General features: G+C 42.5%; 4 protein-coding genes across 13 annotated transcripts; 3 read left to right on the forward strand and 1 right to left on the reverse strand.

Moving 5' to 3' along the window:
• Positions 1-526: 526 nt before the first annotated feature.
• gpsm3 (G protein signaling modulator 3) lies at positions 527-7613 on the forward strand. Of its 3 annotated transcripts, XM_023801330.2 has the most exons (6): positions 527-680; positions 1571-2654; positions 3238-3873; positions 4774-4924; positions 5869-6107; positions 7009-7613. In XM_023801330.2, the coding sequence occupies exons 3-6, from the start codon at positions 3262-3264 to the stop codon at positions 7147-7149; spliced, it is 1143 nt and encodes a 380-aa protein (XP_023657098.2). In that variant the 5' UTR covers positions 527-680; positions 1571-2654; positions 3238-3261; the 3' UTR covers positions 7150-7613. The 3 variants fall into 3 exon arrangements, with proteins under 3 accessions (XP_023657098.2, XP_072572168.1, XP_023657099.2); XM_072716067.1 differs by lacking the exon at positions 527-680 and having other exon boundaries at positions 983-2654; XM_023801331.2 differs by lacking the exons at positions 527-680; positions 1571-2654 and adding an exon at positions 2723-2914.
• A 3142-nt stretch (positions 7614-10755) lies between these two features.
• On the forward strand, positions 10756-16144 carry dnase2 (deoxyribonuclease II, lysosomal). 2 transcript variants are annotated; one of them, XM_023801499.2, is made up of 7 exons: positions 10756-10902; positions 11228-11328; positions 11702-11870; positions 12576-12660; positions 13018-13182; positions 13835-14059; positions 14621-16144. In XM_023801499.2, the coding sequence occupies exons 1-7, from the start codon at positions 10825-10827 to the stop codon at positions 14962-14964; spliced, it is 1167 nt and encodes a 388-aa protein (XP_023657267.2). In that variant the 5' UTR covers positions 10756-10824; the 3' UTR covers positions 14965-16144. The 2 variants fall into 2 exon arrangements, with proteins under 2 accessions (XP_023657267.2, XP_023657268.2); XM_023801500.2 differs by having other exon boundaries at positions 10841-10976.
• Positions 16145-19571: 3427 nt separating this feature from the next.
• On the reverse strand, positions 19572-41516 carry rgl2 (ral guanine nucleotide dissociation stimulator-like 2). 7 transcript variants are annotated; one of them, XM_072716069.1, is made up of 20 exons: positions 41402-41516; positions 38266-38435; positions 31556-31603; positions 31047-31130; positions 29977-30146; positions 29677-29733; positions 29255-29448; positions 28250-28365; positions 27860-28075; positions 27213-27316; positions 26794-26878; positions 26073-26132; positions 25534-25620; positions 25389-25421; positions 25123-25244; positions 24870-24959; positions 24123-24216; positions 23582-23806; positions 23193-23307; positions 19572-22989 (listed from the first exon to the last, which is right to left on the reverse strand). In XM_072716069.1, exons 1-20 carry the CDS (start codon positions 41424-41426, stop codon positions 22808-22810), a joined length of 2277 nt encoding a protein of 758 aa, XP_072572170.1. In that variant the 5' UTR covers positions 41427-41516; the 3' UTR covers positions 19572-22807. The 7 variants fall into 7 exon arrangements, with proteins under 7 accessions (XP_072572170.1, XP_072572171.1, XP_023657087.2 ...); XM_072716070.1 differs by lacking the exon at positions 41402-41516 and adding an exon at positions 40826-41131; XM_023801319.2 differs by lacking the exon at positions 41402-41516 and adding an exon at positions 40468-40755.
• Positions 41517-43228: 1712 nt separating this feature from the next.
• Positions 43229-55420, forward strand: phf1 (PHD finger protein 1). Its single transcript, XM_023801525.2, has 15 exons — positions 43229-43828; positions 44233-44311; positions 44450-44531; positions 45188-45274; positions 45678-45772; positions 46376-46524; positions 47271-47366; positions 47706-47774; positions 48123-48246; positions 48450-48517; positions 49051-49182; positions 49534-49612; positions 52295-52410; positions 52621-52704; positions 53461-55420. The coding sequence occupies exons 2-15, from the start codon at positions 44234-44236 to the stop codon at positions 53723-53725; spliced, it is 1524 nt and encodes a 507-aa protein (XP_023657293.1). The 5' UTR covers positions 43229-43828; position 44233; the 3' UTR covers positions 53726-55420.
• Positions 55421-56358: the final 938 nt, after the last annotated feature.

Below are 56358 nucleotides of genomic sequence, written 5' to 3' on the forward strand. Positions count from 1 at the left end.
TAATAGCTTGAATCTTTTATGCTTGGCCAACTTAACAACCAACAGTCAGAAATGCCACACTTCCTTCCCTGCCTTCCTGATAAATCGGAGATTGTTAGTAAAGGAAGGATCTGTGCTGGAGTGCTGTACTTATTGTCTTTGTGGACCACTCTGTGACAAAAGAACACATTTTGCTACAAAATCGTACCATATACTGTGCAGTTGTGGTAGAATATTTGTATGAATGCAGTCATGCTGCGATTGTATAGGACAGGAGCTGATTGTTGTTCGTTGGTTTGATAATTGGCCCTTGGAGGTTAGCATGTGTTCTCCCTGTGCTTTAGTAAATTCACTGAATAATTTACGCGTTAATTAGAAGCTTTTTTTTCCCCCCAGCTGGCTGGTGAATTAATGGTATGACCAAATATTATTATTTATTATTATTATTTTTTTAATTAAATATGATCTGTTCAGTAACTGGGAATCGGTCCCCACCTTCAACTGCTGCCCGATCCACATTACACTGGATGCTTATGGTTCCTCTTGCAAGGAGTGGGCCTACAGGAGAATGGATACATCTAGGTCATTCTGGCTGTGCCTGGCTGGGGCTCGTGGATGAATGCCTGACCACCAAGCACTCACCGACAAGCCCCCTCCATCAGTCCTGTCTTCAGGGCGCGGCTCTGGTGTCCCTGTTCTAGGTGAGGTCATAAGGGTCATTGGGATCGGAAAGAGCTAGCTGAGGTGATTGGGGCATGTGTCCCTGGGGGGTTACTTTGGGCATTTCCAACGGGGAGCAGACTCCAGGGCAGACCCAGGACATGCTAGGGAGATTATATCTCTCTGCTGACCTGGGAACGCCTTGGTATCTCCCCGGAGGAGCTGGAGGAGGTGGCTGGGGAGGAGGATGCCTGAGCATTTCTGCTCAGACGGCTGCCCCCCCCCCCCCCCCCCCCCAACCCAGACCTGCATAAGCGATAGAGAATGGATGTTATGTTTATGCTAATGATTCAGGTAGTAGTCTAATATTTAGTTAGCTATTAGTATCTTTTCAAATGGTTTGAAATTTTTTAGAAAAAATGTTCACCGACAATTTTTTGAAACCTCCCAAAATCACACGATCTTGGCACTTTTTCGCCATCACCAATGTTATCTTTGATTACACCCTCCGAATTGGCATGAAGCCACTTTTCAGCATCTTTTCACGACTCAGCAGTGTGGTAATATGCCCATATAAAGCAAACCGTATAAAAAGTGTTTCTCGTTTATGACCAGGGTGTCAGGCAAGCAGTTGCCTATCTTGGTCTTGTGGTTGGGATTATTGTACTTAGAAGTAATGCGTTTAGGAGGCCAAATCCCGGATTTGACTGTTTTGTGTGCTCTTGTATATTATAATATCCCTTCAGTCTACCTACTGTTTTTATTGCATAGCACATTTGGTGGTGCAAGGTCACATGGCATCCATTAATCCCATGGTTGTCCTTAAAATGTGTGATGTTCATGGTTCATTGGGTAAGTGATTAACTGTATAAACAATTATGTAAAAGGAATGGCTGCCTCATTGCCTCACAAAGCATAAACACTTTTCCAGGTTTTCCAGGACATGTACATTCCTCCACCAGTATAAAATTAACTGGACAACCTTGGGTCTTGCTTGGCATTACAGTGAAGGCATATTAGTTAATATCTGACCTTTCAATAAACAAGAACAAAAGTGTTTCAAAAACAAGGGAAATTACACAGTTGACTGGTCACATCCTCAGATTGCAGGTATGTTTGTCTCTGCAAAATCACCAAAAACCAAAAAGCGAATCTTCAGTTTACTTGATATGCAAAGTACTTTCATCTTTTGAAAAATGTTTGCATTCCTAATTTTATGGAAACCATCTTAAAATACTTGGCAAAACATCTCTCCTCGGAGAGCTTCTGCTTCTCTCATTCTGCCTGTCTACTTCTCCTTCAGCAGGAAGTCAACAGGAAGTGAACAAACCACAGAATCAGTCACACAAACAGACTGCAAGTGTTGCAGATACTTTGCATACTGGCTGCTTATGGTCTAATTCACTTTTCACCAAGATTCTTTTGGGCATATTTGATTGGGTCTTGGGTTAAAGTTGCACGATTTCTGCTATCTTTAACTCCCTAAAAACCTAATGGAATTTTAACACATGGTGTAGCATTTATTTCATATTCCAAACATCTCTTCTTGAATTTGGGTATAAAATGGAATAAGGCAAATCAAGAACTAGTATTTGCAACTAATTTTAAAGCCATGAACAGTGATATTTACTCGTCAGCACAGCTGCAACTCTGTTATTTCTGTGCTATGGTGTAACTTTCAGTGCTTCTTTTACTTTCACACTCCAGAAACCTGATGAAATTTTAGTGCCGGTGTATCCTGTTTTAGCTCAGAAGTGCACTTGTACAGTCTTGTGTGGGACAAGCACACGTCTCAGAGATGGTGAGGGGGGGAAGGGGGGTAAGAGGAACAGGAAGAGAAAGATGCAGTCAGAGTAAGTCCGCATTCCGTCTGAGTCAGTCTTCATTACATTTAACCAAAACTTTTTTCTTTGTTTTCGCGCCAATGATGCACCGGCGAGTCCGTTATGTTGCCGTCGGCTGTTGACGATTTGAGGAGGTGATGCCCGACAAAGCAGAAAAGGGAAAGGATCCAGGTAAGAGAATGATGACAACAAGAAGGAAGTGAAGGAGGCATGGGGAGGGCTGGACTGACAGGCTCCATTACACATTGCAGTTTTGTGAGGACATCAAGCTTATGTTCTTACATAAACAAAAAACTGCAGATGTTCGTAATTCTATCTGGTTCCATGAGAGGCTTCGGATGATTGGCAACACCGAATGCACACCGCCCAGGCCTGCATTATTCTGCATGGTGTATCTGTGGAGTCGTTTCTATGATTGTGGACTCAATCACGTAAATCAAGTTTTATGTATATGTCAGTTTAATTTCGTAATGAATTGAAAACCTAATCTGATGAGAAGCGATGAGATCAATTTCTTTTTGCCAGTTTGGATCATCAGTAGAATAATGGATTGTTTTAGTGAAATGGTTAACATTTCACCTGTCGTGTGAAGATGTATATTTAAATTTATTAACATTGTTCAGTTTGTAAAAGTAGTTGCAGAGGAGCATCTTACGGTAAATTGATTTGCATATTTAACCGAAGCTTAAGACCTCGTTGTTACTCATATATTTTAGCATGAGAACTCGTATGACCTTATTTTGTTTTTCATCAGATTCACATGTTAGTGGTCTGACTGATGTTGAAGTCAATGGAAGTCAGCGCTGAAGGTCTTAGTGCCAAAGATGAAGCTACAGAAGTGGAGCTGCTTGAGCCTCTGTTCATCTATGAGGAAGGGGATGAGATAAAGACTGGGGCCGACAGCAGAGATAACGGCAGCAATGGTGGCGAAGCTTCCAGCGTAGGCAGGGAAGCGGGAGAAAATGTCGATATGGAGGAAGAAGGTGGAGCGGGAAACGGAGAGGCAGAGATGGAGGATTCCAGAAGTGAGGCATGGAGGGAAAAAGAGAAGCAGAAAGAAAGAGAGACCGGCGTCGAGAGAGAGACTGGGCAGCCTGGAGAGATGAATTTGGAGGAGGGGAGAAGAGACAGAGTGACGGATGAGAGACAGACAGATACGTTGGAAGAGCAGAGAAACATAGACATGGAGACAGATGCACACCATGGAGAAGAAAAACACAATGAGGCATGTTCTGAAAAAGAGGACACGGCCAAAGACACTGATGTGGAAAAAGGTGGAGAGAGAAAGGGTGATGAGTTGGAGACCATTACAGGTTTACAGATTCCTGTCAAAGCAGCTGCTGTGGTGAAATCCCGAGACAGACTGAGTCCACCGGATGCACAGAAGCAGGTAAAACTTCAGTGTTTGAACTCTTCTCACTTGTTTGAACTTTAGCACTCACCCATGCGGGGATTCAGAAACAATGGATAAAGTCTGAATTTCAAATTTATGCGATTAAACCAATATATCTGTGACAGAAAAGAAGTAAAACCTGTTTTAACAAAGGATTTGGATTTAACAAAGGGAGATGGCAGTCTGACATGGAAGCAGACCAGTGGAGGCAGTGGGCACACATTACTGTAGCAGATTTAATGCTACTGCAATACAATTGGGTTGAATGACTAGGGGGACAATAGCTGAAACAACAGGGGACAGAACAGTATGTCAGAGATGGGCTTTTGGGGATATGTTGAGCACATGCCTTGTGTTCATCTGCTTATTGCAGTAATCTTGTGCAATCTCTGGGTAGCATAAGGAGTTAGGTAGGTTGCAATGAGGACAGGGCACCTGCACTAAAGCGTGCACCTATTTGCTATAATGTATGTTCCCTTTTCATTATTCAAACGTAGATTACAGCTCAGGGTTCGATTGTAAACAGAATCTTGGCAGTTACAGGTCATTCAAGAAGATGACTTTTACAGAATAGCTGACTCAGATCACCGCACTGAATGTCCTGCTAAAACCCTGGTTTTGCTTACACTATATATTTTTTCCTTTATTGTTATAGCTATTGTATTTAGCGATCAAGCTGAAAAAAATTCTTCAGATGACAGGTCTAGGATCCATGTGGTTGGAATTAAACAGAATCAATGTTCCAAAATTTTATGGTAAACTTATTTCAGGAGCAAAAATGTCTGCTTCAAGGTATCTGCAGCTCAGCCTCCTATAAATATGGAAATCACTCAGTAATACCTAGTGATCCTTCCCGGTGCCACTGCGCTTCTCATGCCTGTAAAAATGTCCTCTCAGATTCGCAGGTTAACCCCGGATTTTCCGGACTCCCTGTATGAGCTGCTGTGCTCCCTTCAGGAAGGACGAAGGATGAATGACCAGCGCTGCTCTTTCGGCTTGGAGAGAAGGTGTCACTCAGAACCAAGCACCCCTGTCCTCCGACACAAAGGTGAGACAGAGTGGGGACATAAACACAGAGGACCAGGTGTAATTTGGTCTTAAAATCGATGTCTGGAATTGGATACATTGTCACTAAACGCAAAATAAAAATTAGGAATATATTATTATGGGTTCATTCATCATTACTGTTGGGTTGGAATGAAGTTGGGTTCATTCAGTTAAGTGTAAAAAGATTATTAATAAGATTATTATTTCAGTACAAGGGTCTTCAGTGGTGGGGGTCTGGGGGTCATGGGAACATTTTGCAAGAATTGACAAACTGCATTGTTGATTCTCTCATTCTTTCTAATTAAAAGGCAGTAAACAATCAGCACATTATTCTCCTCCACTCTTTCATTTTCCTCTCAACAAAAAATTTAATATCTTTCTCAATATAGCTAATTAATTCAATGAGCCATATCAGCACCAGAGCAAAAATATTCAAGGGGGTTCGTGGTTGATAGTTATCATGCATTAGCACAGCCAGGGGTCCCTAGCTCTGATCTGTTTGGTGGTCCCTTGATTTAGCATAATAAGAATGCCAATACTAATTGATACTATCTAGCCCAACACTCAGTAGCTAATACAAGCGTTCCTTGACTTGCAGATGTGGTCGTAATCTGATTTAGACTTTGCTAGTAAACCCGGCTGGAATGTGCTCTGCTCACGAAACAAGCTCTGTAGTTTAGTTTTTCATAATATGTTACACGATAAAGGAACTAGACACTTGCAGTCAATTTCCTAATAATTATTGTGACACAAACTGCCTTTGGAAAAACAACTTAGAAAAACATACAGTCTAGACACCACCATACTATTGCCTTTGTCACCTGCATGGAGACTGAAAGAGGCTCAGTGTACAGAAGCACAGAGGACTGTGTCCCAAAAACAGCTGAACACTTTGATCAAGTCCAACTAATTCCAGCTTTTCTGTCTCACCTTCTTGAAAAACAGTGGTTTTCTCCTCAATGACATCAATCCAGAAGGAGGAGTTCTTTGAGCTACTGGCTACCTCCCAAGGCCGTCGGCTTGATGACCAGAGGGCAGAGTTACGCGACCCCACACGACTACGAGTACTTCGCTGGAGGAATATCAGTCTACGGAAGAACAGCCTGAAGGATCCAGTGTTAAAGGAAGCACCAGCCAAATCCGTTCCAAAGGAAGACCTTTACAATATGATTCTAACCTCTCAAGTAATTTTCAGATACCTTTCTTAAATGGAATTCATGTCATGTGCAAATATGTTATTAATTTCCAATACCAAAATACAAACGTTGATACACATTTAGGCCTTAATACAATGTTGCAATAACCAACATAATGCTTATCTGCATACCATTTCCCTGCCTTTTATTTATTCATAATGTATGAAATTTAAAGCGACCTGTCTTCTATCTATCTCTGTCTTCCAGTCAAAAGTTTTTGCATGCATTGATATTTTCTACTTTTGCGTGTTACTCACTTAACAATAACTAAAAATACACTCAATATAACTTAAGAAATAAATGTACAGTATGTTCACCATTTGAGTACCTTTATTAGCAAGAAAATAATCTTTAATTCATCAAAATAGTCTGCTCTAGCAGTTATAACAGCAGAGGAAATTCGAGGCATTTCTTTTTACAAGGGACATAAAATACTGCTCTGTTCCATGGGATGAAACAGTTAACCAGCGCATTTTAAGTTAAAGGAGAGCCTAGAGTTTGACTGCCACCACCACACAACCAGTTAATAGGATGTCAGACATTCACTGTTACATCCTCTATCCATATTATAAAGACTTGTTTGACTTATTTCGTTTATAGTTGTTCATTCAACTTTCAAATGCTTTACAAGAATAAAAAAATCTACAGTGTATGAAATAAATGGAAAAGTGATAAAAACCTGTGATGTGCAAAAACTTTTGACTGGTATTTTATGTTAATTTAAGACCTTCTAACAAGTGTTAAGAGGTAATGCACTTGTGTCATAAACATAGTATTAAAGACCAGCAACATCATCCATAGACTTTTTGATTCCAGTACTTTTCATTAGTTTACAGTGAGGCATCTGTCACTTTGTTTGATTATAATCCCCTTTATGTTCCATATTCAGGCCCAAGGAAGGATGGAAGACCAGCGCTGTGCTGCCCCTGGGCCAATGGACGACGAGGACTTCTTCTCCCTGTTGCTGAAAGTCCAAGGAGGACGGATGGATGAACAGAGGACTGAGATGCCCGTTCCGCTCCGAGACTGAGGAGTCGAATGAGCAGTCAGGAGGGAGGGGGGGTTCCCTGTTACCCAGCTCACGCTTCTCAGACTTTCCCATGGACTCATAGCACCTGCCTGTCCATGACTGCTTGAGTCACCCATTCATGTTTTTGATATATGTGTTCAGTTGAGATATAAATTAGTAACAAGAGGCCTGGGGTGTCAAACTGCATTTGAAATGTTCTCTGAAGTACAATCTGTCTCATTTCAGTGCATGTAAGCCATTGTTTAGGATGGTGTGCCAATGTGAGTGTGTGCTTGTTCAGTCCAGTTATTGATGAATGTCACCAAAATATTTATACTAAAATACAGCAGAAAAGTACTTCGGCTTCAACCCATTTTTCAAATGTAAGTTATTAAACGGCACATCACTGTAAGTGTCATATAATTTAAAGGCTATGAGTGTTACTGGTCTGGGTAGACATTAAATAAAATAAGATCCAAAGATGACCTATGGTGTGAATGCTGTAAATAGCACTATCATGCAATTTCGATTTTGTATGAAATATCAATAAAATGATCACTCGTGGTATCTATAGAGCCAAAGTGCTAACTAGAGCAGTGGTTTGCAACCCAATTTTTACCACGCCAGGTCATTCGCGACCCTATATCAAGTATAGTTCTAAATTAATGCTATGATCAAATGCGGGGTGCACTCTGCAATTTATGCTAATCAATGCCTATTGCACAAATCTGATTAGATGTGCCAGTGAATTTTAAATTAAGCATCTGTGGTTTGGCTTCTGGGATTGGTTGACTGTTCAATAGTTTTGTGCTAAGCGATTGCAGGCCCAAGACCTGTTTATATAGGTTAATTCTAGGACTGGGGCTGGGAAATCTGATTGTGAGTTAGCATAGCAGCTTGCTGGTTTTAAAATGCTTACATTTCCAACTCTGCCTTGCAACCCTTTCACAACTTGCCATGACCCAAATTTGTATCACGACCTACGGTTTGAGAATCGCTGAACTAGAGCATACAGTGTGTCAGCAATGCAGTCTAACTGTAGTCACGCTAGTTAAATGATGATTATGACTGCGATTATAAATCACAAATATGTCCGTACAGATTTACGATTTTTGAAAAGAATTTCAAGAACAATAGCTTTCTTTACAAAAGCAGTATGGATATTTCAAGAATCTGCTACGCAAACACAAATTGCACACTTTGTACTTCTAATGCCTAAATTATATTTCAAGGCCTTATAAAGTGTATTTCAAAAAGACACCTTTCTCAAGGCAAATGGGTAGGCATGACACTGCAGGGACTTTGATGGGGTGTATACTATTATCCTAAAAGTCTAAAGTCCATCCATCCATCTTCTATAGCCTTTTGTCCTATGCAGGGTCTACACTGTTTAAAGTGACGTGAAGGGAGAGTATTGGAAATGCAACACTGTACACTGGAGACTCAAAAGCTAAGTTGTCTCTCAGTTATCTGACCACTGATGGCAAGAAAACTAATAGCATTTTAACATACTAAGCCCCATCTTGCCTACACACTCACAAGTACTTCCTCAAAAAAGCAGGTGCTGAACCCCTAATAAATTTTAGTTGTAATATGTTGACTGTTATGATTTCAGTCCACCAGTTCTCAGCCTTTTGGCTTCATAATACAGAGTGGAATCAACGTGAGGCTACCCGATGTGATGGATGTCTTCCATCACGTTTAGCATGATGTACTCTTTGGGCTGAACTCTAGCAGGAACTGTCAGGTAAAGTGCAATACACTTAGAAAACTACTACTACTACTACACACACAAAAATCAATAAAACACTAACCTAAGGCCAGTGATTCACTGCCAACATAGTTCTGGAAACCCTAAACTCACACATTTTTGTTTTTAATTCATATTAAATCTTAAAATATTAAAATGTAAAAATAGTGCCAAAAATAGCAGATACTTATACAATATTTAAAACAAAACAATATCGTGCCCGTCAGAACTACTACTAATTGACACCCTTGATAAAGATGACTAAAAAGATTATGAAAAAAATGTAGTGAATTATATAACTTAACACTGGAAAAACTGAAAGAAATCCAATCTTGAATTGAAGTACATGTATTCTATAGCTGTAAGGATTACTCGATTATTTGATGGATGGATTAAAATTCAGGTTTGACGGACTCGGCCAATAATGTGAGGTTAGCCATAGATATATCCCATTTAGCCTCTTGAAGGAACCTAGCCTGTCTTTATCATCACTTCAACTTAATTTATTTTGTTTATTGTGATTCCTGTATGTCATAATAATCGTTGCTAAAACGAAGGTTTCTCCGTCGCTTAGCCCAATATTCTACACAATATGGTAGGCCTACATAATAACCACTTTACATATATTTTTGTTAACGTATTGCGTGTTTTGAGTAGGTATGAACGAGACTAGAAAAAGATCAAATTGCGATATTTAGGAGTTGAAAATTATAGTTATATAGCCAAATGTAGAACTTATCTACCTTTAACTTATTATCTGCCAAGAGTCTGTCAAATAACTTGGTGTTGCAGAGTTGCGCCGACAGAAAGCAGTGGCAACAAATCACTTGCTTTTGCTCATTGTCACAATAAAATACAAATGTAAAATATAGCGGTTTTTCGTTATAAGTAATTGTTCGCTTCTCTCTATTTTTTTGCTGATTTTCTCACAAACGCGCAACAGTCTATGAATCATTAGAACAGAAAGCGCGAAAATGATGTTGCTGATATGGAGATCGCATACAGTGCTCATGCAAAACCAGCGGCGGTAAACTTTAGACTGATTTTTAAAACCTATACCAGCTGAAACTAACGCTGAAAGGGAACTATCATTAAAATTGCAAAGCTTGCTAAGTTCGGTTTCCTGTGACTAAGAAAAAATGTTTTAGCCCATTTCATTGATGGTTTGATCCCAGCAGAGCTATGGCAGTCTTTGCAATGTGACAATTTCATGTGCATGAAATGGCATGTTGATATTAACATCGCTAAGCCTGACGGTACAGTGGCGCGTTGTGTAGTGCTTGGATCGTGTGTTTGGAGTTTGCACGTTCACCCCGTGTGTGGATGCCTTTTCGGCAGATCTATATGTGTGAGTGAGTGTGCACCCTGCAATGTGTGGTTGGTTCCTCTCTTGTGTCAATTGCAATGTATGTATATAAATAAACAATTGTCCAATTGTAGATTACTCGATTATTAATATAATCGATAGTGACAGCCGTATACTGTAATCTGACAAAACCACATGCTACAATTATTAGCACCCCCTGGAAATTCGTATTACGAAAATGTTACTGAAGCATGTTCCAATTTATCTATTACTTTATTAAGTTCATCTGAGTGTTTAGGAACTCCCTTAGTCTATGGAACTCCCGTAGTTATTCCCTAAGTCTTGAGGGCATTGTATATGCACGGTACTATTCCACTTTCCTTATTGTAGGCTAAACATAGGCTGTATGTCTCTTCCACATGAGTATACTTGCTTCGTAGCTTTCAGATGTGCACTTTTTCGTTTTAGGAAATGTACATTCCCGCGGCATTCCAGTATATCTCGATCCAGAATAATAATTCATTCCATGGACGTAATGCTTTTATCCGTACACAGCTTGGTCAAAATACCCTGTGCTCCGCCCCGGTCACTTAAATCTCCACCTTTCACTACTGACCCCTTCGAATAATTTAATTTCTGCATGGAGGAGGTCAGTGCTACAACTAAAGCAGCGCGCAGCGGCTGGAGGACGGCGAAGGAGTGCAGTTTACAAAAGCAGGCAAACGCGGCTTCCAGTTTCTCTTTTGCAGTACTTTGTCCAGCATGCTCAGCGGCTGCCATTTACATTCGATGGTAGACAAAATGATTATTTAGAAGTACTGTAACTAGCGAAATGCTTGACAGCCGGAACCTAAAACAACAGTATTGATAACAGTGTTTACTGTAGCTGCGCAGAAGTCACGTTTGATTAACTCACATTTGAATTCGTTACGTCGTTAAAATTGTATTAGTTAAATTACCCGCGTAGTGTACGAGTTTTCTTTGGGTGAACGCCTGGTTGTGTGAAATTACTTTTAACTTCTGACTTTTATCGTCATTTTCAGATCATGCTTTTGCTCGGTTGTCTCCTGCTGTTTCACCTGCCATTGGACGATGCTGCCTCACCGATCTCCTGCTTCAGTGACAATGGAAAACCCACTGACTGGTGAGCATATATACAGAAAACCGCAGGGTGCATCAAAATTTTGTTATGTTATTGTGAATCTGTAGGCTTAGGTGGTGAACCTGGCAAAGAATACTCGGGAATTGCGCAAATATTTCTAATTTGATAGGAAGATACGTTGGCTGGAATTTATTAGCATGATTCTACACTACGTTGACTCCCGATCGATAGTTTCTGTAGAGATTTAGCTAACTTAAACTATCTACCGCTTAATCGCTTTCTCATTGTGCCGGTTCTTTCTGGTCATGTGATGTCTTATTCACCAGTGCAGACTTGTCACAACAGTCTACAGAAATCACAACTGGAATTTTCAGCCGGAGTTCATGCTCATATTTTTGGTGTTGTTCTGTCTCAGGTTCTATCTCTACAAACTCCCACACCTCTCTCATCAACAACATAGCGATGGGCTGACATACCTGCTGATGGACACAGGGAGTGACCAATGGGCAGATGGAGCCGTGTTGGTGAACGACAGTGTGGGAGCTCTGGGGAGGACAGTGGGTCAGCTTTATGAAGAGAGAGGGGTCTGTCTGTGACTCATGCTACCTAATTTTATATAGAGAGATTTTCGTACAACACTGTATGGTAACACTGTCTTAAAAGCTTTCAAGACTTTCAGACAAAGGATCAGAGTGATGCAACCAGCGTACATGTGACCATGCATGGATTTATTCAGGAACCAACTTGTTCTTCTGTTTTCTCTTGTATGGTTGTTTTTTTTTTTTTTTAAAACATAACGTGACCTTCATATGTCCCAGGCGTCCTTAGGGATCCTTTCTAGACAAGGGGTCTTTGAATGTATGTTGCTGTGATTTTAGTTTCAGCAAAAGCATGTTATCTGTTGGTGTGTAGATACAGGTTCTCCATACAGGGCCTATACACAAATATATTCTTAGCGCGGGTAGCTTAAATGAGGAACAGGTTATGTGGTTTCTTACTTACTCTGAGGAACTACAGTTGTCTTCCACTCCTCTGAAACAGAAGTCTCCCCAAAAATGCACAAACACACACATCACATTTATATTTCATTGTATGACATTTGTATTTTCAGTAGTGTTTTGATTTGGATTTTTGGGACTGTTGTGTTGTCCTGGATTCTTCACTAAAATGTTCATATCCCAGGTGAAAAACATTTTCATCCAAGCCAGATATTGTTGTTTTTTTTCTCTTAAAGTGTCTTGCTGGATAAACGGACGATTACTTATATCTGTTTTCTGGGTAACTTTCAGGGTGATGATATTGCATACATCCTCTACAATGACCAGAAACCTGAGGGGAAAGGATTGTTTGAACATGAGAAAGGCCATACAAAAGGTAAGATGGCCTCGTGAAAAATGTTTCTCTGAATAAATAGAATCATTAATTATTTATCGATGCATCAGAATGATTGGTGTGTAGGTATGTTTATGTTTGAACATACAAAATCTGAAAAAGTCAGCGTTTTTAATATCGTTGTATTCTTCTGCACAAAATGCTCAATGGCTACACCTTGTGGTCACAGATTATTAGTTAATATTTGCAAAGGTAAAAAGACGCCTGAATGCCGTTTCCTCAAACAAACTGTAAATCAAAACCTCAGTGGATGGCAATGTGTATTTCTTTATCAAGCTTCAATTTTTTGCCACATAATAATATGTAAAATTAATAATTTTACGTTTCTAACGTGTAAAGGTGTTGTTCTTCTGGATAAGACCCAGGGATTCTGGCTAGTCCATAGTACACCCCATTTTCCAAATGCCAAGGAAGCAGGTCAATTTGAATATCCAGAAACAGGGATGAAGAACGGACAGAACTTCATCTGTGTCACTTACCCTTTGGATATGTTTGAGACTATTGGTAAGTATATGCTATGATATATATATGATATATATTAACATTCACTGTGAGAGTAATACTTTTTCCTTCTTGACTCATACTTTTGCTATTGTTCTGTTAAGGACAAATTATTATAATGACAGCTGGAAGTGAGTAGTGGTGCGGGTTTTATGCGCTACCCCTTTAATGGAGCTGGCAGCCCAAATAACTGGTTCCGTTGCCATAGTGATAGTGAAAGGAACCCTTGTGTGCTGTGTGCTCATGTGATTGAGTTTTTATGTGCAAAATACCTGCAAATAAGTTGGTTCTCGACGTTTGGGTAATTAGGGAAATTATGCAGGATTCGCAGTACAGGAACAGAAGGGGGCATCGTCTCAGTGTGACCCAGGTGGCACATGCTAGCATCCTCTTCAGCTCTGTGAACATCATCAATATGTATACAGACATCTGTTAAATACAGAGATGTTAAAGTGGATGGCATTGTAATCACACAGGCTGATAGATACAATAGTTCATCAGTGAAAGTGATCAGTCTGTTTTCAGAATAGATACCACATGGTAAAGTTACAGTACATAAGGACAAACCAGTGATTATGCACCAGGCAGCATTATGCGTCAGCAGCACAGAATCTGCAGAGCTTATTAATTTCTTATCTCTTCACGTGTCTTATAGGTCAGCAGTTGGCGATCAATGAGCCTCTTATCTATGACTGCAATGTTCCCAGTTCCCTGGCCTCTGTGCTGCCTTCCATGGTGGAGCTCTGTAGCAGGAGCCAGAGCGCCAAGGGAAACGCCACCATCACCCTGTCTCAAATTTCCTCCAATCGTAGCGTGTCTCTCACCTCCTTGGCCGGAACCGAGTTCATAAGCTTTGCAAAAAGTGCATCGTTTGAACACGGTGAGTCCCTTGATGCGCACGAAGGAGTATGATCCATTCTTGTGATACACTTGGAAAAAAAGAAACAGTTTGAGAATCGAGGAGTCGAGATAAAACAGATACGCAGTTCTGCTGTGGGAATACAGAAGAGCCGCGTGCTTTGGTCACTGCCACGTTCACTTCTAACCGCGCCGCTAAGAGGAGACATGAGAAGTAACAGCTGAAATGTCTCTGTTAAGTCTGTAAAAAAACGAGGCCGGTGTTCCGGCGTGTTTATATTCAGAGGCGCACCCTGGGGATCCGCTTCGCTTTGTAATAGATATTAATGTAGCTGTTAACATGGTCTATTTATGGCAACGATGCTAGAATGTTCATTCAGGCTGCCGCTCATTGGAAATAAGCTAAATATCAAACACATTTTTTTAATTTTAGCTGAGAAATAATGGTGACAAGACATTTCTACTTTTTCTTGCTAAAATGACACTTTGGTGTTAAATGGCTTATTACGTCATTGCCGTATACAGGGTAGGTTTATTTAATATAAGGTGTTAAACCCTGAACTGTAATTTCCCCCTTGCACAGACCTCTACCACTCCTGGGTGGCCCCAACGCTCAAGTCCAACCTGCTGGTCCAGTTCTGGCGCCTGTCCACTGGCGTCTTGCCCTCAGATTGTTCCGAAGGCTGGAAAGTCTTCAACGCGAAGACGCTCTCTCCCGGAACGGTGGAAGAATACAGCAGTAACAAGGACCACTCGAAGTGGGCCGTCACCATGGAGGACGACTCCAGGAACTGGATATGCGTGGGTGACATCAACAGGAACGAGGCAGAGGAGAAGAGGGGTGGTGGGACGGTGTGCCAGAACAACGCAGTGGTGTGGAAGGCCTACAGGGCGGCGCTGGTGGACTACTACCCCTGTGACGACTGATGTACTGGGAGGGAAGGGGGGGCATGGTCAGAAAAATGTCATGCATCATTTTCAAATTTCGTTAAACCTGTAGCAAGTTACTATCATTACATGATTTTAAATATGTCTGTGCAATTAATACCGTTGTTAAAGTGATTGAAAATGAGGTAAATGCACTAATATGCAAAAACAATGAACGCAGTCGTTAGAAGATCCATCTGTGGATCAATCTGTCGGCTACATTAAAGCATTTAGAAGAGGCTTAAGTGCCTCCAGGCTTATCATAAGTACAGCTTTAAATTGGCAAAACCCATTAAACCATTAATTAAACTAATTCTTCAGCTAGGTAGTTTGTGTGCTGATGAGCAATGTGTAACAAACAAAAGGACCCACAGAACAGAGTTTCACAATTATTTTCCCCTAGAGGATAAACGGAGAATCTCTGGTTATAAGGCTAGGCTGATTGGCCAGCACAGCTGTCAGTCATTGCGGGGATCTTCACTGCTCCTCACTGTGACTCTGCAGGAGAGCCGAGTTAAAGGTGATGGACGTTTCATGTTGGGGCAGCGTTAGGAAGAACAGCCGCAGTGCCTCCAGCCTGACTGGCAATTCGCATTCAAAGCGGTACCTTTAATACCCTCAGATGTGTCACCTTGCAGCGCTTGTACACAAGTGCTTGTAACTATGTCTGCATACAGTGAAGCAGAGGTGGGGATTACATCATTTCATAAAACCTGTGTTTTATGGGGGGGGGGGGCATAGAGCTGATGCTGGAGATGAGAGCTATAGGCTTATGATTTTAAAGTGGATTTTCTGCTGAAGTGATCGTTTTACTTCCGTTGTAACTGAGAACGATTAAGGGTGTTTGGCCAGAGTGGTGATGCTGAACAGGGTTGTCGAGGAGAAAGGCATGCTGGAGAATATACAGTGCAAAGTGTATCACTTTGGTGGAAACGACCAACATGCCAGCAAGGTGATCACCTCTGTTTTTATCTCATACTACCTCTCAAAGGTGGCCTTTCATGTCGGTGTTGAAATTAGGGGCACGGTTGGGTCTGTTACTGTGGTGCAGCGTGGGACTTGACGGTCCTCCTTCATTTTGTGACTGATCTATGTGTGGTTTACGCTACTGCAAGTGTAATAAAACAAATCTGATTTTAATGTTACTGTACAGAATTAAATTTTTAATAGCAGCAGAAAAGCTTTATGTTTTGCTTGTTCACATACATGCATCCATCTTCTAATCACTCTTCCTGGGCAGGGTTACAGGGGAGAAAGGATCCCGGCAGAACGGAATACAAGGCTTGGGTACACCCTGGACAGGATGCCAGTCCATCACAGGTCACATACAGTACCAGTCAGTCGTTTGGACATGACATCACATGCATCACATGACCTGGCCACCTGACCTAAACACAGTAGAAATGATTTTGGAGGCGTTAGAGCAGATAGTGAGGGAAAACAGCCAATGAGTGCTCAGAATATATCTTCAGAACAGCTGGGAAAGCATCATGAAACTGGCATTCAGGAGACTGTAGGGTCAGCGGGTCCCTGGAGCAATTGGGGTTAGGGGCCCGGCTCAAGGGCCCAATATCGGGATCATTCTGCTGACCCAGGGATTTGAACCAGAGTCCAAACCCATAGAGCTGCCCCCCCACCAAACAAAAAAATTTTTTTGTTCAATGCTTTTTTTGCATAATTCCATGTATTATTTTATAGTTTTGACGTCTTTATAATTATTCCAAAACTTAAATCTTTCTATCTGTGGGCGTGTCCAGACTTCTGCCTGGTGCTGTGCCTGCACATGCTCACTCAGTCATACTCTCTGATGCCCGTAAGCCTGTCTGCGTGTCTTCGGATTGTGGGAGGAAAGCTTCTCGACATGGGGAAAGCGTGCAAACTCCACACACAGTAGAGGTTAGAGAAGAACCCCCCCCCAACAATCTTTTTGAAAATATATGTATAATACCCATCCATACATCTTCCAACCACTCATCCTGGTCTGGCTTGCAGGCGGCCTGGAGCCTATCAGAAGCGGCACAGAACGTGAGGCACTGGGCACGTGGAAGAGGCGCTAGCACATCGACAAGCACAATATGTCATATCGCATTGTGGCGCCAGTGTGAGTGATTGTAACTCTTCCGCAGCTGCAAGGTCCTTTCATGTGTGCTGATGGTACGCGAATCTGGGCGAGCTTGATTTATCACTGCTGCCACACGTGAGCCAACAAGAGCTGACACAGCAGGAGTGCGAACCCCCCCCACCCCCCCGTGGGTGCTTACGAGTCCACAGCCCCAACACCTACGTGCTGACCCAAAGCCGTATACCGTTTATTTGCTAATGTCACTTCTGAAAGAAAAACACAAATGCAAAACTGATAAAGTAGAGTTTCTGTTCCCCTATGATGCCAAAAATGGTGGCATCATAAAGTAGGGCGTGATTGGACTCGTCTGATGACCTTATGGCATTTAAATTCTTGTTTTACTAGTTTTAAACTCGAACAGGATTACAGCTAGTTACAGCTTGAACAGAGAACAAAAATAATCGTTTTGCTTTGTAAGTATTATATGTATGTAGCATTTAGGTTCAATGTAGTTCAATAGGGTTTTTTATACTGTCATAATGGTTACTGTGGCACTAAAGCAGAACTGGGCTTCCAAATTCCATCTGTTGTTGCTACGGTGAAGTAGACATGGTTACACTGACTGTGCTGTAAATGGTGTGGAATGTGTGGGACAGAAGGGACGGTGGCAGCTGTAGTACCCATGAGGAAGTTACTTGATCCAAATCATTCCAAATATCCAGTCATATGAATGGAGAAAATAACATATTTCAATTTGGGTAAAAACGTCAACTGGTTGACTAAAAGTGAATCTGTGTTTGGCAGCTCCATGTGTGGAAAGGCTGCTCTGTGAAATGCAGGATTCATTCTCACAGGCCTGATTACGTCCCGGCAGCCTGCTTCTTGCGGAGGATTCCTGCCATGACAGTCACCGACGTGTCAGGTGTCTCGCGGGTGATGTCAGCCTCCGGAAATTAAGGGAAGGCATCTTCACTGCAGGCGGCGGCCAATCGGATACAAAGGCTTGATGTAACGACACCGGTCCACGGGAGAAAATGAAACACGAGAATAGGGAAACCGTAAAAATGGGAGATCTGCCTTCCCAAATGCATAGAGAATTTTAAAATTGACTTCGGCTTAAAAAGGAAAACAAATCTGTGTACACAAATCAGCTGTATGTTCTCCCCGGAGAACATTTGCATTTCGGCCGCGCGACACGTCTCCAGGTGTGGCGGCAGACAGAGCCATGTGACTCCGGCATGGTGAGGCTTTAGTACACAGGAGAGGAGGCGAGTTTCACCAAAACCCGTAGGGAGGGACAAAAATAAAAGACAGGCCTGTCAGCTTGGGCAGACGGGTAGCAGTCAGGATAACGAGTCGGGTGTCGGCTTTCGAGAGGGGCTACCGGCTGGGTGTGGGGTCAGACCCTGTGCACATGTTCTGGGCCTGATTCGATTAACCAAAAGTTAAAAGTATACTGTAAAATCAGTTTTACATATAGTATGCAGCTCAGTGCCTACTTAATTAGGCATACCTGCTTGTACATATCCTGTCACTTGCCAATCATTTTGTCCTACATATCCTACATATACAAGTATATATCACTGCATCGTGCATATGAATAGCTGCATTCATTAATTCTGTAGCTGTATCTAGCACTTTTGCACTGTTTTGCTCTTTCTGGATTAATATCAAACAGTATTTCATTGTCTGAATACTAGTACTTTGTCCGATGACAATAAAGTTGATTCTACTCTATTATATACAGCGTGCGGCCAATCGCAGCAGCAGATAAACAGAGAGGCAGATAAAAGCAGGACCTTTGTAATGGGGTTAAAGGAACGGCCGGTTTAAATGAGCTGTGGAGGTAATGGCTGTGAGTTTTATCAGTTAAACAGCGTGTACAGCACCTCCCCAGGTTAGAAGGGTGTCTCCTAAAGCCCTCAGCCTAAGTTCAGGGTGTCCTCTATATTACCACACAAACGTATCCAGACTGGTCTCTTTCTGAAGTGGGAAGGATCCCCAGGCGTTTGCCGTGGCGGTGCCTGTTGCCTCCCGCTACACAACGTCTGACTGAGCTAAAAGCAGATCGTTACAAAGGGTGTGAGACATTGCAAAAGGCATTTCAGTCAAACATGCCAAGTTTTGCATATTACATCACCTGAAAAATTTAAGAATATTTGCACCAGTCTGGTACATAAAGGAAGGTCTGCCGGTCTTAACTGCATCCAAAAATCATTCTAGAATTTTGCAGTCTGATTATTCAATGAAAGTATTTGCTGACATTTACAGTAATTGATCTTTCTCTTTAAATATTGCATCATTTCTTAAAATGGGCCACATGTATAGACTTTTTAAGTCATATTTTAAGGCATAAATGGGATCTGAAAAACTCAGCCTATCATGTCCTATAATAATAGACTGAGGCTCTGTCTGTTATTTTATAGAGTATTACAGTATATAATTTATATATGCTGCATATAGGGCTGTCACTTTCATGGTATCCTCTTCCTTGTGTACTGTGTGATGGATGCAGGCAGGTAAACATAATAACCAAACCAGAATGTGAAGAAAAGTAATTTATTACACAGCACATTTGACATACTGTAGCATAGGAATGGCTACATTTGATAAACAAAGAAACAATAACGTAACAGACTAACATACAGTGTATCCATATATATGTACAAATACACACACACACACACAGGTGATCCCTAGGTTATAAATGAGATCCCTAAGTCTGTCTTTAAGTCTGTAGATATGTCGGAACATATAATAATACACTACATTATAATAATAATAAAAGTAACTATATATGGTAATGTATTGTGCCTCCAGCTGAAGAATTGCTGAAGCCATGCGATGTTTTCATGAGCATCACAAAAATATTGTGTGTTCGTTATTGCGAACCATTGTACTTAACCCAGATTTTTTACATAATAGGCTTTATGTTCGCATGAATTGTCCAAATCAAACATTCTTAACCCAGGGATTGCCTGTACACACACACACACACACACACATATGCTTTCTGGGGTGGGGTACAAACCAGCGTATTTTGCTCCAGCACCATAGGCCACACAGACATATATGTGTGTGTAATAATATATGCAGTTAGCACACTCTCTAAAGAGAGCAGAGTGAGGCACTTGCAGGCTATTAGCATAATGTAATTCGCTTCGAGTGTCAGCTGTCCTCTCAGCCCCGTGACCCACACTTCAGGTGTCACCTTCCAAAAGGCAGAACCATCATCATCATCAGCGCCACCAAGCCACACGCACGCCATGATGCCCAAGCAGCGTCATTAGCGAGAGTCGGCTAACGGGCACGCTACATGCTACATGCTACGCCATGGCACAGTCTGTTACCGGTCTCTTTATCCCAAGTTAGGATAGCCTTGTTATGGGTAACGGGCTTAAAGCTTGGTTCTCCATTCTGTGTTTTCCTCTACAGACAGGTGACTGTCTTCAGTTTGACACAAATAAAAAGTGAAAAGCACAGCCTTGAGTATGAGTATGTACAGGATCGTCAAATGAGATCAGACGTCTCATCTGCATCTGTTCATTTGTACGGCATATATGTAACCATTTCCGTTGCCACTTTGATTGATGTGCACCCCCGTTTTATGCTTTGAAAGTGCTGAAAATTCCAGATAGTGTTTCTACTGCGGCGAACGAAAATGGACTGATTTTGACTTAAAGTCTTGCACTCAAATTTCTTGACGCATGCAATGTTTAAATAGTGACACTACATTTATCTTGAGTAGCTTTTCAAATTATGCGTGTATCTCGCCAGCCGGGAATGGCCGATTAATCCCTTTGTAGGTCTCGCCCTCAAAAACACCGAAGGGCAAAATATTAGTGCACACCTTCCCCTTAGTGTGTGCTGCCGGACACCCGCGTCTTTCTGCTTTACAGGAGTCACCAAACAGTGTAACACAGTAGGAGGGTGTGATCCCTTCTGCAGTTGCCAAGACGACGGCAGGCGTGGCTGCACAATGATAGAGGCCCAGCTGTTTTACCCGGAACATGATAGGGCCTCGTCATCACAGACCTCTAGCCTGGCCTGACTGGGATCAAACCCAGCTTCCTGCTGTAGGACAAACCATATGTTAACTGGTGTGCACCTGTGTGTGTTTTAATCTATCACCTGTATACTGTGTACCGGGGAAATTGTATCAAACTGGGAGAGGGAAAATCTTCCAAAACAGAAGAACAACAGTGCCGCCGAACACATATATGTTTTGTCATTCTGATCCGTTAAATATACGGCAAATGTATAGTGACAAATCTATTATAACATTCAATAAACCAGGTAAAGATCGACGAGGTCTATTCACCAAACAAATGCTTTTGGTCATTTTGTACATTTTGTGTTTCAGTGTGCACTATATCACTCTGGCCTTACTCTGCGAAAAGAAGGGAAATCTAACAGGTTTTACAGTCGGTACTCTTACCAATAAACTTCACAATCTAGTTTGGATGTTTTGAGGGAAATGTAAACACAGTTCAGAAGTTGTCAACACACCTTCAAAAATACACTCTTTATACATTGATAAATACATACATAGATATGAAAAAGTTAATAAAAAATCATAGTGTATTACGATGTACCAAAAATAAAATGCACTTTACTCCCTGGAATTTTAAGCTACTTTGTTTCTGCGTTGACCGCACTCATTTTTTCAGCTTGACCTCATGATGAAACATAAAGGATTTATGATGTTATGATGATGTAATGTTTGCTCTCACCATATACTGACCAGGGGATTTCTCAATAATAAACATGCTTGGACGCTTGTGGCTTTGGCTTAATTTCCATAAGCGGCAAACTATTACAAATTTGCGTGTCTTGTGGGTTTACCTAAAAATCCACAATTTTGGAAGGTAAATAATCAGTATTTTGCAGCACTCAAAAATCATAAATATTTTAGGCTTTCAATCATGAGCTCAGGCAGCATCACCAGTGCGTACAGGACCTGTAGAGCTGCATGTCAGTTAGGTGTCGTTCCCCACCTTCCAGTAACCCTAAAATGCTCACTGATTGTATTGTCCTTGATGCAGAACAACAGATCAGTGACTATGCCATGAAAGAGAATAATAGCATTAATGACATTAGTTCTACAGGTTTTACCTCTCAACAGTTTGCTCTGTTTGTACATAAGTAGTAGTATCAATAATTTTCTGAAGTGCAAAACATTGGTGCCCATCTGAAATCAGGACAGGTAACATTCTCATCTTCAGGTCAGGCGATTGCTGACTAAAGCTAAGCTCCAGAGCAAAGGTTCCCCTTTGAGGTAGACAGAGGAGCCCTCAATAAGCCACGTCTTAAGATGGGATGAGATATTCTAGTGATATGCTGGTGTATTGATCATTAACCCCGACCCAGGTCTTCGCTTGCATAGCACGTTAATGGTTTTCTCATTGCTAGGGTTGCAATGACATTGTAATAATGAAGGTGACTTTTGCATTAAGTTAATATCGATAACTCCTCATTCTGGTTAGTGTTTAAGAAGCCACCAGTGTCACCTTGTAGCCAAATTAAGGCAAAATGACACAGATTTAGGATGCTTTTGCACTATTTGATATTGCAATGTTTCCCAACCCGGTCCTCAGGGACACCCAGACGGGTCACGTGTTTGCTTCCTCCCTGTCTTGCAGGGAGCTGGGAGGGAGCAAAAACGTGGACTGGGGGCCCCTGAGGACCGGGTTGGGAAACATTGCATCAGCTAACAAGCACCAAGATTCAGTGGAGACACCAGGCGGAGTCTAGGGGTGGAGGAGAGGCTGAAGAATCATGTCAAAAGAGCGTCCTTACGAGCCTCCTCCCCTTAGCCTTGATCCGGGGGAAGGTGGCGCTGGTCTCGGTGCCAACTGATGGAGAGCCAAGGGGTGTGCCCCCCCCCTGCCTCCTCAACAGAAAGTCGACGCTCGATGAGGTCATAGCATAGAAGACATTTCCCGCAGGAGGCATTTTCAGCTCTGGCAGGTATGAAGACACGTGACACAAAGCACATGAGTCAGTACGCCACACCCAGAGAACCCAAAGGAACTAAACCGCATGAAATCAGATCGGCCCGAATGTTACATTACAATACGAGGCGCATTTAAGTCGAAGGCTGCAGCTCGTGGTATCTACAGAAATGACCTCGCTTGACTCCGGGGATGACATGACCTGCCTCTACCTTTTCCATCCGGCTGCAGCTGGATCAGCTCATATCTGGGCGCCTCTTTCGGATCCTGATTGTGCTTCTCTAATGCATTGCTGATTACAGATGGGGTCTTGTCATTGCTTGTCACCTGAAAGAACAGAAAATAGCAATAAAAGTATGAGTGATGCAGCTGCTCTTTAAATAACATATGGGCATGTGTTTAAAAGATAAGGGGAAAGCGATTCTTTGGCAAACACCCCGTCTGACTTTTTGAATACCACACCGCTGAGTTTGTACAGACAAGCAAGTTATACCACTAGATCTGAGTTCCTTTGCTGTGATTTCCATCCTAAATTTAACACCTCAATTAACTCCTTTTTTTAAAAAATATTTCAGTTCAATCAAAATCACATCATGAATACCATTATACTTCGGTACAAATTCCCATCCTGCAGATCCATCCGGATCCGGATGATTCGCATGTCCGGTCCAGCCTCTCGGCCTTTGCTGGTGGGGGGGCTCCCGCAGGAGACGGACCGCCGATGCGATTTGATGCTGCTCTCTGGTGTGACGTAGGTGAGAGCGGGATCGGTCGGAGGGGGGGAGGATTCGACATCCAGACAGGAAACCGATGGTGATTTCATGTGCTGAAATGTCAGGAGTTATAAGGACTGAAATGTCAGGAGTTATAAGGGTCCCTCAACACTGTAAACAGTGACAACTTGTAATTTAAAACACAGATAATACATAATTCAAGGATCAAGGATTGGAATTTGTCATTATGCAAGTGGGTTACACAAGTACAATGAAATGTAGCAGCTTCCTCCATAGTGACACAAATAATAATAAATAACTATACCTTACAAACATAGAACATAGGAATACATATCTGTGGGAATTCACTGAGAAATATCCTATAAATAAACTCTGCACATATTGTGAGGTCAAACATCGCTGTGATACCTTGGCAAGTTTGGAGAGGAGGTGATTGACGGGGGAGGGGAAGTCAAAGACAGCTTCACTCTCAATAGACGGACCGACCACTGATGTAAGAATGCTGGGAGGAACAGAGGCACCAGGGATACGCTTGTTAAAACAACACTGGGTACAATTCATGTATTTTATAGAGCTTCCATCCCAACACAGCTGCCTAGAGCTCCTTATATATACGGTGAGGAGAGAGAAAGAGGGGAAAAAAAACAGATTGGACATGAAAAAGAGAAACATCCTCTAAGATTTTGAGGTCAACTAATGGCTCGGCTCTCCGGAGCGCAGTGCTACAAAATGGCCATCTCAACATTACACTGATAATATAAAATACAGACGTCGCCGTTTCCTTAGCATTAGCGTCAGCGGCCAAATGCTCTCAACATGAAGCAATAACTTTTGCATGAGCTTTGTTGTATAATTTACCCACAATATAAACCTGTAACGTACAGACATGCTGGGACCCATTTCATCTGAACCTCTATGGCATTCAGATCACGTCCAGCCAACATGCAGCGTCTGCAGGATTCTGTTCCTCTTCAACTCAATAAACCTCATCTGACCATATTTCTCCCTTTCCTGACAGCTAAACACCCCCCCCCCACACACACACACATACCCTACAGCCCTTTGTTCACCAAATATCATGTAGAGACCCTCAGTCTACATTCATTTGCCATAACGTTTTGGGGCAAAACTTGTTAAGGAACAAGGCTTACTTACTCTGTGCAGTGTGTGATGACAACTGTGGGATTCAGGGCACGACCAGGGCTGGGATCTGAAGCAGACTCGATCTGATTGGACAGTCTGTAACTGTGACAACACGCTCCATTAAACTGACATTGTTACAGAGGCAATTCAAATTGAGAAGAAAATGCATTTTTTAAAAGAAGAGCAAATGGGTTCTAATCTAAGAAAGTGAGAGGTAATGTGCAGTATGCGAATTTGTATTTCAAATGTTGAGCGGTATACATGCCTCTGTTCTTCGCTCAGAGTTGGAACGCTGTAGTACCACTCGAGGAAAGACTCATCGGCCACGAAAGACCAGTTTTTACACGAAGTCTGCAGGAACTTTATCTGCGATAAGACTTCAAATTCCTGAGAGGGAGGAGGCAAACAGATGTCCTTCAGATATTTGTCCCCCCCAAAAAAAGCGTAAAACAGTAGAATCTGATTTGTAGCTACATCTAAATTACTGAGTTTAGATCGTTATAAACTTTCCCCCCCCCACGCCATACGTACCCGTCTTCGTTTGTCGAAGTGGATGTACCCATTCTGTAAGAGAGAGCGGAACCACTTTGTTTATTTATAGTCATCAATAACAATCCTGACCAATGGCATGGCGGCAGAGCCGGGCGTGGGCGGGGACACAGACAGACTGCCTCACCTCCAGCCTGTCCTTGACGGCAGTGTCCAGCATCATGAGATCGGTCAGGAAGATGCCCAGATAGGGGACGGTGCCCCGGGCTGCGGCCTGAGTGATGCAGATGGGAAACTGGTTAATTACGGTTAAGGGTGTCTGGTGTCATGGTGCTTTGAGGGGTGGCACTGGGGGTCAGAATGCTGCCCTGTTCCGCATGCCTGTGCTGAGCTTCGCTGCTCCCTTTGTGTTGTGCTGATTTCCAACAGAGTTTCTGGGCTCCGCCCACATTACAAAGACATGCAGTTAATTGGCATCTCAGACTTGCTCAGAGCAGGTGATTGGGTGTGATTATGTGCATTTGTCTGTCCTACGATGGACTAGCAACTGTCCTGTCTTCTCTTCCACTATGCCCCCCCCATGACCCTATACTCAAAAGGCGTTTGAAACATAGACGGATCGCCACTTACACCACTTAAGAGCGTAACAGCAAAGTCACAAAAATGCACTGTAATTACTCCAGATGTGCTCATTAACACAGGTAGCCTGAACACAGTACTCCTTACCCCAGTTGGCCTTCTATTGTTGGTCTTCGTGTCGGCACTGACGAGCTGTGACGTCTCCTCCTGGAACGCGGGGACCAAACACATCGCTACGTCACTCCATCCGTGCTATGAACCCTCATTTCGGCGCAGAGAGCGTCACACTCCATCCGCCAAGGACGCACATCCCTCCTCGTCCGCAGGACATTTCATAAATAACAAGCTGAATCCCGCACGACGGGAGCCGTCCGCTAAACGGCCAGCGCACATCACAGGATCACTTGATAGTTCAAACACCTCCTTACTCCATAATACATCTCCTGACAGCCATATTTTTAAAAGCAAAAGGTGCATTATCAGAAATGTACAAAGTGTTCCCTATCAATCCTATTCTGGAATGACACACTGCTTAAACATCACCCTTTCTGCACCATCTCATTCAGATCCATATGGATGGAAATAATGGAGTCAGATGGCTATAGATATTAATATATTGATTAAAAATATAAGACATTAATTACTATTATTATTAAAACTACAGCCAATAAAGTAAACTCACTTTTTCTTTTTGTGATGCTACAAGCTTACATGGCAATAGATTTGCTGGGAAAAAAACTGAAAAGACTACCACTTAGCATTTGTCAGAATTTTTATTTTACCTGTTTATTTCACATCAAGCATCCTGTGCACTGCGCTCCCTTCGGCTAATATGCACTTTATTCAGCGCTGCCATCACTGGGCTCACCTCTCTAAGCAGCTCCCTGCTCTGCGAATAGTTGTCCTTCTCCGAAAAGATGTCAGAGAGTTCCTCGTATCTCCTCAGCGCTTCCCTGTCGCCGTGGAATTAGGGAAGGGGAACACTGCATTCAGCTCATCTGTGTCTCATTTGGCAGAAGACATTTCTCTCGCTGCGACTCAGGCCCAGCCAGACCGACGCAGACGGCAATCGTCTGGCAATCGTCTGGCCATGACACTTTTAAAATACTAGCTATCGTCAACTTTTACGCCTATTCAAATTCCCGGTGCTCCCGAATATAGTGAATGCTGCTGATTGGTTTCTATGCTGGTAAACAGGAAAGGGCCGCATCGGTATTTTGGTAACTCGCCTTTATAATTTGCCAGAACGGCAGACCTGAGGATGTACGTTACACAGCCTGCACACACCTGTCTGTCTCCGCCCAGATCCTCCTTAGTCGGTGCAGTGGGTTGCTTTGCAGGGCAGACACGATGGCATACACAGAGGAGAAGTTTTTCCTGGCACGACACTCCTATAATGAAATGAGCACTGCATTCAGGCATTTGCCAAGAGCATGAGACATACACTGGGCTATGACACGGGTGTGAGACAACTGGTATCCTTCACTTTTATAGCTTTAGAGTAGAGTAAAAATAGGCTCTTTTCTCACACGACAGGTTTAAGATGTGTCTCTAATGTTATTGTTGATTGACATTATTTCTAATCAGCTTTCCTCGGTGGGTAGCAGGGTTGCAGCAAACCTCCAGCGTGTAGGTTTGAATCCCACCTCCACGCTGTGGATTTTCTTGCATTCTCTAGCTGATTTGCACAGGTTCCTCTCTAGTTCCTTCCCACAGTCCAAAGACATACATTCAGGCTAAATGGTGTCTCTAAAGTGCCTGTAGTGTATCATTGTGGGTGTATGTGAGCTTGCGATGGACTGGCCTCCTGTTCAGGGCGCACCCCAACCTTGCTGCCTGGGATATACACCCACCCACCCCCCCCCCGTGACCATGTACTGGTTAAGTGGTTGGAAGATGGATAGTTATTATACTAACACATTACTCCCTCCCACCTCTGCCACGCTGATCCATTTCTCCAGGAGCCGGGCCCTTTGTTGGGTCCGCAGATCCACATGCCACAGGCACGAGGCGGTGACGGCTTTCGCCAGCCGGTTGAACTGCCGCACGGTCGCCCTGACGGACAAGCAGATGCCCCCACGCCCCTTCTTGTCCCGTTGGGACCACAGAGAGCCTAGGCAGTGGTAGGGCACCACGTGCAGGAATAGATCCTGGATGAAAGGCAGATACCTTCAACACGCTATCTCCGATTCCGCACGTTCGACGGCGAGATGAACAGACACAGGAATTGCTCCGTTTCAAACTAGGCTCAGATCATGCGGAAAAATGTTAAATCAGAATAAGTGAGTCAGCAGGTAGAAGCAAACGCCGGCTGTGACACTTACTGTCTCTATCCTGGTCAGCTGCTCTGCGACCACATCTGCAGGGAAGCCCAGAATTTTGGTGGCATCAAACTCCGCGTTGGAAGAGTCGGATGGGGGAGTCACAGGGGAGACGCAGTCTGCAAGGCAGAAAGACTCGGTCTTTGGCTCTCATTCATGCGAGCAAAACACAGCAGCCGCTCTGCCTCCAACGTACCTCTCGCACATGTAAATGCCGTGTTGCTATTTTCTACGATACATTTCTTGTTGCTACTTACGTCTAACTTCACATCACTCAGAAGACGCTTTTGTCCAAAGTGATGTTCAAGAGTGGTAAGTAGCACAAAACAAACATACGTGCTGTCAAGGAGTTGAGTAGACATAAGTGCAGCTGGGCGGAGCTCCAAAGAATGCCCAGGTACAGGAGTAAGCAGTACTATAGCAAAAGCTACGCAACGAACCAACAAAGCAAGAATCTATTCATACTATTCAATGACTAACATGCAACATTAAGAACATTCGGGGAACCTAGAGAGGCATCATATTGCTATAAACTGGATCTGTGTGTGGCTCTGTGGCCGTGATCAGAAGGTTCGAATCTCATGGTCGGAAGAGCGAGGCCCTTTATCCCCATTGCTCCTGGCATCTGGAATGTTGGTTGACCCTGTACTCTGACTCTCATCTGTGTATAAGTCTGTGTGTCTAATGGAGAATGAGATTGAATTTGTGAAAACAACCCAGGGGAAAGTATACAGCCTCACTAGGCTATGCTGTATCATTCATATCTATTCAGATGGCTGTGCTTAGAGTGCTGTGTTTATTTAGAACTGTGATCCATCCTGTGCTCTGGGACCGAATAAGCGTTGGGAAGATGGAAGGATGGACTAAGGTCTGTAGAAACCATATAAGTAAGAATTTCATCGTACTATGTAGTCGTGAGTATAAAAGGACCTTGAACCAGAGACGTACACAGAGAAAGGTGAAAGGGGAAGGTCATGACGGCGGCGGCGGGCGGCGCAGCACGGACACCTGTAGGGGAGTCACTCAGCAAAGCCCTCTCGCTTAATTCTTCCGAAATCTTCAGTAAGCGCCTTCTGATCTCTGAACCCGAGGGGTCAGAAGGGAGGAGGGGGGCCAGTCGGAGGAGGGGGGTGGGGTCTCCGAGGGACAGGAAGTCCTCCTTATACTCGTCCAGCCATTTGCTGAAAACCGAACATACCGTCCTGGAGGAGACAGAGAACGGCGACGTTTTCTCAGACGTACGCTAAGCCTTGGCGACCGGCGCTCATCTAGTCACCTTAACCAGCCTCTTCTTTACGGTCATTTTATTTATTGCCCTGCAAATCTTACATGCGATTGGCTGAAAATCCATGGTTAGCTCTTTGATGCCATATGTAAACTCTGTGTGGTACAGCTCTTTGTTAGGCATTATGAATTGAGTAATAACTCACTTGTTGAAGGCCAGTCTATTTACACTCAGTTTATTTGCCCCTGGTGGGTTCTCTAGTCTGTGGAAAGAAAGACAGCAGGAAATGCATTGTCACCGTGGCAACATTTATTTTAAAAAGCGCTATATCAGATTAAAGAAGGAAGGAGAGGTAACACCACATGACAATATTATCTCTCTGCCACACTCTTCCTCTCTCATCACTCGTTCCTCTCTTATTTCCAGACCCTTAGCAATGAGGACAATAGTATAATTGCGCTTTTGATATCATTTCCTTCTTTTTCCCGCTCTTGTTCTTTCTAACCTGTCAGCCAGGATGTCAAGCACCCTCTGCGTGGAGGTGAAGGAGCGATAGGTGGAGAGGAAGATGGAGACGTAGGAGGTGTCTCCTGTGGAGAAGGAATGGAGAAGATGGAGGACGAGCTTCTCCTCTGTTCCCGCTTTTATAAACTCACAGCGCAGCCCTGAGGAGTGCTGGGAAAAGTGAGGGACAAAATGACATTAGACATCTGTTGTTGTACTCAAAGGTGTTTTTTTTCCCCTCTCCTAAATGCAGGGTCTTTAAAAGAACCAAAAGGCCGGATTCAGAAGGGTGGTTTGCGGTGCCGAGGTTCAGGCCTCTGTGCCTGTGACCAGAAGGTTGCTAGTTCGAATCCCATCCTTAGCAAAATAGTCACATCTCCATTGGGTCCTAAAGCAAGACAGATACATTTTCAAGACACTCTAGGACAGGGGTCACCGACCTTCTGAAACTGAGAGCTACTTCACAAGTACTGAGCCACACGAAGGGCTACCAGTTTGAAACGGCCTCCTAAACTTATCTAAACTTCATGTATAATAAATATATTTTAAATGCTTTTTTTAGATATTGTCATGTTCAGATCTATATAAATGCAAATGTGATTAAAGAAGAATAGCAACAGGATAAAATTAAATTTTAGACGCTGCTCACTGGTGAGTTGTGCTATTTTTAGAACAGGTGACTCATGTGGTCCTGGGGGGCGTCCTGGTGCCCGCGGGCACCATGTTGGTGACCCCTGCTCTAGAGGCAGCGAGTAAATGTCCTGACCCTGTGCTCAGACCCCCAAGCCTTGCTCTCAACTGACTATGTGTATGTTTCAAAGGAGAGCAAGATGGGATACGTGAGAAGAAGCATCCCAATGTACTTGTGCAAAAGAGCAACTAAGGCTTCGTTTCGCATTGCATGCACCGTGCCACAGATCCCTTAAACACACTGACACATTTGCGAAAACGCCAGTCATTTCACGTGCTTGTTTCCAGAGATGACAAAATTTGTTATGACTGTAAACGTGTTTTGCCCCAGCCAGTTTTTAGGTTTCTATGGAAATCACAAGTGGCTGAGCGCACTCTCACCACCACGGAAGACGAGGCTCCGGCCTGTGGTTTCACAACCACCGTGTAGATCGCTCCCTCTTCTTCCTTTTCTGACACTGTGGACTGAAAGTGCCAGTAACCCACAAGCAGACACAAATAGATTCCGGCATTTATGAAGCTCATTAAGATGCACACTGTTTAATAAATGCGTATATCATGGAGAGAACTAAACATGATGACAGTGACTAAGCAAAAAAAAATAAAAAATACAAAAAATGAAGACTACAGTACTTGACAGGCAACATGCTTAAACTCTTTTTACACTTCTACTTCCTTTTTTATCAATTTCAGTTCCGAAATTTGTTTTTAACCAGCATCCATGTGTTAAAATACTGTATAGGGCACACATGTAGCTAACATGCAGTAAATAGTATACATTCAAAGGCAATAATCTATGCATTTACAGACAATAATGTGAGGGATATTTATGCTGTCATGTAGCACAGCAGCTGTTCTATGCATATGACACAGAGCACTGCGGGTCATACCAATTCCATCGGGCAGTACCATGTCGTCTTCATGGGGGAGGAATCCACCTGAATAAAACAACATACACTCATTACTGTTCTTGTCATCCTCTGTCTATCTATCAATCTATTTAGACAGCTAGCTAGCTACTTGTATGCAAGAAAGCGACAAAGGACTGCAAAGCACTCACATAGTAATAAATGAAACGCAATTTCATTATGTGGCCATGGTTGTATATATACAGTACACACACACACACACATACACACACACACACACAGCACTCATATATGCATGTATTTCCCCATGTTTCCAGCACATCGCTGTTTCCTGACCCATATGTGACCAGCCAGTCTGCACACTGGTCCCAGTCCCCAGTCTATTTAACATCACCTTGGAACAGGCAACGCCAGCCAGAGAAGCAATACGTCTGGCACTGGTGGTAACCGGCGGTCGGCAGCCAACTGGGAAGCCCGTACTGACTCACACACTTTGAAAATGTCAGTTCCTGTCCCCCAATGTCATATTATCCATCCATTTCCCATGATGCAGTACAGAGTCATGGCGAGTAACTGGAGCCTATCCAAGACAGCACAGGGCGCAAGACAGGGGATACCCTGGACGGGATGTCAGTAATGCTATAGCAGGTATATAAAAATAGCATTACTATAGCTAAGCCCACAAAATTGAACTACGCAATTACATTTTTAATGCGCATTGAAATGTGTTTTACATCAAATGATTTTCATTTATGCTGTATTTCTTCCGTATTCTTTATATTTTAATTACGCTAAACATCGGGGACAAAAAGAGGCCTTGCGTTTTTTTGTTTTCCTGCCGCTTTGTTCGTCGCCGCCGCTCAGCACAGAAACCGCCAGTGTATTTGCTTGGTGAAAAACACACGGAAAAAAAAGACTTGACATTCAACGTCCCCGTGAATCACAATTTCATTGCCTTGGCAACGGCAGTGCAACTACAGCACGTTTCCACACTATAAGAGGCGCTTCATTGTCAAAGCCGCACCGGCGTCATCGCCGCAGTCATTACCGACGCCGTCCCCAAGCCTCCCATTACTCAGTGATCGCGCCGATGCACCTGCAAGGCTGTTAACATCACTGACAGCTCCGCTCGGGTCACCGTGTAGCTCTGGATCCTATCTTCACCCATAAAAGCTTTTCACCTTAACTGTCCTATTCATCACCTACAGCGATAATCATCACATCACATAAAATCCACGGAGTTTCACTTACAATCTATGACCTCCTACACTCTATAGGCTATTATAATTAAGACCACTGCTTGATTGGCTTACAGGTGACCATATTTTAATCAAATCGCATTACATTCATTTATTGGTCGGATGTTTTTGTCCAAAGCTACGCTTATCTGAGGCAAACAGCACATTACAAACACAGACCTGTCAAGAAGTCAGCAAGGCTGAGCTTCCAGTGAATGCTCAGTAACAAGCTTAAGTTGTATTACTTACAGTAACTGCTTAAATTATTTCTTCATTTAATACTATTAAGTAGCAAATTAGCCAGTTATGTAGAAACTGCATTTGCACTCTTGGTACTGAGCGTGTTACTCCTGACGTGTTGTGGCCTTACACTCCTGCTACCACACATTCAAATCAATAGCAGAGAGCTACCCTTCACTTTCCAGATCCACTTTGTCCCAAAGCTGCCGGGTTCTTGTAATTCTTCAATATCTTGCAAGAAGCCCCATCTCTGGCTCTCGCAGGCTTCTTTGGAGACTAGCCTCCTTTCCCTCTCTAATTGTGCTTTTTTGGTTTGTTTGCACTGCTCTTCCTCACACACAAACACACCTGAAGTCGGGACGCTACTTCCCTCTTGCGTTTACGTCGCCTGGCCACGCCCACCCGGCACTCAAATTTCACAGGGCGCTTCGCCTACTGGGTGGAAATGGTTGCAGTTCAAGTTTCTCCCTCTCTCTCTCTTTCCTCCTCTTTCTCCTCCTCTCTCTCTCTCTCTCCCTGTCTCTCACTTTACACCCCCCACTCCCAATTTCTCCTCGCTTCCTGGATTGATAAACCGGTTTGACAAAGAGGCCAAATACAGAAAAATGAAGGATAGCAGATCACTGCAGAGATATTCTGCCACAGAGCCTTGAATAGCTTTTCCTGCTTCCTTCTGCTAGAGTGCAAAAAAAACCTATGCCAGCCAGACATGCAGAACCACAGTTACCACAGTTACCACTGTGTTTTCTAACAGCATAAAAAACTATTTTCTGGAAGCACTTTTTTGGCAGCTGGTTCTGAAATCAGCTCCTGTATCCACACTGGATTCAGTGACTCCACCTTCAATGAATGAAACTTCTTGTTCTCTTTAAATGAGATTAAAAGTGAAAACCTGGTTTGTTTCATCAGATAACAAAATATCGCAATAAATGGTCATGAATTATCTCCATGTCACAACTACCTCCCACAAGTGAGACAATGCTGGTCTGTTCTTGTTTGTCTGGTTACTCTGTTGAGTTCTATTGTGTTGTATTATCCTCTGCCTTCAAGGGGCAAAGACAGAAGGATGAACATCTAATCCCACTGGCCTTGTATCACTTTACAATGCCTGGTGTCACAGGTTATCTCCTTGCTACTTTCCTGTGTTTTCCTGCCATTCTTTTTTCATATAAAATAGCTCAAATAATTAGCGTATTTCCCCACAAACGGCATTTCAAACCCCTGCTTGGTTTGCAGCACCGTCTTGAGGCTCATTTGCTTGAATCTTATTCATAAGCGACCCTTTTCCTCTTCACGCCGTCCGGCTTTTACTCAGGTGTGTTTGTTTTTTCCTCCGGTGGCTCATGTGTGCAAATACGGTGTGCAGCAGCGAATGCCGTGTTCTGTGACGCTCTGTCTGTATCTCGCTGTCTATCTCCTATTCTTTCTCTTTGCAGGAAGTGCATAATGAGGCGAGACAAACAGAGGAAACAGGACATGCTGTTGGCAGCTGTATTCCCTCCTCCTCTCTCCCGCGCAACTGAAGTCAGCCAGTTATTCCTAACGACTACCACTCGAGACAATAAAATCGATATACAAAAGCGAGGCAGGAATCTCCCGTTTGTTATCACCGCTCACCAGTGATTCCTAGTTGTGCACATTTCAGAATTTATTTGGCGCCTTCTCAGAAAGACCATTAAAAGGCATTTGCGGCAGCCGAACGTGAGCTGCATAAGCGATAAAGTTAGCCGCGAATGTGCCGAAACGTCAGGCGACAAAGGCGCGACGTCACGCGACCATGCATCTGCAAGTCGTAAATGTAGCTTTGGCACTTTTATTTAAAGATATCCATTGTTCTTATGTTTCTTTTCTCTATCTCCACCCCTTCCTTCCAACCAATAGATGGTCATCTTCTCACGCTTATCGTTCCCCTCTTAGGCCCAACTTTTCAGCATCTCATGTTAATCAGCAGAAGCCTTTTTCGGAATGTTTGATGAGAAGTTTACCTCATCTGGGTGCATTACTGTTACTCAGTTTCATTGCTGCAATTATTTAATTAGGTGGCACTGAGGCTCAGTAGGGTAGCATTGTAGCTTCACACCTCCAGATTTGTGGATTTTATTGACTCTCCTTGAGCTTATGGGGGTTTCCTCCAGATTCTCTGGTTTCCTCCCAAACATGTGGTGTTCCGGAACCTCAGAAACTGTCCTCTGCGTGTGATTGTGTGTGTGTATGTGAGTGTACCGAAAAGGACCGGTGCTCTGTCCAGTGCGTATCCTGCTTTGTGCCCCATACATCCTGTGATGGGTTTCAGGATCACCATGGCCGTGAACTCGAAAAATGTTTCTGGGAAATCAACGGACGTCCAGATGTGTTAATGCATATTTTTAGGTGTCCAGTTTCTTGATGTTCCATCAAACAGCGACGGAACTCTTTAAATACATCACGGCCTTGGCCTTGTTGTGTCCTGAACAGCGATAACCATTAATTATGTACAGAAGCAAGATTAATTATTTGTTATGAATGGACTACTAATTCCAGCGTAGTCAACTATTTAGACATTCAATAGGAAATCTGAGAACGGATCCATCTTACGAAAAGTAGACTTCTAATGAGATGTCGTTAAATTTTCATTGGTCACAGAGACGCACAGTCTGAAAGTGTAATATAAGACAGTGTGCACACGTCTGGCCATGTGACAGTTACATGCTGTCATACTAAATACCATGGGTAAATCCCAAGGAAATAAAATATTTACGTCTGCTTACTTTAGGCAGGCCAAGTTATGAAGAACAAACTCTTGAGAAAACACCCAGGTAGGTATTCATACCACACAGAATGGCTCAAAGGCACACTTGCGTTATCAAAAAAAAACAAACACAGTATTAGCTTCATGGTACACCACAAAGACGTGTTTGTTTTTTTTTCTCGAAACAGGGGCTGTCGTGAGGTTCCAGGGGTAGCCATCCATGTGCTATAATGGGAGTCAACAAAAGAAATGCTCATTCACAAAAGCGCTTACGCTTCCTGCCTTGACGGCAAGTAAACTCTGCGAGTCAAGCCTGCGGCCTCAGCACTGAAATTCCTCACTGTCGTACGATGTCCTGGATGAGATACCGAATGTTGTCGGGGAAACAGAATCTGTTAGAGGTTGTCATTGCTTAATTAAATAAAACAGAAGATGGCAGATTTTACGATGTCCGCAGCAATCTTCACTCAGATAAAAGGTGAATTTCAGTAACTGGGGGGGGGGGGGTCTTGTTGGCTGATCTCCAGCCTATATGTGGGACCTGCGTCTGTCACTCATCACTGACCCGACAAGGACGTCAGTGCTGCACGTTGCCGAGCCGTGTGTTCGGGGGGGTCTGTGAATTACTCCGAGGTCACTGCTGAATAATTTATTGCCAGGGTGCAAGGCACTCATGTGAGTCAAAGCGAAAGGATGTTGCCACAGTACTAACAGTCTACATTCATTCTTTTAATAGCCTGCAGAGTTTCCGAAGCGTACCTTCTAACTAATAGCTACACTAACTAACTGAGCAGGCGTCCATACTGAGTACTGAGCTGAATGCTGAATCATGACATATTAAAATCGTAGCTAACAAATATCATAAGGCACTTACTGAATGATGGATTTCTTAAAAACAAGAATTGGGGTTAATCGGTATAAAGGAGCAATGAATTCAGATCAGCCGTACCAGCAGACCATAAAACTGTACTCCATTTTGTACAAAATGACACAGACCAAGAAGATAAAAAAAAAAAACTGATCACATGATCTAACCTGCTACCTTCCAATGAGATGACATTGGAAAACTGAGTTATATGGTATTTAAAGAAGATTTTTTGGAAGACATGGTAACAGAACAATTTCTGAACATTCTTCTCTAGTTCTGAGTCGCTTTCCTGTTTTTCAAAGTTAATGCTAAACAGTGTTTCCTTGTCTAAAGAGCCACATAGCTAACTTTATAACAATTTGCATACTGTAGCTCACAGATGACTGGCCAGATAGAAAGAGAGAGCACACATGCCTTATTAAGGGCTACAAGTTTGTTTATATAATTGGCTTTATGCTATATGAGAGCCTCCACTGCTACCGCTTCTGGGAAAATGACGTCATTCAGCTATGGGGACAAGGAGAGGTGTTTGTGGTGGTCTGTTAGGTGAAAACACAGATGATTTTTGATTTTTGATGAAAGATGATTTTTGAGGAAAAATGTGCCATACTGTAATTCCATGCAGAATACAAATATGCCTGTGTACGTATGTCTGTCAAAGCTTTAGTATTAGGATAAGTGCAACTCGCACTGTGATTATTATAACTATACGCTATTATTATAACTATACAAAACAGTTATGAACTGCATTAGGTTAGCTCTATGCCCAATGCAAATTTATGAGAACAAATCAAAATATGGACCTAGGCAAAGCTTATTCATACAGCCCAGTCTTGCTTTAGGAACGTCTGTGCTAGCAGGGGTCTGAAAATCACCCAACCACGTCTCCTGTTTACATATGACAGTGATATGAATGATACCAGCCTTGTTGCCAGGGTACCCATACATATTGCTTCCAAAACAGTTACCCTAACCTGATTTTCCCGTATCACCTGGAGAAAACATGAGGAAAACGAACCCCAGTGAAGCGACAAAAACAAATCTTTGTAGCTGATGCTTAAGAAGGATATTCAATTGGTATTCAGTCGCTTTTTCGGCATGAGTTTATCGTGCTTTTACCATTTAATAATTTTAGATTTTAAATGAAGTAATTAGGTATTAAAATCCTTTCTCATGAGTTCCCTCTTTGTAACCATTTTTTTGCAGTTAAATATCTAGTCAGATGGCAGTTAAGTTCCCGTCTAAAGCCATTATTGTGTGCAACTCTGCTTGACAATTACTGTTTCTAAACCACAATTTCTATACAATTATTTCCTCAGCAATTGATGATGAGCATCTGAATAAACGGGAGTCTGGCAATAAGTCATTCCACTGAATGGTAACAATGGTTCCCCGTCACCTCTGGAAATTTCTGAGCACTGCTGCACCTGGAGTTTGCATTGGGTATGTGTTTGGGGGGGGGCGATCAGCTAACAAATGAGGTGTGTGCATGGGGGTGGGGTGGTCTGTTATGTTTTTACACTTGCCCATGCTGGTAGCGCCTGTTAAAGAGAAAAGCATAAACAGGAAGGAATAAATAGCAAAGCGCAAAGGTCCAATTGGACGGTCGTAAAGCAAGGCCGACCCAAATGAAGCAATACTACTGTTTGAGTCTAACCTGTGGGCTGTCCGAATTCCTGCTGTCAGTCTGTTTCCTGGGTGGCTCTCTGCAGCTGTCAGTCTCAGACTGCAAAGGGCGGTAGCCAATCAGGGGCACGTCCTTCGACCCGACTCCTGGCAGTTCCATATCAGCGAAGCGCATATTGCGGGGGAGCATGGTGTAGACCACTATCATACAAAAAATGGGTGGAGAGCTGGAGTTTAAAGTTGCTGATAAAATGACAGATATACACTGTTTTCAAGCATGTGTGCACAAAGTCATGTGGCGCAAACTTCTGTTTTGGAATCTATTATTCCTCAGACAATGCATTACACAGCATACAATGAAATGCGTCATAATCCAAAAATACAACACGGCATTTTGACATTCATGCATAAAAAGTAAACAGAGAAGTAACTAAAAACCAAATTTTGGATGTAAACACTGAATTTTAGAAAAGTTTCAGATCATTGTGATTTACCTACTGGGCATCTGAAATAATATGGCAGAAAGGTCACTGGAAACGGCTAAATGAATGCTCAGACTGTTAGCCATAATAACGACAGTGACGAACATAACAGTGCCAATAAAATAGGATTTATTTTATTAATATTCGTTTTCCATTAACCCCTGCAAGATGCATACATGCTGGAATCCAAACCATTAATTACACTTGATGTCCAACATTTTAAATGTTATTTTGAATGGTTTTCTTTAAATCCTTAATTAAAGTCAGTTCAGTGCATTCTGTCCTGCAATGCTTCCAGTCAGTGTGACGTTAGCTCATGCATAAAGAATGTATTAAAATGTGTGCAGATGAACCCCTTGTGCCCATACTACAGCCCAACATACATATCATTAAATACTGGAACAATTCTGAACTTTGCGATCTATTGTAACAAGTCTGAAACAATAAAGCATTTACAAGAGATATAAAGTAGATAGAAGTACATATACATTAATATATTTCATTGCACATTTGGTGTAGGGTTGTTAGTAATTATTTACAAAGGCATCCGAGAAATAGTTTATAATGTAAGTCGAATTTAAAGGAATGCTGGGGATCTCACTGATTTGCTAGGCAACAGTGTCGACTCTTTGTGCAACATAAGAGGATTATCTTAGCGTTTTATTATCCCCAAGCACGTTTCGAACAAAGCATGACCAGGAGGTTTTATTCAAAGGCACATTGTTAATATTGTTGATACTCTGATTTTTGTTGATGTGTTTTATAAAGTTCATTCACAACTTTTAGCTGACTGATTCTGATTCCTGAGACAGCAGAGGTCACATATTGATTTGTAACGTTAGTTTTTCAGTGCGTGGCGAAGCACAATGCAAAACACTATGGATTACCATTATACCTTGAATATGTTGTGAATGGTAAGAATATGGTAAGTTATGGGTTCTCTTTTGATGAAAGCAAAAAATTGGCCAGTTCCAGTGTTTGCAGGCAGTTAATTGTAACACTAGAGAGAGGGAAGATAAAGCAGTATGTTCTAGCAGCAGGACTTGGCGGCGTTTTCGCACACTGGCGGATTTGTTCACGAGATTCACATTTCACGTAACCAAACTAACGCTCCAAATTTGAATTTCCGACGCTGCTTCATTTTTTCTCTCTCTCACTGGGCAACTTGAACTCCCATGTATAAGGAGGAAAACACTGGTTTTGGAAAGTAGCCTAAGTGACAACAATATGGGCAGGTTTATATGAGAAAAATGAATGCATTACGAGTTAAAGCACACTGATGGCTCTTTGTAACCCTAAATTTACCACAGAGCCTACACAACTATTTCTATTAAGAGGAGCGATTGTCATTATATATATATACAGTATATATGTATACACACACACACACGCACATAAACAATAAGCAAGCCTAACAAAGCTTCACCTTAAATTGATCGTACATTTACTTCTGCAAAAGCTACTTCGTTTGCATAGCTATAGATTACCAAATCAGTAACTAACCAAGTAGTTTTTCACCATTAGTGTGTACGTTTATTTGTCTTTGGGAGCAACTGTCTCCCAAACTAAACAAGTTTTGAAAGGGTAAGCAACATATATGTAGGCCTACTAAATGAATGGGCATTTGTATCTAAAGGAAAAACTAAAACTGAATAGAGATGTGCTCTCTTACCAGTATGGAACTTAGACTGGATACAAGTGGTGAAATTACTAAAAGAAATCACTTTTTATTTAGGTAAAGTATACTCAACTGAAGCTGCAAAAAATGTGTCCAGACTCGGTAATGTTCATAAAGTCACACCCCAAATTAAAATAATATTCTCTTTCTATGTTCCAGGATCGCTGCCGATGGGTGGTGCTACAATATACTGAACTTCTATTTATGGCGCAGCAAACGCTTACAGAGACTGGCCGGAATAATTTACTGTAGCCTATCCGAAACCTCGGAGAAGAAGCTAATAAAGTTACGAGAGTTTGGCAGAAGATGTTGCCATTATGAGAAAAATCCATACTATACACCACGAAAAAATAATAACAACTGATAGTTGCCAAGCTGCCGTCCACATCGCCTAATAAATTAGTATCGTGGCAGTTCCCCTTAAAACTCACTCAGTGTATGTCCGGTGTCGTAGAGAAGATGTCGCCCATCCGAATGATAGTACAATCCCGGTAGTGTTGTCTAGAAGCAGTATTGCTGAGCTTTGTTTAAGACTTGTGATTGCATGAACATCGCTCCATGAAATCGCTTTAACTTGCTTTAAACAGAGTCCGCGACCCCCTCAGTCCATTGCTGCGTCGCCCCCAGACCGTCCGCTCGCGCGCTCCGAGCCGATCAGCGCACCAACATGACTGACGACGCAGTTCCTATACGCTGCATGCTCGGTTACTCAGCGTGTTTAGCAACATTCTCATCCTGTATATTAACCACTACTGGGCAGACCGGTTGATTGATACTGAACACCCATACGCCGCTTTCTGGTGTCTCATTAGAGTGACCACTAACAATATATGTGTTGATAATTTGTCCCAGATACAGTCATTTTTGTTAATAAATTGCAGATAAAGTGACTGTGACTGATTCGAACCTTAAATCTGCTCGATAGCCTAAACAAAAATAAATACAGTGCTGTAAACCACGCGATAAATAAAAAAATAAGACAATGAAGAATGATTTGGGAATATTACCGTCACGATGCAAGTTACATTCCATGTTCCGTCATTGTAGACATTCAGCTGTTGTAAAGTTGATAACTTTCTGCTAAGTCACAGATGGTAAGATCAGAGCAAATTTAGGCAGAAATTCGACATTCAGGAATAGAATATTGACAAGAGATTTTTAAAAGTAGCCTATTCTCTATTATTGATGACGATAAAGAAAGAACATATCAAGTACAGCACGACTGTAATTTAAACTGCAATTTAAAATGAGTAATGACTTTGGTTGGTGAAGAAAATCTTTATAGATCGTCAAACCATGAGTTTTACTTCCATTTGTCCTAAGATTTACTTGCTCTATCAATAACAAATTACAGTATAGATAAGCTTGGAGGAAATTTGTGATGTATAAACTCGAATAGTGACTTATTCTGTGAAAGAGTTCGCCTAAAATCGAGACTTTGAATGGTGGCTGCAGTTTTTTTTTAAAAGTATACTCCGAAATGAACATTATAAAAACAATATCCTCCCTATAAAAGAGTTACACGTCCTTTCTGTCAGTGCATGTAATTTCCTCCGAAGGTCATTTTCATATTTTAAAAGAGTTTTATAATTTTGTCTATGAAATACAGAGTTCAAGGGGGAATACTGGGGAGGGGGGCGTTGTTTGATTTGCACACAACAGCACATTGCAACGGAGTTTCACCATTGCCTTTTATTCTTTTTAAAGAAATTATTTACAAAATCTGCGATATACTAAAACTGATCGTGGTAAGCAAACACATCACTCTATAAAATTATTTGGTAAGATTTCAGAGTGCAAGTCATCTAAATTTTGCGTGAAAATGGCTGCAACAGTAAGTGCACAGTGAATACAAGTTTCACACCATCTAGTGGATTATCAAGGGATTGTTACATCGACAGGTCAGTTTCCGATTTCCACAAATGGGTGAACTGCATTTGCTTTACCCAGAATCTGCATAGCATCTGCGTAATATATCCAAATAATCAAACTTGAAATGCATTTTATTAGGCCGCTCTAGACATTTAATTCAAACAAATATGTTCCTGTAGCATTTCCATTAATTTCTTATGTGTGTTGCACGTATATGAGAGCGGTGATTTTATGGTGTCTTTCAGCCATATTTAACAGAACATACCTAAATCGTGCTGGAGTGCAAGAGGGTACTGGGCATGCAGACACGCACAGTTATGGTAATGTTGAAAAGTTCGGCTTGCAAAGGTTGGAAACAAGACCTATGCAATGTAGTGTCAGAATGAGCCCGGCAGATCGACAGTTAGACAAGGATTCATGCAGAAAACTGTCAACACATCAGTGATGGGAGGCGATATGTGTCTAATCTATTCCAGCTGAACGTCGGAGGTCAGCTTTTGCGCTCTAAACGTTTAATTATTTCTCACTGTGCACCCACAAGTCCGTCTGTCTACAGCCCAGCAGGATCTCCATTAAAATCTTCCGTTATTACTGTTATGATGTCTGGTAAATGGCAGCGGTGTGAAGCTGGATTTAAGTCTAGGAAGTTGCAAGTCCTCTCCCTGAGGCACCTTCGTAATAACACAATTCCCTGGGTGGATCAAATACAGATTTTAATAGCATTTAAATCTGAGGACGTCTAAGTAGATTTTCATAACAATGTCTCGTTTATCAACTCAGACTAAATAGTAAGAATTCGCATGGGGTGTGTTACAAGACCTATTACCTTAATTTATTCAGTTTTTCTGACTTGTGTGTTAATTACTGTCCGTTGCACGTTCGAGTTGCTGCTCATAGGTAGCACTCGGCGCTCTTTAAAACTCTTCACAAAGTCCGGCGTGCACTTTCATTGCTTTAATTAATAGTGTTAGACATATGCAATAATTAGCGATGCACGCCAGTTAATACGCGGCTGCACTGCAGCGCGTACTTTGATCTCCATGCAGACAATATGCCACCCCTGCCCTTACTTTGCACAGGGCTCTGTATTCCCACTCACTTCGCCCGAGGCTTTGGGTCAGTCTGTCGGGGGCGCAGGCATCCTCACCCCGCTCCCTCTATCTCCCTCCCTCGCTCCACTTCCCTGTGTTTTATGTCTGCGTCACAACAAGTCGGTCGAGAGAGAGGCAGAGATGATGGCGCCTCTCGCTGCTTGATTCTCATGCAGCAACTGGCAAACACGCTTAATAACATCAATAAGGAGAGGGAAAGGGGGGGAGAGAGACGGGAACATGACGAAACGGCGTCGCGAAAGACAGAGAGAGAGAGAGACGGACGGACAAACACCTTTACACTGACGGGTTGACTGACACATCCGCTTGGCACGGGCACATACGGTCAATAGCACACACGTACACATACTAATAGTAATTGCGAGGAGGGAAAAATCGGAGATAAATCGTTTGATGTCAAGCTTGTGTTGTTATCGATGTGACCCAACGGAGAACAGTTCGACTTGACAGGTAGCTATGATCTTCATTTTTATTTAGATGTGTAGCTTAATATACATATTTTCTGCAATCTATTGTATGTTTGTCATTTGTGTGCATGTACTAGAACCTCTCTGATATCTTGAGTCTTGATGTAGTTTTTATCAAGAATGCAAAATGGCAATTAGATTTTAATTGTACATCACATTTTAGGAAAGCTTTTTATATACATTGTATTTATGCATTAACTCTCTTTTTTTGTGTTGTGTGTAGACAACAAAGAAAGGCTGAACTTAATATTTGCAAGAAACGTGTGCATGTGAATATGCATGTAATTGTGCCCAAGTGTCTTAGAAGTGTACATGCTCCGTATTGTCAGTGCATGTAATTTCACACAGTGCTGTCATCTGCTGTTTCTCTTTTTGCATCCTTTTCAGGATGGGTGGAGTGAGTGAAGGAGATGATGTTCTGGCTCGATGGAGTGATGGACTACTATACCTGGGCAACGTCAAAAGAGTGAGCCAGTGTGTGTGTGTGTGTGTGTGTGTGTAGTGGGGGTGTGGAGGTGTGTGTGTAGTGGGGGTGTTTGGGTATAGCACTTCTGTCCCTTCATCCAAGTGGATATTTGGCCAGCCTCTGTTCCCTCTCTCACAGGTAGATGGAGTTAAACAGTGTTGTTTGGTGAGATTTGAAGACAACTCTGAATTCTGGGTCCTGAGAAAAGACATCCACTCTTGTGAGGCATTTCTACAATCTGCATCTCTAAAGGGGTGTATGTGGGAGGTCCGGGAAATTGTGCTGAATTGTGCAATATTCTGCTGATTATTAGTTTAAATGCTGACATAATTTCAGTGAGTGCAAGATGCATGCAGTGATGGAACGTGGATGAAAGTAATTGCATATTGTGATTGGAAACATTTCAAATGGAAGTTGAACATGAAATAATTCGTGTATTATAGTGTAGTTAACTCCGGTATATTACATTTTTTATGGATATTTGTTAGTTTAACGAGTCGATAGGACCTGGTAATTTTATTTTATTTTGTGAATTGTACGACTGTAACTGAAGGCATTTTTGAAGGAAAACTGAAACTGCACGCAACTTTATTTACAGCTGACCACCGAATACGAATGTTTACTTTTCTAATATAAAATTTTAGATCGATTATCTGGTTATAAAGAGCGCCACCCTTTCTGGAGGCAGTCACGGGAAATGCATCTTGTTCGAAAACGATGCAAAGCCAAATATTCAAATGTCAAAAAGAGGCATTGAAGACTGACGTCTGAGTGAAGTCTGAAAGCATTCTGGAGACACTGAAATCAATGAAGTGCCACGGAAAGACATCAGCATCCATAAATTAATGCTGCATTTCCTCTCTCTTCCTTCTTTAGTTTCTGTGGGAATAGAGGAAGTTTGCTGCATCTGTGATGGCCCGCCTCTCAAAGAACCTTTGATAAATTGTCTCAAGTGTCGGCATGGTAACAGAACCCATAAATTCCAATCTAATGCATGTCGTTGAATTTAGGGCAGTACGCCGAGTGTGTGAGTGTGTGTGTCTGAAGTTTAGTCGCATCTACAGTGCGCAGTGCATGCACATATCTGCAGTGCGCAGTGTATGCACATATCTACAGTGCGCAGTGTATATACATATGCGGAGGACATGTTTTAAATAACGAAACTGTGCTTCAGGAGATTGATTAGCACAATTTTGGAAAGACCAGTTTGGAAAGTGAACCAATAAAATGAAGTCTACCTCAAAATTATCAAGACAGTGCTGAGAGGCTGTGCATACCATGCGAAAGATTTATATTAACATAATTTCAGGTACTGTTGAAAATATAATTATGGTAATTCAAAGTCTGCCTTTCCCTCCCTGCAAAGGTTATCATCCCGAGTGCCACATTCCGTCCATCGATCCCGACCCTGACAGCAACACCTGGATCTGCCGGCAGTGTGTCTTCGCAGTGGCAACCAAGGCAAATGATTTATCCTCCATTCCTGCTCTGGGCTGGTCTCACACTGGCATCCTACTGAAACAAATGCACGTGGATGCAAGAATAGACGTTGTTATTGTTTGCAGTCTTGGTATGGGGTCGATCACTGGGGAAGCCAATTACTAAGACGCTCAGCAGGCTTGTGTGGTCAAAACATTCAGCTGCTGTGATATCTTTCACTTACCAGCAGAGGGGGCAACTAACTGGTAAATGTGTCTCTGGCATCAGTACCCAGTGCTGTGTTACCCCCGCTGATTTTTTTGTGACATGTACTCCGGTGAATTTGACTTAATATGATTTATGCACAAATATGAAGTGTATGGTGGACAAAAGGCTTATTGCAGTTTTTACTCTGGAATCAATATGTATTATAATTCAACAACTTGATTTTAATTCCACTATGGTTTTACCTTTTAATTTTTTTTAATACCTCCAAAATGATCGCTTTTAGAAATCTTAATTTCAACATGTTTCCCTGCTCATTTAGACTTTAGATTTTAGTGACGTACTTCCCAAATGGTGCAATCAAGATATTAGTTTGTTATGGAATTTATTTGCATTCATTTTATTTTCTTTTTTCCCTAGAGAGGGGGAGCACTAAAGCGTGGACGATTTGCCCGCCTCATGCAGTTGATGAAGGTGAAGCTGCCCTATCAGCTTTCAGCTTTGGATTGGGACCCTCAACATCTGACCAACCAACAGCAGTGTTACTGTTACTGTGCCGGCCCTGGGGAGTGAGTGCAGCTTTTAGTACCATTTGAGTACCAGGGGGCATTGCTGGTGTTTAATTGCAGTAACATTTCTGAGTTGTCTGTTATCTTTAGTGATACATTGTAAATATGGCATCCGACTAAAAGGAAATGTTAAAAATACTACCAAGTGCATCTCAGGCAGTATAGGGCATAAGGCCGAGGAACATTCTGGATAGCAAATGAATCTATCACACACACGCCCGCTTACACATGTCGGGTGAACATGTCTTTATGGGGACTGATCATTCATTTCTATGGGAAAAATGCTAATGCTAATTATGACAACCTTAACCCCTACCCAGCCCTACCCATAACCATGAGTAAAAAGGCAAAATACAGGAGTTGTTGCATTTTTGTTTTTTTCATTGCCGTCACAGATTTTTATTAAATTGAGTTTAACAGGTATTCATGACGTTGTGGGGACATTGTGTCCCCATAAGGTAAAGTATACCTGCTCTCTCTCTCTCACACACACACACAATGGGAAGGTTTGTCATTCCAGTCACATAACTTGGAGAGAACATACGAACGCCACACACAGGGCTTGGGTGTGATACACATGGAAGTATTTAATGATATTTTGTTCACTGCTGTCATGGCTTAAAGTTCATAATAATGACATCGGTAGCTTCCGAGGCCGAAGATGCTGCATCTTATCTACTCTGTGCCAACAGTCATGTTTTTGTTGTCGTCACAATGACAATCCTTTGTGTCACACTTTGCCACAGGTGGAACCTGAAGATGTTACAGTGCGGTAGCTGTGGTCAGTGGTTTCATGAAGCCTGTACCCAGTGTCTGGCCAAACCGCTACTGTATGGAGACAGGTGTGTAATACAAGGGGTAGAATTTCATCCATCACGTCCATCCACCCATCCATCTGTCTTTGAATCCAGTTTTTAAGTTTATCTTCATTAATCCATAGTACAGAGTCACAATGAGCATGCAAACTATCCCAGAATGGACAGAATCGTATCTTGGATTCTTTGATTAGTTAGATTGTAGGTCTTAAGAGGTTTCCCCTTACGATCGGCATTTTGATACAGAAACTGTATTTTTGCTATAATTTGACATCAGTTCATTTATTTTCAAATTGAGGCCAGCATCAGTGTCCTCTCCCTATAGAGTTGTGTTGTAAGGACACTCGCAAATTCCCTCTGTGTTAGATTCTACGAGTTCCAGTGCTCAGCCTGTACGAATGGACCAGAAACCATTCAAAGACTACCAATGAGCTGGTGAGTTTATTTGGATATATCGCCCAAGCAATGACATACATACAACCGAATATCTTGATTGGTTTGTCATGATCTGTAGCCTACAGTAGGAAAGACGTAGCATATGGAAGAATATGTTATTCACATTATTAATGTATGTCCTTTGATATTAAGAAATACAAGAATGTTACTGTGAAAAGGTATTCTGTTATCGTTGTATTTTCCTCTTATTAACTTCTTATAAAAATATACAGATAGTGAAGCGTTGTTGTACAGCATTGAGCTTTGTTTGGCCCAGCATGACTTGTGTGTTTGTCCTCTCCATGTTTATGGAAATTGCCTGTTGTTACAGTGTTCTTGCTATTGCAGGGTAGATTTGGCTCACTTGGTGCTGTATCATCTCTCATTGTGTTGCAAGAGGAAGTATTTTGATTTTGACCATGAAATTCTGTCCTTCACCAATGAGAACTGGGAATCTTTGCTGCTAGGAAAGGTACGACTATATAATTTCTTTTTTTTTATTTGGGTTTGTGCGTGTCATGCATTTATCTGTTTTAGTTTTTACCCTCATGTTTTGAGGGATTGAAGTGATTTAGTTATTTTTCACTATTCGCTTAGTATTCACCTAATCTTACCCATTGTATATTAAACAAGAACTGCATTTATATTTTCCCACCTGCCCTCTTTGGCAATCAGCTGTCGGACACACCTAGACAAGATCGTTGTCACAATCTTCTCAATGCTTTAAACTCCCATAAAGACAGGTAAGAATCTGTTTATGACATCACAGCACAGCCAAATTACTCATTCTCATTTTTTCGTAAGTATGCCAAATGTATTGTGCAGATCAAAAATGTAGCACCTTAAAAGAAACACAGATAAATATAGTTAGATATGAATGCATACGCAAGTTAACTTATGGTGCAGATTTGCAATGTTAATTTAGTGCCTCGGAGTCAAAAATAAGACAGAAAGCTTTTGAAATCAGTTCTTTGGAAAGTCAATCACTCTTCTTTCTCATGCTAATTGCTCACGTAGATATACATCACGCATATTCCCAGCAGTTGATTTGTATGATAGGAACGTTATATCATTTAGTCTCATAAAGGCACCTCTACCTTTCATTTTCTCCTTATTCCAGCAGCGCTAATTTATCGATTCCTCATTTTTCTGAAGCTACATTTTGCGCAAGATTATTGTTTGTGACTACTTTAAATGAATATGACTGCATATATACAACTGTTACAGGATTAGAAGTGAAGAGGTCATCTGAGGTTTAAAATTGTTCTGTTGCTAGGTTTGTCTCTGGTAAAGAAATAAAGAAGAAGAAGTGTCTGTTTGGCCTTCAAGTCCGAGCTCCTCCGCCCCTGACCTCTGACCTATCACCCCTCATCACTGACCCTCCCATCAACATCTCGCACAGGAGAAGGTGAGTAGAATCAGCGCTCTTTCCCGCGTGTGTGTGGATTCAGAACTCCGGCACTGAGCTTGATCAGTGAGTCAGATCTTTACATTTTCTGCAAAGGAGAAGCCAACCTTCCACGCTTTCCTGTGCAATCGATGAGCTTGGCAGTGTTTTCCATTTTCCTTATATTTGAACTATAAATAGGATTTATTTAAGACTTAGGTTCACATAATCATGTCTTTACTCTTTAAATTAAGTTATTCTATGAAAGAGACACGAGGCTGGGAGTCTGAATCTTAATGGACCTTTTGATGTAAGAGGGCCAGAGCCTGAGGTTATTACAGACACTCGCTGTCCTCCTTGTCTGTGGAGCAGCCCCGTGTCCTCGCCCTGCCAGAGGAGAACGGCGGAGCCGGAATCACGCAAATCCAAACGCCGCATCACAGAGGCCCAGGTCAGTGCGCAGTGCAGGGGAACAGGCATCGGCACTGCTGTCCGTGCCCAGATGGGGGACAAAAATCATTCATGGCTATACATCGGATAATAGGGTTTTTGCGCATTAGACCACACAACCATCTGTCCATCCATACGTCCATCATTCATCCATCCATCCACCCACCCACTCATCCATCCATCTGTCTTCCATGCCACTTATATGTACAGAATCATGGTGAATCTGGAACCATCCCAGACACACTGGACGAGATGCCAGGACTAAAAAAAAAATCATGTATACAACCAGATGATTCCAAGAAATAATTCATATATATACACAGAACTGCAACCATCCATTCATCTGACTACCATAGAGCTTATACAGTGCAGAGCCGTGAAGAGTCTAAAACTATCCCAGGCAAAGTGGATTCCAAGATTGCTTCCAAGATATAATAAACTATCCATCTAACTAACAGCTATCCATCCATCCATCCATCCATCCATCCAGCTAAATCAGGGGCGGCCAATCTTATCCGCAAAGGGCCGGTGTCTATGCGGGTTTTCGCTGCAACTCCCTAATTAGATTACTAATTAGAGGACTGATTAGCTGAAGAGTCCTCTCACCTGGGTTTGAACAGCTGACCTACAGGTTATCCCAAAAACCTGCATACACACCAGCCCTTTGCGGATAAGATTGCCCACCACTGCTCTAGACACATAGCTAGGTATTAAAATGATGAGTTTGAACCCCCATTGATTCGCATCAGAAATGCTCCTCCCCCTACCCAATTGGCAAAAACTACCTAAAGGGCCCTATTGGTAGGGTTCCTGGACCCCCAAGAAATTAATTTCTGGCTATGGGCCTTCATCCATCCATCCATCCATCCATAACCGATTATCCAGTGCACTGTATACAGTGAGTCTGGAGCCCCTCGCAGGAACTACAGGGCATTAAATCCAGCCCCCAACCCTGGAGGTGTAAGGCAACAGTGCTCCCCACTGAGCCACTGCACGCATATGTAACGTGACATCCCAGTGTGAAAGGAGACCTCCTCTTTCCGCTTCTCCCATGTCATACTAAACACGCAGAAAGGGGGTAACATTGAAGCACAGAGGCGATGGCCAAGTGCACTTTGCAGTCCATTACAGTTTGGCCAGGTGGCGCTTCGACAGTGTGGCACCGTCTGACCTCAACAAATTTAAAGGGAGAGCACAGTTTTTTCAGCCACAGCGATGTGCAAAAGCAGCATGCAGAAACACTGCATGGATGGCAGGGCTGCAGGCGACATGAGCAGCATCGCAATAAAGGCAACAAAGTATCAAAGGTTTAATCGCTTGCTTGGAAATCAACCCCACGTATTAATGTAGTCGTTTATCTCTCCAGTGACAGCAAATCGCACATTTACAAAATGGAGATGCACAGTTCACCCACTCAAGGATACCATCAAAATGCAAATACACAGCCAAATAAATACTAAGTCGCAAATACAGTATAGTCAGTCCGAGCAGTTAAAATGAGAGTGACCCTGATTCCTGCTTTCTCAATTTATTCGGCGAAAGTCTCATTTTAAAACATAAAAATATCAATTTAAAATGGAAGCTTTAAAATTTCAAGACGTGTAAAGGGCTACATGAGAATAAATAAACCTGTATTTTATGGCATAATGTATATCCATCCATCCATCCATCCATCCATCATCTCTCCATTTTACCATCCCTTACCCAGTAGAGGGTCTCTGGGAATCTGGAGCCTGTACCCAGAAGTACGTGTGAGGCTGGGAAATGGATTGTATGTGTCCTGTTTATTGACTTACGTTTGATTCTTATTCAATGAGAGGTTAATAATTGATTTCAGATAAGCTTACGCTTCCCCATTTTTATTTCCAAAATGGAAATCACTAGAGGGTTAACTTTTTGCTGTAAATATTAGCTGTAAGCCTATGTGAATATGTACTGAACCAATGAAATTTAGACCACTTTTCTTATATCACCACAGTGTTCATGCTCTACGGATTATAATTGTGCACAAAACTGGTGACAGAATGAAATGTTTCTGAGTTTGTTTTTTTGATGTCTATCATTTTGTTCTTGGTGTTTTATGACATGTAGCCTCTGCGTTGCTGCATTTTGCCTCCTCATAAATTTCGGGAATGAGCCGAGCTCGCGCCTCTCAGATAGTGAGCTGCAGATACTGCGATAAATATAGCAGCCTCGATTGCGAGGGGCACTGGGGTTTTTGCTAAAGCTGTTTTCAATAGATTACTTAGCAATATATTTGCTCACGAAGGTCACAAGCCTCGTCAAGACCCATAAAATTAATTAGCAATACTGTAAAATGGACAACTTTGAGGCAAATTGTCAATGGCGTTCTGAGATTCTTTTTATAATTGTAAAAAGGACTGAATCTTTTGTGACAATGCAGTTGGCTGTGCATTTGTATTAATCTTTCTTTGTAGGATGTGTTATGCATCGCAGGATGGTTATATATAAATTTGTCATGCCCTTTTTCTATAAATAAAAACAATATATGCAAATTGGCCCATGTCATAGATTTACATATATATTGGTGTTGTTATCTAAAGCAACTGTATATTTTTGAGAAAATATATCATGTTTATATTATGTTTTTCTTTTTTTGTTGTAAAGTTTCTGAAATGGCTGAATCAGTCTGTTTACAGAGCTCCGCCTACTTCTTCCTTAGCCCCATCCACAAGATGTTGCAGCCAATCCAATCGATTTGGTGCCTTGTTACCATGGTTACGCAGGTGGGACTGGCCTCTACAACTCCAGAAAATCAGATGATGAAATAAACTTAGGGTTAGTACTGTGCATCTTGGAATTTATTGGAATTTATATATAGTCCTAAAAGACATCAATTAAATTTGACCTTCCCCATCCTTCTTCTTAACGTTTCACACAAAGGACTTGAAAATAAAGGATCCCATTCTTGTAACATGTATCCACTCATTAAGCCTATTGGATTATTGAAGCACGGTCATTTTGAAGCAGTCTTACTATTCTTCACAGATCTCCTCCTAAGAGGATGTTTGCTCTCTATCACCCTTCCTACAACGGAGCGCAAAATCTTTCCCGGGCTTTGCATCATTTCAGGTATGTTTTGACAAGGCAATGTCATCCATCCATCGATCCATCCACCCATCCATCCATCCGCCCACCTTTCATAACCACTTACCCGGTTCAGGGTTGCAGAGGGCCTGGAATCTCACCCAGGAAGAGCAAGGCACAAGGCTGAGCAACCGCCTAGATGAGATGCGTTTTTTATAGCTGAATAATAATGGGAAATACACATCATAATCTAAGCATGCTTGTTGTAAAAATGCATTGACCTTCACTGATGCTATATATTATGCAGCGTGCCATAATGCGTCAGAAGTCATGTCATTTAATGTGCTGAATGTAGCATTTCTGTGTGCAGTGGAGGTCTTGATAGTACACATTCTGTATCTCTACACACTAAAATGCAGGTAAAGTACTGAGTGATTGCTGATCTGAAGAGTGTTGGGTTTGTTGTAGCGTAATTCTTTATACGGGCAGATATTTACTTGTTCCTGTTTTAGCTACTTTTCTTGCTTAGGAGTACAACAGCTACCCCTTCTCATAACTCATTTGTCACAACGAAGCAATAAAGATCACCCTGGTATTTATTATATGTATTAATTATTCTACTAAATAACATTAAATTAATCTTAAAACACTGTTGGTTAATTGGTTTGCACAATAATTACCTAGACGGTCACTGATACTTAATAATAAATCCTTTGATAATAATCAATGCTTTGATTAGCTAGCAGTTATAATTAATAGGCCAATCGTGTGAGCTGCTTGTGTCTCTGGCCCTTTCTCCAGCGTGGAGGATCCCTGCAGCCTTCCGCCACCCTGCCTTCCTTTCTCTCGCTCATCTGCCCACCAGCCTGGCCAGAAACCAGACCTGTGCCCCACGCTCTTCCTGCGTGATGTCACATCCTATTCTGGCGGGGTTTCTGAGGGGGAGGGGTCAGCGCAGGAGAGGGGGTGGGGAGGCGGGGAAGCCGTCAGGATCTTGGCGAGACGAGTAACACCAGACGGGAAGGTTCAGTACCTAGTGGAGTGGGGAAATGTAAGTGTGTACTGAGAGAGGGAGGAAGGGAGGGAGGGAGAGAGAGAGAGAGAGAGAGAAACAAGGACAGCAAGCCAGTCAGTGCAGAACGGTTCGGCGAGGTGTTATTGTGGGAACAAAGAAAAACCAAGGCAAAGAGACCGAGATGGATGTAGATGGGTTGACCTTAGAGACATTTCAACTGCAAAGTGGCAGTGAAGAATGTTACAAGGTGAACAGAAAGCCCACAGAACTGCCTCCAGCCAACAGGAGATACCATGGTAACCAAGCAACTGCTCCATGTCTCCACAGTCTACAGCTTCCTCCTGTATTGCTTATGTTTCTCTTGTCTTTGAATTCCTTTATATATCAGTCTGGAGCGACTGTTTACAATGGTGCCCCTCGCCTCGCCAAGCCCGCAAACTTGAAGGAAAGAAAACTGCGACGTTTACATCACTCTGCCTTTGTTTAGTCTTTCGGTTTAAACTCTTGGTGCCAATATCTTTTTGTTAACTTTAACATTAACAAAAAAATACAAAGTCATTTCACTTGTTTTATACGAACCGCTATAGACTCATCACTCACATCTTTAACCTTTTGATATTTAGTTGTTACATTTTAATAAAGTAATTGCTACTACACCTATAGCTATATTTTTCCTCTATGAAACCCAATCACAACGGAGAAGTGGTGATTTTGTTTGACGGAATACCAGATACAGGGCCCAGTTGAAAAATACAGTTCTGGGCCAGCATGGAAAATGGTAAGGTGACATTTTATGTAGAGAAAATAATACCTCTAAGGAAGAACGATGTTCAGAATGATATCAATTCAGCTGCTGGACAAGCTTTCAGTGGACTAAACAAGTAATGATGGTAATGTTGAGAATGTCACATGACATAATCTCAATGCCTGTTTATTTGCTGTTTTATTGGAGATCTGGAATATTATCAGTCAGCTTGATCCTTATGAACAGGAACAGCTACATACATTCATCTGACCCTGGGGCTGTTGTGCATTGTGTTACTCTGTGACAAAATCTGAAGTAGTCATTAAATGAAATGTTTAGAAATTCAGATGTGCAATTTAAAACCATGAGCAAAAGGCTTTTAAGTATTTTACAAATCTGGAAAATTCTGGAAAGGCAAAAGAATACGTGCGATTTATTAAAATGGTTTTAGGCTCAATTTTGGGATATTTTTCTATGAAAGTACTAGTATTGTAGCCTAAAAATATACAAAAGAACACTAGTGTATGTATTCATGTGGATTGTGGGAATGTTTTGGAATCTGGAGTGTTAACTTGGCTGAAATATATTAAGTCCTACCCAGCAATGCATGAATGCAGATGTGAGACACTGTCCTGTCACATGTAAGGTAGCTTTAGATCATTTTCAGAGAATTTGGTTGTTGTTTCATACATAGAAGGGATTTGCACCATTTGTTAGTAAATGGTATTGAATGTTCTAGTGCCATCTTTCCATGGGATATCCACTGTCCCGCCAGTCGATTGCCTGGTATTACTCAGGCACAGACGCACGACGGGGCCAAACTGTGAGCCCAGAACTAATGGTGAAATAAATAAAAAAAAGAACCTGTAGCACTGGGTTTGTTGTCAAGTCCAATTTGGTTTGATGTATTGTTTGAGTTTTGTAAAAAATAACTTTATACTTGTCCCCTGGGTTAGCTAAACCATACACATTAAACAAATAAAAAAGAAAGTTACATCACATATGCTTTGTGTGTCTCGTGTTTCACGTCACTTGTGCTAACTAGTTATATAATGCAATTAGGCAGGATTTAGAATAATTAAAACTCACTTTGCTTTGCAGGCAAATGAGCATGAAGGACTGAAACAGAAACACTCTTAGCACTGTTTGCACCAAACATTTGATACATCGTGATGAAAAGTATATGTATTTTTAAACAAGATGATGGTATTTGCATCGCACCACTCTACGCTACTTCTACAGTTACAGAAAGGCTCAATAGGCATAACATTCGCGGCGGGGAATTGAAAAGATCATATCAGAACAAAGTTCTTAGCATTTGAAATGGACTGTCTTAGGCATGACTGTGGGGCCTGTGCTCCAGGGCCTCGGGCTGGAGGGGGCCTCAGGCTGGAGGGGGCCTCAGGATGGAGGGGGCCTCGGGCTGGAGGGGGCCTCGGGCTGGAGGGGGCCTCGGGATGGAGGGGGCCTCGGGATGGAGGGGGCCTAGGGCTGCAGGGGGCCTCGGGATGGAGGGGGCCTCGGGATGGAGTGGGCCTCGGGCTGGAGGGGGCCTCGGGATGGAGGGGGCCTCGGGCTGGAGGGGGCCTCGGGCTGGAGGGGGCCTAGGGCTGCAGGGGGCCTCGGGATGGAGGGGGCCTCGGGATGAAGGGGGCCTCGGGCTGCGGGGGGCCTCGGGTTGGAGGGGGCCTAGGGCTGCAGGGGGCCTCGGGATGGAGGGGCCTCGGGATGGAGGGGGCCTAGGGCTGCAGGGGGCCTCGGGATGGAGGGGGCCTCGGGCTGCGGGGGGCCTCGGGCTGCGGGGGACCTCGGGATGGAGGGGGTCTCGGGTTGGAGGGGGCCTCGGGCTGTGGGGGGCCTCGGGCTGCGGGGGGCCTCGAATTGGAGGGGGCCTCGGATTGGAGGGGGCCTCGGGCTGCAGGGGGCCTCGGATTGGAGG

Source organism: Paramormyrops kingsleyae, chromosome 9 (assembly GCF_048594095.1).
Source record: "Paramormyrops kingsleyae isolate MSU_618 chromosome 9, PKINGS_0.4, whole genome shotgun sequence".
NCBI lineage: Eukaryota > Metazoa > Chordata > Actinopteri > Osteoglossiformes > Mormyridae > Paramormyrops > Paramormyrops kingsleyae.

Coding starts and splice junctions, on each gene's coding strand:
- dnase2 (XM_023801499.2), top strand. CDS start 10,825: ATGGAGGAGGTCAGTGCTACAACTAAAGCAGCGCGCAGCGGCTGGAGG. Junction 10,903..11,227: donor AGTGCAGTTTACAAAAGCAG/GCAAACGCGGCT, acceptor CGTCATTTTCAG/ATCATGCTTTTGCTCGGTTG. Junction 11,329..11,701: donor AATGGAAAACCCACTGACTG/GTGAGCATATAT, acceptor GTTCTGTCTCAG/GTTCTATCTCTACAAACTCC.
- gpsm3 (XM_023801330.2), top strand. CDS start 3,262: ATGTTGAAGTCAATGGAAGTCAGCGCTGAAGGTCTTAGTGCCAAAGAT. Junction 4,925..5,868: donor CCCTGTCCTCCGACACAAAG/GTGAGACAGAGT, acceptor CTTGAAAAACAG/TGGTTTTCTCCTCAATGACA. Junction 6,108..7,008: donor ATATGATTCTAACCTCTCAA/GTAATTTTCAGA, acceptor TTCCATATTCAG/GCCCAAGGAAGGATGGAAGA.
- phf1 (XM_023801525.2), top strand. CDS start 44,234: ATGGGTGGAGTGAGTGAAGGAGATGATGTTCTGGCTCGATGGAGTGAT. Junction 46,525..47,270: donor TACTGTGCCGGCCCTGGGGA/GTGAGTGCAGCT, acceptor ACTTTGCCACAG/GTGGAACCTGAAGATGTTAC. Junction 49,183..49,533: donor AACATCTCGCACAGGAGAAG/GTGAGTAGAATC, acceptor TCTGTGGAGCAG/CCCCGTGTCCTCGCCCTGCC.
- rgl2 (XM_023801319.2), bottom strand. CDS start 40,726: ATGGATTTTTCTCATAATGGCAACATCTTCTGCCAAACTCTCGTAACT. Junction 31,604..38,265: donor GGAATTCGGACAGCCCACAG/GTTAGACTCAAA, acceptor TGTTTTATTCAG/GTGGATTCCTCCCCCATGAA. Junction 25,621..26,072: donor ACAATAGAAGGCCAACTGGG/GTAAGGAGTACT, acceptor TGCATCACTCAG/GCCGCAGCCCGGGGCACCGT.